This window comes from Camellia sinensis, chromosome 1 (genome assembly GCF_055761805.1).
Source record: "Camellia sinensis isolate YWXY chromosome 1, ASM5576180v1, whole genome shotgun sequence".
NCBI lineage: Eukaryota > Viridiplantae > Streptophyta > Magnoliopsida > Ericales > Theaceae > Camellia > Camellia sinensis.
This window is the reverse complement of record NC_138961.1, coordinates 2,693,990-2,765,689: the sequence shown is the minus strand read 5'-3', so window position 1 is coordinate 2,765,689 and position 71,700 is coordinate 2,693,990. Positions and strand designations below refer to the sequence as shown.

Here is a 71,700-nt window from a genome sequence, read left to right as displayed (position 1 = left end):
ACAAAAGACAAAATAAGCTATTTTAACCACAAAAAACAAAATATCACATCCAATCCATAATCATTACACTCTTCTTTCACAAAAAAAGTTTAAAAAGCCAAAAAGCCAAAAAATCCTTCCCAAACTAAGCTTTTTAGCCCAGGCTAAAATAGTCAAAAAAGTCAAAAAGCCAACCCTTCCCAAACGGAGGCAAAATTGGTTTGAGAAGTTATAAAAACACAAGTGTGAAATTACAAATTGGGGCCTATAACAAAAAAATAAAAAAAATAATTTTCTTATGTTGAGTAAGGGTATTTTGGTCATTTTAATTTGATTTGACACCATAAATAAATATTAAACTAAAAAGTCAAAAGCCAGTTTTTTACCAACTTCCCAAATCACTTTCCAAAAAGTTAAAAAGCTTGGTAAAAAGCCAAAAACTAGCTTGTTACCAACTTCTCAAAACACTCCTGAGTATTTAATAATTGTAAAAAATTACGTTCATTGGATATTAATAGTCCCTTAATTAGATCATATTTTTTCAATGATAAAAATGATTTTAAAATAAATTGTTGATAAAAATGTATTCTGATCAATAGATTATTGATATATGATCAATGTGATTTTTTACAAAGATGAAGTACTCAATGAGTTCTGCACATTTAACGATTAAGATTATTAAAATGAAACTCGTAGGGTGTTTTTGTGTTGGACGGACTCGATAAGGGGGGATTGTAATTTAGGGGTGAGCAGCGAATATATCGATCCATCAAAACCGACCGAACCGAACTGATCAGCCGCATTTTGGACGAATGCGTGATGACGAGCAGACAGTTGCGGATTGATTTTCTCCAATCCGCCAATCTAGCAGACAGATTACGTATTTGAGATTCCTTTGGTCGCAACCGAACCGCCGAACCGGCAAACCGCGAGCAACTCTAGTAATTTATAAGACTTTGTGTTTTCAGTTTGTTTAAATATTCTGTTTGTGTTTTCAATTAAAAAATAATTTAAATATTCTGTTGAAAATTTTTTTTTAATTTGAATATTTTTTTTGAATTGAAAAAAATAAACGTATTATTTATCTATATTTTTTTATTTTTAAATCTATCTCTAAAAATAATAAATAGAAAATATGATATATACTGGTTGATTTTTGTTTTCAAAAACAGATATAGATGTAATAATACAGAGACATACAATCTCTACTACTGCTCTGTTCATGATTTTGGTGGTTTGAATTATTTTTATATTTTAAGAATTACAGATTGTATTACTTTATGTGGATGAGGCATTCTGTGATTGTAGTATGTGAATGAGGTATGCAGTGATTGTGATATTCTAAAATTTTAAACTTTCTTGCTTTGAATGAGACATGCAATGATTGTAATATTTTTTTAAGTCATTGACTGTAATACTTTTTTTTTTTTTGAGGAAGTGCACAAGTTGAATTATGTTGAAAATTTATAAAATTTTAAACCGCCAAACCGATTGGCATCCATCCGCCAAACCGCCAATCCGCTCAATCTACATCCGCTGGATTGGCGGACGGATGCGGATTGATTTTCTCCAATCCGCCAATTTGGTGGGCGGATAGCAGATTGGAGGTTCCGTGGCCGCAACCGACCCGCGCCCGCTCCTATTGTAATCCATCGGACTATTAGTCCCGGGATACATTGTCCCCGGATTATTTGGTTGGACTGGATTTGTATCTTATGTTTGTTTAGTTATGAGATTATATGTCTGGATTGTACTATTTTTAGTAAATCTAATGTTTAGTTAGACGGACTGAATAAGGATAAATGTTCAAAAGACTATTTTACCCTTGTAATTTATAATTTTTATTTAATATATAATTTTAAATTTGTAATCTATAATTTATAATTTAACAACATTAAAAAAATTTAATTTATAAGGCCATAATTTTTAATTTATTATTTTCAATTTAATTAAATTTATAATTTATAATTTATATTGTTTATTTAATATATAATTTTAAATTAACAACACTAAAAAAATAATTTTATTTAATATGTAAATTTAATTTTTTAACAACACTAAAAAAATTTAATTTATAAGGTCATAATTTATAATTTATTATTTTTAAATAAATTTAATTTATAATTTATATTTTTTATTTAATATATAATTTTAAATTAACAACACTAAAAAAATAATTTTATTTAATATGTAAATTGAATTTTTTAACAACACTAAAAAAATTTAATTTATAAGGCCATAATTTATAATTTATTATTTTTAATTAAATTAAATTTATAATTTATAATTTATATTTTTTATTTAATATATAATTTTAAATTAACAACACTAAAAAAATAATTTATAAATGTTGAAAAGACTATTTTACCATTTTCTAATTGTTTACTAAGTAATAGCATGGAGGGTAAAATGAACATTTCACAAAATAATCCTATGGGATACCAATCACATGGTTTCTATCCCACACCCCCCATGGGATAGGATAGTCCCATATTTGTGGGACTAATAATCCAGAGCAAAATTTTTCAAACAAACAATGGATTATTAGTCCGGTAGGACTAATAGCCCAATCTCACACCCTAATCCTTCAAAACAAACACACCCGTAATGGGTTCTACAAACCCAATAGCACTGTCCAATCAATTGGAGGCTAACAAACCAAATCAAACCTTGAGTCCTACTAATAAGGTCAGCTGCATAAATCATTCTTCTCCACTAGACTCTATCAACGACCATTTGGTTAGTCAAATTAAAGAGATTTCTATACTCCTTCTGTCCCAAAATAATAGTCCCTTTTGGAGAATCCAATTTTTTTTTGTAATACAATTATTGCACTTTAAAAAAGTTGATTTTTCAAAATTACCCTTTTGATAGTACATTGTTTGGAAATATCAATGTCATAATTGCACTGTTTATATTGTTTATTAATTTAAAAGAAGGGTAAAATAGGAAATTTATATTATTTTTGTACTTGATTTTTGAAGAGGGACTAATATTTTGGGATAATAAAAAATGGAATAAGGGACTAATATTTTGGGACGGAGGGAGTATCTATTTACTACACTCACCTACGTCAATTTAGGTCTTCCCATTCTCCTAACACTTCTATCTACCGTCACTATATCGCATTTCTTTACTATTATCTCTATTGGTCTCCATTGTATATGACCAAACCGTGTCAATCTATTATCTCTCAACATGTCTTCTATCGGTGCTACTCCTACCTATTCATGAATATAACATTCATAATTTTGTCTTCTTTAATCTTACCACACATTTACCTTAGCATTCGCATCTTAGCAACACTCATCTTATTTATATATTATTATTTCTTAATTGTCCAATATTCTGTCCCATACTTTATCATTGGGCTAATAATGGTTGTTTTATGGAACTTTCTTTTTATAACTATAACAATAATTTACAATTAATATCATAAGATATTATAATTAAAAAACACTTTTGAAAATTTCCTAATGAAAAATTACAATTCTTTCATAATTTTTTTTAAAAAAAATAAAAAATTAGTTTCATAAAAAAATAAAAAATACATATTAGTTTTGTATAATTTTATCTTTTTAAAGACAAAAATAATTTTTAAAATTTTAAAATATATATTTTTGATATTTATTTTTATCAAATTAATTTTTAATTTTTCAAATTTATTTTTTCTTTTTTTCAAAGATTGAAACCAAACATCGCCTTATAGCTATCATATAAGCTTGTAAGTTGTAACTAACCTCACAAAAGTCTCGATTACTTTTTTGTGGGCATCATGATCATAGTGCTATGCCAAAAATTGTAATATGCAATTCATTCTTATTAACGCTTGGTTTGGTTAAAATTAAAAAGTAAATCTTTTTTTTTACCGACTATTTTGATAAATAAGTTAAAAATTGAAAATGATTTATCTATTTTTGATGAAACTATTGGTTATTATCACCCTGATGGTATTAACACAATAATCTATACTATAGTCAGACATTTCATAGGAATTCCTACTAATATATATTCTCGCATACACAATCAATTTAGTAACCTTACTTGTTCAACATTAAGTGATTTTAGATGGTATAAAGATGTCTTTACCTCTAGAGTAATGTTAAGAGACGACTGTATAAATCTTTTTGGAAAGAAAAATTTATTAATGGATTACCTAGTCTTTTTCCTCATAAAATTAGAGATGTCCTTAGTTACCCCACTGGCGTTATTGAATGTGATAATTTAACTTATTGTGATATAATTAGTACTTTTCAAAAAGAAGGATTAAAAATGTGTATTGATCTTAAACTTAGTCAAAAAGCTACTAAAGACAAACATAAGGCTAAATATAAATTAGGAAATTCCTGTGAACAATATGGTCTACCTCCGGTAGCACATTCTCGTCGTAAATCACACAAATACTCTAAACATAAATATAAATCATCATCTAAATATTCTAATAAATACAAAAAGAATTATTTACCTTTTAAATAAAATGATAAATTCTATACTAAATCCAAAAAGAAATATTATAAAAAATCACATCCAATAAAGATATTACTTGTTATAACTGTGGTCAAAAAAGTCATTATTCTAATAAATGAAAAGAAAAATAAAAATTAAAAGATATAGTTAATCAACTCCAAATTGATAATGACTCAAAAAATCAATTATATGAAATCTTTCAATTAAACCAATCTGTTAATAATTCCTCTTCTGATAATTCTAATACTTCATTTGATTACCATTCACCCAGTGAAGATTCTAATAATAATATTAAATTAGGATGTAATGATATTTGTTGTAAACCAATTAAACAAATCACTGTTGTTACTAAACAAAATTAAGAAGAATCTACTCTTATCGAATTAATTAGTCGATTAGAAGATCCAGAATTAAAACAAAAATATACTGATAAACTTAAATCTTTATTAAACAATCCCGATCGAAAACCTAAGTTTGATAAACCTATTATTAGTTTATCTAAAACTCTAGAGAGGTTTAAAACTAAACAAAAAGAAATTACCCTTCAAGATTTACAATATGAAATCAATCAGATTAAACAAACTATTAAAGATTTACAAAATAAAAATAAATCACTAGAAGATGAAATTATTACACTAAAACTTAATAAAAGTTTAGAAAATTTCAATAATAATGAATCTCCTCATCAATCTGAATATGATTCTGATCATACTAATTCTGAAAATCTTTTGTTTGACAATCGATCACACCACTCTCAAAATCTTGAAGATAAAAGATTAAACCTTATTAATAAAATTCATATTCGAAAATGGTATTCAAAAGTTAAAATCATGGTTAATAATTTTGAATTAGATGTTATCGCTTTAATTGATACTGGTGCTGATCTAAATTGTATTCAAGAAGGATTATTCCCTACTAAATATTATGAAAAATGTCATGAGAAATTAACTTCTGCTAATGGTAGTAAAATGCATATTAAATATAAATTACCAAAAGTTCATATATGTCAAAATAATGTTTGTTTTAAAACTTCCTTTGTTTTGGTTAAAAATATAACTGATAAAGTTATTTTAGGAACTCCATTTATATTTTTATTTTATCCATTTACTACATCTAGTGAAGGAATAACTACTCATGTTTTAGGCCAACATGTTACTTTTAAATTCTTGTCTCCACCTGAAATGTTAGAATTAAATCAATTAAAAGATTGTTCTATTTCTCAAACTATTAATCGATTAACTCGTTAATTACGTTTTCTTAAAGAAGAAATCAATTATAAAAAAATTGATTAACAATTAACTGATCCCGTTCTTATTTCTCAAATTCATGAATTTAAATTAAAATTGGAAACAAATGTTTGTTCTACTTTACCTATTGCATTCTGCCATAGGAAAAAACATGTAGTTACATTACCATATATTAAAAATTTTCATGAACGACAAATCCCTACTAAATCTAGACCTATTCAAATGAATCATGAATTACTTGAAATGTGTAAAAAATAAATTAATGAATTATTAAAAAATAGAATAATTAGTCCAAGTAAATCACCATGGTCCTGTCCTGCTTTTTATGTTAATAAAAATGCTGAATTAGAACGAGGTGTCCCTCGCCTAGTTATTAATTATAAACCATTAAATAAAGTTTTAGAATGGGTTCGCTATCCAATTCCTAATAAAAAGATTTGATTAAGAGATTTAGTCAAGCTGTTATTTTTAGTAAATTTGATTTAAAAAGTGATTTTTAGCAAATTCAAATTCATTTTAAAGATCAATATAAAACTGCTTTTACTACACCATTTGGTCATTATGAATGAAATGTAATGCCATTTGGCTTAAAAAATGCTCCTAGTGAATTCCAAAATATAATGAATGATATTTTTAACCCATTTAGTCATTTTTCTATTATCTATATAGATGACATAATAGTCTTTTCCAAATCCATTAGTGCACATTGGAAACATTTAACTGCATTCTTCTATACTATTAAAAGTCATGGTCTAATTATATCTGCTCCTTAGATTAAATTGTTCCAAATTAAAGTCCGTTTTTTAGGATATGATATTCATCAAAATACAATTTTACCTATTAGTCGCTCCATTGAGTTTGCGTCTAAGTTTCCGGATAAAATTTTGGATAAAACCCAATTACAAAGGTTCTTAGGTTCCTTAAATTACATTGCTGAATTTTACAAAGACCTTAGGACAACTTGTCAACCTCTGTTTGATCGATTGAAAGACAATCCTCCTCCTTGGTCTCCTGTTCATACTTCTATTGTTAAATAAGTCAAACAATATGTCAAGTCTCTTCCATGCCTTGGTATTGCTACTGAAAATTCTTTTAAGATTATTCAAACCGATGCTTCTAATGTTGGTTATGGTGGCATTCTTCTTCAAAAAGTCACTCCCCAATCTTCTGAACAAATTATTCGTTATCATTCTAGTGTCTGGAATAAAGCACAATTAAATTATAGTACTATTAAAAAAGAAATTTTTTCTACTGTTTTATGTATTAGCAAATTTCAAGATGATATTTTAAATCAAAAATTTTTACTTCGTGTTGATTACAAATCTGCTAAATATGTTTTGGAAAAAGATGTTCAAAATCTTGCTAGTAAACAATTTTTTACCAGATGGAAATCTATATTAAGTATTTTTGATTTTGATATAGCATATATCCCTGGTTGTCAAAATTCTATTCCTGATTTTCTTACTCGAGAATTTTTACAGGGGGAATAGAGATGGCCACTCATTTTATCTCTTACCATAAAACCCAAATTATCTATTACAATACCTTGATACACCAAACTGCTTACCGTATTGCTCAACTAAAATTAGCCAAGCCTACTACTAAACGTGCTCAGTATATTCACTACCACCAAATCCAAGCTCGTCACCATTTACTTGCTGATTATTACAACTGTTTGGATTATCATCAAACCTACTTAGATCTTCTAAGTAGTTGTTAATCTTTGTTGCTAACCTTTGTTTCTATGAAATAGATGTCTTGTCCCAGACCTCCTTCAAAAGCCCTGGTCCCATCTGGTCAACACATTGTTCCTCCTCCTTTGGAGCAAGTAACCCAATACCATCCTATCGAAATGATTAATGATTACCAAGTCCTTGGTAACATTCCTAAGCCCAGTTACATATCTGCTTTAGCTACTGATCCTTTTGCTTCATCTAGCCAAGCAATTACTCCATACCCTCCTAATCCGATTAAAACTGCCCGATCTGATTATGTTAAATCAACCACTACTAACCTATTCTTCAAAAAACCTATTCACCCAAAAAGTCAATCTGTTAATGACTTGATTAAATCCTATTTTCCGCCTGGATGACATTTTGTTCCCATGCATCCAGAGAAAACAATCACCTTCTACAAAGACATTCTATTCAACCATCAATCCATTGTGATTAAACCTATTTATGATCATATTTACACTAGTAAAGTTGTTTATCATTTCCTCTATATTCACAATATTGTTTCGTTGGCTGAATGGGGTTCTCCTTATCAGCTTCAAGAATTGCCTAATAACTCTCTTCAGTATAGTTATTATGACTATATTGATGCCTGGTTCAAAATATTTCTGTATCAGACTGAAAGCTTTAGTCACTATTGGTTCATTCAGTTTGATCAAAAGTTTAAATCTGAATTACCCACTTGGTTTCTGCGATGGTGGATTCATTGTGGCACCATTTTAGATATCTTCCCAGCTGTTGTGCTGGAACAGGCTAACTATTTTTCAACTGTTTTCTCATTCACTCCACAACAGAAGAAATTCCCTAAACTGCTTATTTTTATATCCAAATATAAGATCCCTTGGATATTTAAATGGCACTATGGCATTTCTGATGATGTGATTCAAAGGATTTATTCGGTTAAATGGTGGGATAATTATAAAATTCCCCGCATTGTTGAACATGTTCAAACTGAGTTCCCTATTAACATTCATGCTCCTACACCTGCCATGGTTAAAGCTCTGCAGAACTCAACTGCTTCAATTACCCAAGGAAGCCAACTTCCCACTGTTAATCTTGGAAGCCCAACTTCAAGTTCTTCCAAGCCTAAGTCATCCAAATCAAAGATTCAATCCACAACTGCTAAGCCCAGCTCTGCTTAGCCTAAATCAAAGGACAAAGTAAAGCCCAAATTTGCTAAAGCAAAGTCCAAGACTAAATCTACAACTCCTGTATCTCCAGTTTAGCCCAAGGTTAAAACCAAGTCATCCAGAGATGAACTTCTCAAGATGGCCTGTCTGCTTGTTGATCAGGCTGAAGCCTAGTCAGATTCGGATAAAGCCCAATCAGATTCGGATAATTCGGATAACAACAATTCGGAAGAAAGTTCAGACAGTTCACACTCTTCTGAAGGATCAATTACTCAAAATCCATATGGACCCAAGCTTCAAGATGCTCAAGACCCATATGCCTAGTCAGCTTTGCATTAGATTCCATATAGATACAAATTAGTTTTAATCAATACTCTTTTGAGAAAAGTTGTCAATTTGTATTTATATTGATTCCCTTATTAACATGTCTCCACCGAAAGTAATGAATAGTAAAAAGTCACTATTCACTTTTACTGTTCATCACTCAATTAATCTGTTAAAAGCTGCTTCAACTTTTGTTAATTAGCCGAAAGCATCAGACAGCCTGCTTTTGCCTATGTGCTGCCAGCTGCTCTCATGATCAACCCGAAGTCACGTGCTACATAATTAATTTTCATTCTATAAATTGTAATGGTTAATTCATTTATAGACAGAGGTTCAAAACTTAAAAGTTCTGTGAGAGAACTGAGTAAGAACCAATACCTAGTCAACTAGTCAATCTGCTTTTGTTTAAAAATGTATTTTGAAGCAATTCAGTACTACTGCAACTGCAACGTTTGTTAAACAATTGTAAGTTATTGTATTAAAATGTTTTAAATATTTTGTTTATCTGTATTTCCGTGTGCTTCTTCTTCTCTATCCCTGCTTCCGTTTCATTTGGTATCAGAGCCAAAGCAAATGCGTAACTGGGCTTAGGAATGTTACCAAGGACTTGGTAACGATTAATCATTTCGATAGGATGGTCTTGTGTTACTAGCTCCAAAGGAGGAGGAACAATGTGTTGACCAGATGGGACCAGGGCTTTGGAAGGAGGTCTGGGACGAGACATCTGTTTAATATAAACAAGGTTAGCAACAAAGATTAACAACTTAAGTAGGTTTGATGAAAATCCAAACAATTGTAATAATCAACAAGTAAATGGCGACGAGCTTGGATTTGGTGGTAGTGAATATACTGAGCACGTTTAGTAGTAGGCTTGGCTAATTTTAGTCGAGCAATACAGTGAATATATATAAAAAAAATTAAAGAAGTGATTTGACTTAAAAAAGTTTAAAAAAATAGATTTTAATCAACTTCCCAAAATATTATTTTGGTTTTTATTGAATTTTTAACTTTGAGCTAATTTTTTGGCTACTTTGTAGCAATTAGATAATAATAAAAGTTTTAAAAATTTTGAGTTATTTTTTTAAAAAAACTTATTAAAGACAAAAATAAGTTAAATTTTATTTTTTGAAAAATATTATAAAAATTGGTATAATTTTATCTTTTCTTATTTTTAAAATAAATTTAAAATATTTGATTTTTAAGATCATCTAGTCTAAAAAATAAAGAAATTTGACATAATTTTAAAAAAAATACCAAAAAATGGAATGAACCTAATTAAAAAAACTAAAAAAAATCAACTCCTAAAAAAAGAGTAACTGAGTTTAAACTTGATGGGCTTAAAATTATGTTAAATAATAATAATTCATCAGATATTAATTCATTATGATTGTCATCATATTTTAGTAATTCATCAAATAGTTACTCAAAATTACGATTCATTGTGTTAATCATTCGAAATTCAATAAAATAATGTCATGACAAAAAAAATGATTACGCAGACACTTGTGTATTTGGTATCCAGTATGTCTTTTTCAATTCACATGCACATAAATGATACTTTCCCTCCATCTGTTAAAAATAAAAATAAAAATGGTGGGTGTTGTTTAGGCTTTGTTTGGGAAGCAAAAATTGAGGCTTTTTTTAGTTATTTTAGTTACAAAAAATAAAATAATTTTTTTAATTTAATAAGATAAAATATCACATCAAACCTATAATTATTAATTCTTTCTCTCACAAAAAAGTTAAAAAAGCCTAAAGCCTTTCCCAAACTAGGCTTTTTAATCTCAGGTTAAAATAGCTAAAAAAAAATCAAAAAGTCAAAAAATCAACTCACTTACGAAATGAACCCTTAGTTTGTGTTTTGAAATAAATTTTTAGAAAAAAAATTTAAGAAGAGAGTTTAATTTTTTTTTTTTAGTTTATGTGGTTGTATATTTTAAAAATAGTTTACGAGTTTAGAATGATTTGATATTTTATTATAGTTGAGTAGGTGTGTGTGAAAGAAAAAATAATTAAGAATGAGAGAGGAGACAAAAAAATAATTAATTAATGTATAAAAGAGAAAATAATTTTAAATTTTTTAAAAAAATTTAAACCAAACAAAATTTTAAAAACTTTCCGATACTTTCCCATTCGCATGAACGTAAGAATATGAATGAGGCCACTAGATGCTTTGAATCTAATTACTTTATTTTTTTTCTAAGGTTGATTTTTAATCGTATGATGGTCCCATTCCTATATTTTTTAGATTTGTTGAAACAAAAGTTTCAAAACTTTAGTATTTCTCAAATATCTAATTTAATTTTTCTGTTACAATTATTAACATTCTTTATGACATATTAAGGCATCATTTGAAAACATTACTTTTCAATTTAAAAGTCAAAAAGTCACTAAAAAAATCAAAAAATCAACAATTTATACAAAAAAGTCAAAAAATTATTTTTTTATACTTTTTACACATCTTTTCGTAAAAAATTAAAAAATCATCTCAAACACCTTGCTTGTTTCCACTTTTCAAAAAACACTTTTCAGAAAATTCTACTTTCTTATTTTTCGTATTTTTTTGTTTTTACTGAATTTTTTTAATATTTTAAGTAATTTTTTTATTTTTTAGACGCACCTAACATAAATACACCTAAAAAGTAAAAAAATTGTAATTTTTTTTAAAAATTCACTAAATACCAAAAATATAAAAAAATACAAAAATTCAGTATATTTTTTTATATTTTTATGTATTTATTACTTTTTTAAAATATTTTTTCATAAATTTTTTACTTTTTAGATACATCTAAGTAAGGTGCATCTAAAAAAGTAAAAAAAATGTTTAAAATTTAAAAAATATTCACTAAAAATAAAAAACACGAAAATCAAAAAAGCCAATTTTCAAAAAACTTAATTTAGAAAACTCAAACCAAACACGCTAATTAGTTTTTTTACATCATATTTTAGTCAAAAAATTTAAAAATTACTAAAAAAGTTTGTTTCCAAACGAGACCTAAATGCAAGTATAATTTGATTAGGGATCTATTGTGGTGCTTTGGTGGAGGTTTTTACTGAATTTTTCAAAAAATTTGAATCATTTATATTGTAAAATTTGTTAAGTAAATTATCTATATAAAAAATAAATTAATTGGACTTTTATAATTTTGAAAAAATTATTTATAAGTCCTATTAGGGAGACTTATGCTACATATGGTCTTACTAAAAAATTTATGTTCCCATAAGTCCTGTGGGAAATTTGTTGACACATTTACCCTCAATATTAGTTGTTAATATCATAAATAATAGTAAAACCATATATAAGAAATTGAATTTTACCATAGATCATATCTATATAAATGTAACGTAACGTACATAAACGTAACGTGACAATTACGATCTATGGTAACATATAGGAAATTGCATGTTACCATAGATCATATCTACATAAACGTAACGTAACGTCACACCTACATAAACGTAACGTGACACCTATAAGAAATTGAATGTTGCCATAGATCATATCTACATAAACGTAACGTAACGTGACACCTACATAAACGTAACGTAACACTTATGATCTATGACAACATTCAATTTCCTATATAGATCATAGATCATATTTATATGAAACGTAACGTGACATTAACATAAACCAGTAACATTTTCACATTCAATTTAAAAAAATAAAAACTCATTAAGTTTGCGAAACGTAACGTGACACGTTACGTTACGTTTATGTAGGTGTCACGTTACGTTACATTTATATAGGTGTCACGTTACGCTACGTTTTGTTGGATAATGTCTCAATGGGACCACATAATTAAATGTGGTGTTATCATTTATAAGAAACCTACAATTTAAGTGATTCAATTTAGTTAATAGGCTTAAGGGTATATGTGTTATGGACCTAATGTGTAGATACTAGTTGTATAATTTCTATTTCTATGAGGGGCAGAAATAGAAATTAAAACATATTGGTTAAAGTTGGTTTTCATTCCTTTTGAACTTCCACAACCTTTCAGTTTTGAAAACCAATAAATAGAAATTAAAACCAATAATGGTTAAAGTTGGTTTTCATTCCTTTTGAACTTCCACAACCTTTCAGTTTTGAAAACCAATTACAACCTTTAAAAGGTTATGGTCCCTATTCCTTCCCAAGTGGAAAAATAAGAACACTGCCATTTTTCTTTCTAAATCCTCTCAAGGAGAAACATAAGGCACCAAAGGGGAAAGGATTAGAAGGCTATAACATAATCAATAACAAAGAGTTCATTGATAATCACGCTTCCGTTTAACCGTTCATCAATGGATTCAAGTATGTCATTTTGTCTTGATTTCTTGATAATACACATGGTAAATGATCCAAAGTGTAAGGTTTATGTTCTGAAATTTATGTTGACAATTGGTATCAGAGCATGCATATCATGTGTCTTATCAGAATTGATATGCTTTATGCATTCTATTTAGTTTCCTGGAATCAGATTCTGAATTTTCTTATGGATGTAAATTCTGTTTTTTCCTGTTTTGTTCTGTGAAAATGGCAATCTGTTTTCTGGAATTGTAAAATGATTCGGTGGGCAGTTTTTTTTTTTTTTTTTTTTTCTCTCAAATGGATGAACATCATGTATTTATATATATATAGATATATCTTGCGATTTGATCGGTTTAATTTTGAACATCATAAAAAAAAAAAAAAAACTATTTGTTTTTTGGACCCGTCAATTCTATTTATATATGTATATATATAATTGGAATTGCTGCAGATTATATAACATATACGGGGTCACAAATTTAGAAATCTTTAAATTTAATGTAATTTCATACAACGTCTACAGAAATTTAATTTTCTAACATTCTCAATATATGTCAATTCAAACAAGATGTCACAAAAGTGATCTCTCTTGTCTAGATTGTTTTATATGGAATGTTTTGAAGTTCATGTCTGTGTATCTCATGCGGGTATTTATCGGTCCAAAGACATGATTAAGACTTGGCAGAATTACACACACATTTTGTGGTGATAAACATGTACCAATTGTCAAGAAAACCTAATGTGAATAATAAATCCATCAAAAGATAGATTTGTTATTTGACATAATTTATTGTCAATGTTTGATCATTACAACAAGAATACCACTTACAGTTAATATCACTACCCAAAGGCTTGGTATTAATGTGCTAGGTATCTTGAGATGTTGTCATTAAATTAATTTATTTAGAGATTATCTGTTTGGTAACTTAATGTGAGCATAATTGTTTATTCCTTTTATTTTATTTTCTATTCAGCTTTAATGTCGACTACTTCAATCTCTGCCAACATGAACAATGTTCCAATGTTAAATGGAACAAACTTTAAGGACTGGAAAGAAAACATATTGATTGTTCTCGGCTGCATGGACAAGGATGCCAAAACCGAATGCTCTCACTGCACAAAGTACTCCTGAGGAAACTGTGTACTTTGAAAAGTGGGATCGTTCTAACAGGCTAAGTCTTATGATCATGAAGCGTGGGATTCCAGAAGTTTTTCGGGGTGCAATAACAGAGGATGTTACCGTTACCGGTGAATTTCTTTTATAAATTCAAAAGCGTTTTGCTAAAAACGATAAGGCTGAAACAAACACGCTTTTAGCAAGCTTGATTTCAATAAAGTATAAAGGTAAGGGTAATGTTCGCGAGTACATCATGGAAATGTCTCATCTTGCTTCAAAACTTAAGGCACTAAAGCTCGACCTATCTGATGATTTGCTCGTGCATTTAGTTCTCATCTCTCTTCCTGCACAATTTAACCAATTTAAGGTCAGTTATAACTGCCAGAAGGAGAAATGGACTCTCAATGAGCTCATTTCATTTTGTGTGCAAGAGGAAGAGAGATTGAAGCAAGAAAGGACTGAAAGTGCTCATCTGGCAAGCACCTCCAAGCATACGGGCAAAAGAAAACATAAGGGAAAGGAAGTTGCTATTCCTTAGGGTCCGGAACCAAAGAAACAGAAAGTGCAGGATGGTTGTTTCTTTTGTGGCAAGCCCGGACACAGAAAGAAGGATTGTGCCAAATACGTCACCTGGCGTGTAAAGAAAGGTACATTTCATGTTTTGGTCTGTTCTGAAATAAATTTAGCTTCAGTATCAAGAAACACTTGGTGGGTAGATTCTGGTGCTACTACTCACATATGTGTTTCTATGCAGGGTTGCCTGAACTACCGAAAGCCAATTGATGCTGAAAGATACATCTTTGTGGGTGATGGCAAGTCAATAGAAGTGCAGACAATAGCGCACTTTAGATTATTACTGAAAACCGGTTATTATTTGGATTTATTAGACACTTTTGTTGTACCGTCCTTTAGACGGAATTTAATTTTTGTTTCTGTATTGGACAAATTGGGATATTATTGTTCTTTTGGAAATATGAAGTTTAGTATGTCTATTAATTCAAATGTTGTTGGTACTGGTTTACTTAATGTGTTTGATAATCTATATTTGCTCGAAACTATTGCATCTTATAATGCAACCTTGCACGTGGAATCACGAGGTACAAAACGTAAATTAACTAAGGAAAATTCAGCCTCATTATGGCACAAACGCCTAGGTCACATCTCTAAATCTAGAGTTGAGCGCCTTGTGTCTAATGGAATTTTGGACTCTCTTGATTTTTCAGATTTTGATGTCTGTGTTGAGTGTATCAAGGGAAAACAGACCAAAATAAAGAAATATGGTGCCCATAGGACTACATATGTCTTAGAATTAATTCATACGGACATTTGTGGCCCATTCCCTATGGCGTCTTGGAATGGTCAACAATATTTTATTACATTCATAGACGACTATTCCAGATATGGGTATCTATTTCTTATCCATGAGAAATCACAGTCTTTGGACATATTCAAAAAATTTAAGGCCGAAGTTGAGTTACAACTCAACAAACGGATTAAAAGTGTCAGGTCTGACCGTGGTGGTGAATACTATGGCAGATATGATGGATCAGGTGAACAACGTCCAGGACTGTTTGCAAAATACCTGGAGGAATGTGGAATCGTCCCACAATACACCATGCCAGGATCACCTAGCATGAATGGTGTATCTGAGAGACGAAACCGGACTCTTAAGGATATGGTAAGAAGTATGATCAGTCATTCTACTTTACCAGAGTCCCTCTGGGGTGAGGCTCTAAAGACAGCAACTTATATCTTAAATCGGGTGCCAACTAAAGCAATTGTAAAAACACCTTATGAGCTTTGGGTTGGGCGAAAGCCTAGTCTAAAACATTTGCATGTGTGGGGGTGTCCTGCTGAGGCGAGGTCTTATAAACCTCATGAACGAAAATTGGACTCTAAAATCATTAGCAACTACTTTATTGGCTATGCCGAACGATCACGGGGTTACAAGTTTTATGATCCCACAAATAGGTCAATATTTGAGATGTGAATTGCAACATTTTTTGAGGATGTTGAGTTTGGGGGAAAAATCCAGTTAGAGACATTGTCTTTGAGGAGGAAGCAGGAGTAATCCCACTTCCTACTACTACTTTTGACCAATCACAGGTTCCTATACCTGTCATTGCTCGAGAAGTAATTTCGGATCCTCAACCAGACAATGTTGTTCAAGATAATATAGTTCAAACCCCCATTCAAGATGAGGTAATTGTTCCTGAGGAACAAACTCTACAACCTCAACCTCAAGAATCTGTGCCATTAAGGCGATCCACCAGAGAAAGGAGATTTGCATTTTCAGATGATTATATTGTATATCTCCAGGAACATGAGGTAGAAAATGGAATGTCGAAAGATGATCCAATCAACTTTCGTCAAGCCATGGAAAGTTCCAACTCTCATAAGTGGATAGAAGCCATGAATGAAGAATATAAGTCTATGCAAGACAATAAAGTTTGGGAACTTGTCTTATTACCAGTTGGTGCGAAGCCCGTAGGTTGTAAATGGATATTTAAAACCAAAAGGGATTCAAATGGTAATGTGGAGAGGTATAAGGCACGTCTTGTAGCCAAAGGCTTTACTCAAAAAGAAGGAATTGACTTTAAAGAAACTTTCTCTCCAGTTTCTTCGAAAGATTCTTTTAGGACAATTATGGCGCTTGTTGCATATTTTGATCTTGAGTTGCATCAGATGGATGTCAAAACAGCTTTTCTTAATGGTGACATTAAAGAAATAATTTATATGGTGCAGCCAGAAAACTTTGTGTCAGGAGACCCAAAGAATATGGTTTGCAAATTGACTAAATCCATCTATGGACTCAAACAAGCTTCTCGTCAGTGGTACTTCAAATTTCATCAAATTCTCACTTCGTATGGTTTTGAAACTAATGTTGTTGATGAATGTGTGTATCACAAGTTCAGTGGGAGTAAACACATATTTTTGGTTTTATATGTTGACGACATATTGTTTGCCACAAACGATATAAACTTATTGCATGACGCCAAGAGATTTCTATCTAAGAATTTTGAAATGAAAGATCTTGGTGATGTTTCCTTTGTATTAGGAATCGAAATACTCCGAGATCGTTCTCGGGATATTCTGGGATTATCACAAATGAGCTATATCGAAAAAGTACTCAATAGATTTGGCATGCAAAATTGTAAATCAGGTGAAACCCCGGTTGCTAAGGGAGACAAGTTTAGTCTCAGCCAATGCCCGAAGAACAGTCTTGAAATTCAAGAAATGCAGAAGATTCCTTATGCCTCGGCTGTAGGGAGTCTAATGTATGCTCAAGTATGTACGCGTTCGGATATTGCGTTTATAGTTGGCATGTTAGGCAGATATTTAAGTAATCCTGGCATGGATCATTGGAAAGCAGTCAAGCGTGTTATGCGATATTTACAGAGAACAAATGAATATATGCTCACATATACGAGATCGGATAAGTTAGAGGTCATTGAATATTCTGACTCCGATTTTGCTAGATGTCAAGACAGTAGGAAATCCACATCAGGCTATATTTATCTGTTAGCTGGCGGAGCAATTTCTTGGAGGTCTGCAAAGCAGACGCTCATAGCTTCATCCACCATGGTCGCAGAATTTGTAGCATGTTATGAGGCATCAAACCAAGGGATATGGCTGCAGAATTTTGTCACTGGGTTGCGTATTTTGGAAGGCACTGCAAGACCACTTAAGTTATATTGTGACAATAAGTCTGCAGTTTTATATTCCAATAACAACAGGAGCTCGACAAAATCAAAGCATATTGATATCAAGTTCCTAGTTGTAAAAGAAAGAGTGCAGAGTGGACAGATTTCCATAGAGCACATTGGGACAAACTCCATGATAGCGGATCCACTTACGAAGGGACTACCACCCAAGGTCTTTCATGAGCACACTGCTCAGATGGGTGTTGTTCTATTTGAGAACATTCTGGTTTAGTGGGATTTTGTATTTATATTACTGCTTTATGTCAGCCTTGAGTTTTATCTATGTAATTAGATTAATTTCTGCAGAAATGAAATATTCAGTTTATTACGCTCTGTTACGTATTGTGAAGTATTGATCTCAATAAAGTTAAGTAGGACCAGTTGGAAATAGGCATGTATAGATCACATCACATGTAATTTCCATGCTATGCATCCATGATTGATCTATGTCATTTAGCTATATTAGTATACGTGACCATTGATGGGTCGAGTTACGATTGATGTAACGAAGACCGCTTTGATCCTATATTAATATAGTTAATGGACAAGATTGTTTGGATACCCTCAAGTTATGATAACAAATTTCTGAGCTCACTAAAGTTAAGCACATTTTTCAGGATACATATGTGGTCCAGTAGGAGATTGTTAGATAATGTCTCAATGGGACCACATAATTAAATGTGGTGTTATCATTTATAAGAAACCTACAATTTAAGTGATTCAATTTAGTTAATAGGCTTAAGGGTATATGTGTTATGGACCTAATGTGTAGATACTAGTTGTATAATTTCTATTTCTATGAGGGGCAGAAATAGAAATTAAAACATATTGGTTAAAGTTGGTTTTCATTCCTTTTGAACTTCCACAACCTTTCAGTTTTGAAAACCAATAAATAGAAATTAAAACCAATAATGGTTAAAGTTGGTTTTCATTCCTTTTGAACTTCCACAACCTTTCAGTTTTGAAAACCAATTAGAACCTTTAAAAGGTTATGGTCCCTATTCCTTCCCAAATGGAAAAATAAGAACACTGCTATTTTTCTTTCTAAATCCTCTCAAGAAGAAACATAAGGCACCAAAGGGGAAAGGATTAGAAGGCTATAACATAATCAATAACAAAGAGTTCATTGATAATCACGCTTCCGTTTAACCGTTCATCAATGGATTCAGGTATGTCATTTTGTCTTGATTTCTTGATAATACAAATGGTAAATGATCCAAAGTGTAAGGTTTATGTTCTGAAATTTATATTGACACGTTTATCTAAGTGTCACGCCACGTTACGTTTACGTAGGATCTTGTGGAATACATTCCTATCTAAATAGGTCTTGAAACTCAATAAAAAATTACACAGGACTTAACCTACCATAAGTATCTAAAAAAAGACTTATAAATAAGTCTCCCAAAAATTTTATAAGGAGACTACATTTGTTTTGTTGTTGTTTTTTTTTTTTTTAAAAAGAAAAGCAATTAACATGAAAAAAAATCCACCAAAACACACAGGAGCCTGCTATGACCTTGGTTCCACTGATTTCATGAGACTATCTTGGCAAAGTTTCATTGCAGTCATGATTTTGTGAGACTTTTTTATTTTTTATATATATATATATATATATTTTATTATTGTTCACAATTAAAGCCTAGTTTTTTTTCTAAAAGAAGAAATAGACCATTGACCGCAGGTCCATCTGTTTGGCAAAGTTGATCTAGGTCCTTTTCCAACTTCCTCCCAACGACAACGGTTCATAACTCTATTGATGTGTTTGCTTGAACGATTTGGGAAAGAATTTAAAAATAAAAAGAGAAAAAGTGTGTGAAATTAAGTTTAAGTTTGGCATATATAAAATAATTTATCTTTTTATCTTTTTTTCATTATATCACCTCTCTACTTTTCTGCACATCTTTTTTTAAAAAGACAAAAAATACACTTATTTAGGTCATCCTAAACAACCCCTAAATAAAATATAAATATATTTTATTTTCATTTCACTTAACTTTTCTCTTTCTAAATCCCCCTCAAAACTCTCAACCAAATACAACGTAAGGGTCGGTATTGAGTCAAGTCAAATGATGACCATGTTACACGAGGGTCTTCAAATTTGAGATTTTTATTAAAAAAAAAAAAAAAACCTTTATGATTTGGGTTACTCAATTTCATGTAAGGGATAAGAGGGCGAATGTGACATTTTAATTTTAAAAAAATTAATGACATCAACAAATTCCATCTGGGTTCCTTGTAATAGTAAACTAATTGTTATGCAACTTTCAAATATGGAGAAACTGGTATAATTATGAAAAATTTATAAGATTAATTATAATTTTGTCATATCTCCAAAAAAATGTCATTGTAATTTATGCTATATTATTATTTTGTACATGGCATGTGTTAGCTGCTGATCGAGAATGATGAGAATCGTATTTAAATGGAATGAAATCCCTCATTTTGAACATAATTACAAGTTTGTGCATCATTTTTAAATAAAACCTTTTTTATTATTATATTTAAGGGGATTTCATTTTTTATTTTTTATGTTTTTGTGTAAAGAGATCATCACCTCTTTGTGTTTTGTAGGGCTGAGGATTCACCATTTACAATATTTTCTTGAATTAAGACCAGGTTTATTTCAACATAGAACAAGATTCTTAATTTATACACACACCACACAGAATGATTAGTACTCTCCCCATATTATACATGCTTGCATATTCTCATACCCTATTTATTTTCTAATGGATAAATTATACAAATATTCCTTATAATTTATATGATACATTAATTTGGTTCATATTATTTTAATTTGCTTGATTTTGTTCTTAATTTAAGGGATTGTGTTATTTTAGTCTAAAAAATAAATGTTGTTAAGTTTGGTGGATGGAAAGTCAAGCAATGTGTCAATTTGATAATTGTAATTTACATAATATGTCAATTTGGTCCCTGTCAAAATCGAACATATTAAAACAACAGGGATCAAATTGACACATTCTATAAATTACAGGAACCAAATTGACACATTGTGTAAACTAAAGTAACCAAATTGACACATTGTATAAACTTTCCGTCCACCAAACTTAACAACAGTTATTTATTGGACTAAAATGACACAATTTGTTAATTTAAGGGGCAAAATTGAACAAATTAAAATAACAAAAACCAAATTGACACATCGTATAAATTACAAGGACCATTTACATAATTTACCTTTTTCTAATTAAGACGAATATTTTACTTTTTAGCCATTAAATTGACTTTTATAAACAAAGCACCCCCAAACTCTTCTCAAAGTCTTTAAACTTCAAACTCCCAGTACCCTCCTCTCTCTGTGTATATATATATGTGTGTGTTATTAGACTGGATTGAGTTCTGATGATCTGGATCCCGGTGTTCCTGATAACTTCTTCTCGTTCTTAGCTCTCTGCAATTGATAAAAAATATGGATGTAAATTCCATTAATAGGATAATTATTATAAATCACGAGTTTGAATCTCATAAAACTCTTAACACTCTCATGCAATTCTAAAGTCATATTTAATTGCCGGATTAAGTTGACTGAGATTATACTGAGACGTGTCTACTAGATTTAAATGCAAGGAAATTAAAAATAAAGAAATAAATAATTAAGAGCAAAGAAGGAAGGGATGTTACGAGAGAAAGTTGAATGTTTTTCCAAGCCTTGTCCATCTCTTCAAACACGACATCTATAGTAGGACGGCCTCTGCTGGATTTGGCAACACAAAGCACTGCTATTTGTAAAAGTGATTCGAAATCCACGCTGTTTGTACTTCCATTCAGCCTCGGATCTTCAAATTCTGTCAACGGTCTCTTCCCTATACTTACATCCTTTGCCTGCAATGCATTGCAATTTTCATTCTTTCATTACTATATGAATATACAATGTGTATTACTTGCACAAAATTCAGTTACATATTGCAGACTAGACTAGTAGTACCTTTCTTGTAAGTTGGTCTCTGGCATCAAGATCAAGCTCAATGACTTTTTGTCCAGATAGAAGTTGGAGAGCAACAATGCCAAAACTGTAGATATCACTGGCACAAGTGAGCTTTGCATTGCTCATGTATTCTGGGTCCATATACCCTATGGTTCCCCTCACATCTGTGAACACTTTGCTCTCCTCCATGCTCAACATCCTCGCTAACCCGAAATCAGATAGCTTTGGATCCAAGTTCTCACTCAATAGTATGTTTGTAAGCTATCATCATAACCACCGAAACCAACATCCCACATCGTCAATTAACAACCATATACTATTTACAAGTATTTATTAAAGTGTATAAGAACCTCAATTAATTAACAACCTTAATGTCTCTGTGAACAATGCATCCATCTATATAATGATGCAGATATCTGAGTGCAAGTGCACAGTCCCTTAGAATCTTTACTCTTCTTCCCCATGTTAGCACTGTATCTTTCCCTGAACATACATACAATTTGATCAAAGATTATCACAAAAATGGGTGAAAATGTTAGGCTTGTACTTTTGCTTCTTATTTTTTTTTTTGGTTACCCGAAAAGGACAAAAAAAAGGGGACCTTTTTTATTATTATTATTATTATTGGCGAAAGTTAATTGTTAGATTAACACCTATGGGAGGTAGCCTCCCTATCCTTGCAAAACATCAAGTGATTGTCTCCTAATTCAACTCTCCCTTAAGAAAGAAGAGTTAAACCAATGACCTTCCCTTGAGACTAGGTCTCGTTTGGGAACAAACTATTTTAGTAACTTTTTAATTTTTTGGCTAAAATATGAGTCAAAAAAACTTGTATATTTGGAATGACTTTTTGATTTTTTATGAAAAAAATGTGTAAAAAATACAGAGAAAATGAAATTTTTGATTTTTTAGTATAAAAGTTATATACTCTTTGATTTTTTTAGTAACTTTTTCACTTTTAGACTAAAACTATTATTTTCCAAATAAGGCCTAAGTGAACAAATTAAATTAAAACACAGAAAGTTCATGCAAACTATACTTTGTGCGACATTTTGTGTTTTAATTATATGTGACTCGTATTTTTGATGAGGGAGATATACTTAGGAGGTGTTGAGCTAGATTTCCATTCGGACAAAATTCATAGACCAAGTACTGCTCGCCATCCTCGACGCAGCAACCAAATAGACAAACTAGGTTTTGATGCCGGACTTTTGAAAGGTTTTCGACTTCGCGCGTAAATGAATCGGACGTGTTGCTCCTATATATTTGCTTGATCGCCACTTCTTGTCCACTCGGTAAAATGCCTTTATAAACTTGCCCCGCGCTTCCTTGCCCTAGGAATACTTTTTCACTGCTAAAATTTAGCGCATTCTCAATCTCGGCCTTGGAGAATCGATAGAGACTGGACCAAGTTTTAATCTGTTTCGTTTGGAAAGATTTAGAATAATTTTTTTGATTCCTGGTGACACATTTGATCAGTATTACTACAAACATCATTCCAGTTATGGCTATGAAGAATGCTAATAGTGCTTGTGCCGTTGAAGCTGATTAAAAACAAAAAAACAAAACAAAACATCTGTGAGCAAAAATTGTTGCAAGAGGATAAATAAATAAACAAACAAATCATCAACATGACAAAATAATTTCATGTAAATTTAAAAATATATATATATATATATATATATATTTCCAGATGGACTTACTTTTGATTTTGATGAAACCAGGATCTGTGAAAAAAAACAAGAAGAAGTAAAAATCAGTAATTGAGTCAAAATCCGGAGTAATTAAGTTGGTATCTAACAAATCCAAACAAATTTCTTCAAAGCACAAGTATAACTATGAGGTCTGAACCATGTTTGGATACGAGGACTGGTTATAGTATACATGATTTGCACTTCAATGTTCTAAAACTATTGAGTTACAAAAATTAGCAGTTCAGAATCAATTACATTCAATAATAATATGGGTTCCGTGACCAAAAAACATTATAATTGACGATATTGTATGTAATTTAGGACAAATAACAAATAGTTGGTTGAGCTCTTACCCAAGGCTTCTAAAACTTCCAAACAACTATAGAAATCATCAACCGAGGAGGGATTCGGATCACCCAATATCCCAGCAGCAACAGAGGTAACACCTGCCATGACGCATATGGCTTTCTCAGTATTGTTTTTGTTTATTTGGAGTATAGTCAAAAGTTCATCCCTCAATAGTAGTATCGAAGCAGAGCAATTTTTGCAAGACTGAGAAAACGCCGAAGAGTTGAATTGACTACAATTTCCCAAGGCTTCTCCATATATCTGTAATTGCGAAATAGCAGACAAATTAAGTGTAGAACATTGACTACTTCCATAGAAGAGTTGATCAAAGCCACACGATAGCTCCCAAACAGACGGTTGTTGCAAAAAGGAATTGGTGCAATTAACCCATTGATTTTGGTCGATGAAGATGCTGTTGTTGTTGCCTTGATTGCTAAGTTTTGCTTGTCTGGCTAATGCCAGTGACAACTCGGTGAGGGGGTCTCGACAGCAAAGAGTTGTTCCGAAACTGTCCCAATAATTGATCTTTTTTTGGTGGCCGATGCATTCCCCGGTTGGTTGGTATGGAAATGTTGTGAAATTTAACTCACAACCTGGAGCTGCATCGATGGAAATTGGTTATCTATATGTATGAATGTTTCTGTTTTTTTTTTGTTTAATGAATGGTTATATGATTGTTACCTATTGCATTATATGCTATGTATGATTTCATGACATATCGGTCAATACAATTTGATATCACCCGTATCGTATACAGGGGCGGAAGGAAGAAGGGTCCACGGAGGTCAAGTGCCCCCCTCGGTTTTGAATTTTTTTTTTTTTTGAGGACAAACATAAAGAAAATATTTTAAATAAAAAAATTTATAAAAATATTATTTAAAGTGAAATGTCAATGATATTTTTAAAATTATAAGAACAATAATGATTGTTTGGATTGAAAATAAAGAGACTACGATATTATTATCTATGAAAATTCCAATATAATGGTGATATCTATCATTATTGACATACAAACATAATTAATCCCAATGAAAATATAAAATTTATTGAATTGTTAGTTATATTTGACATGTAGGGTTCATCCTCCATGTGTTTCTTTGCTATTGATTGGTGATATTACATGTCAATAATGACGTAGTATGACTATTATAGTGAATTTTTACACATATTTTGTATAAAAAATTACTTTATCATTATATAATTTATTTTAAAACTTTATATCCATGACTTTTTTTAATATTGTTCATGATACACTAATTACAAATAACATTCACTTTGTTTGGTTTGAGTTTTCTAAAAACACTTTTCACAAAATTCTATTTTTTTGTTTTCCGTATTTTTTATTTTTACTGAATTTTTTTAATATTTTATACATTTTTTTAAATTTTTAGACATACCTAACATAAATACACTTAAAAAGTATAATTTTTGCCAAAAAGATCTTTAAAAAATTCACTAAATACCAAAAATATAAAAAAAAAGATATAAAAAATAGTACATTTTTCGTATTTTTATGTATTTATTAATTGTTTAAAATATTTTTTCACAAATAAATTTTTTTTTAGATACATTTAAGTAAGATGCATCTAAAAAAGTAAAAAAAATGTTTAAAATTTTAAAAATATTCACTAAAAACAAAAAGAAATACGAAAAATAAAAAAAAAACTCAATTTTCAAAACAATTAATTCAAAAAACTCAAATCAAACACATTGATTATTTTTTTTAATCTTTCTTGAAGTCAATATCAAAAATTTATAAAAAATATTTTTATAAATATTTTTAATATTATAATTAATTTGTGCTCCCTCTAATTTAATTTTTTTTGATTCCACCGCTGATAGTATACTTACCGTTATTTAAAACCACGGATCAGGCCTACTTTTGCCACACCTTATTCACATGCCTTCGCTAATACTCTTTCCCAGTGGCTTTGGACTTTTTGCGACAACATGCTGCTGATGTAGCTTTTAGTAGAGTCGATTTGTTACGAGAGATAAATTATTATTCCGTATGTTTGGTTTCAGTTTTTTTGATTAAATTTTTTGAAAATTGAATTTTTAAGTTTTAGTGTTTTTTTATTTTTAGTGAATATTTTTAAAATTTTAAACATTTTTTTATAATTTTTTAAAATGGACTTTACTTAGATGTATCTAAAAAGTAAAAAAAAAATTTAAAAAATTAATAAATACATAAAAATACAAAAAATGTACTGAATTCTCGTTTTTGTTTTTTTGTATTTTTAGTATTTAGTGAATTTTTGAAAGGTTTTTTTCACAAATTTTTTACTTTTTAGGTATATTTATGTTAAGTATGTCTAAAAATTAAAAAAATTACTTAAAATATTAAAAAAATTCAGCAAAAAGAAAAAAAATATGGAAAATAAGAAAGTAGAATTTTCTGAAATTTTTTTTTGAAAAACTCTAACCAAGCAATTTTCCAAAATTTTTATATAGAAGCTCAAAGAATATTGTCATAGTGCTTTTTTGTAATTATATGAGACAAAATGAGGGGTTTTGTTTCAAAATAATAAGAATCGGATCTTATTATTTTTCGTATAATCTGAAGGGATCCCCTTCAGATTATATGCAAAATTTTATATGGGGCAAATTATATTAAACCCCCTCAAATTATCAACCATTAATACTTTACTTTCTTAATATTTTAAACCCAACAGTTATCCTCTTAAACTATTTGAATTTGAACATTAAGTCATTCGGTTAGATATTTGGATGAAAATTTGTCAAGTGTTGTGTACATAATGATCATATTAAAATTTAATGACCAAATTACCTTATTTTATCTTTTGTAAAAATTTAATATAATCATCTTGTGAACAACATTTGATAACTTTTAGCAAAAAATGAAATAGACAGAGAAAAAGAATTCACTTTATTTTTTTATATTTTCTCATGAAATCACTCCATCCAAACAAATTGTAGGAGAAAGTACCTGTAACCGAGATGGTGTGAACGAAAAATGATGTAAAGAACAAGAAGAATAGCTTGCCCACTGATATCAACCACTGATATCTTGTTTTCATTTCCGCTGCATATGCTTGCCCATAAATAAAAACATGAAGAAAGAGAGAGCACAAACAAATGAAAATGAAAAAAAATTCAATTCTCTCAGAGACAAGTGTGTGGATGATGAGATATATAAAGGAAAGGGTGTTCCTCAATTGGATCGACATCGAATGGATATTCTTAGTTTAATAGTATTTCCTTGTGTTGTTTTGTGGGCGTGACTTTTTGTAATATTTTTATAGACCCAACTATTAAACCTCGAAATTGCTGTTGTTTTTAGTGAGTAAAGTAATGTTTTGTTCGGTTCTTGGTTTAACAAGAAACGACCCATTCATTCACCCTTCATTCTTCTCCTCCTCATTTTTAATTCTTCTTATGCATATATAATAAAGATATATCTATTATATTTATACTTTTCACTTATCGTTAAATTATTTATTTAATCTCTAAATTATCGATTGGCTAGGGGGATTTATTGCTGATTATGGTGTCCCTCTTATGGTGCTTGTCTGGACTGCTATATCTTATATATACCAAGTAATGATGTGTCCCAAAAGGAATACCAAGGCGGCTTTTCAGTCCAAATCCGTGGTCTCCTGGTGCATGCTCAAATTGGACTGTTATCAAGGTGCTTCATTTACTTCATCTTCCTAAGGAGAGCTTTTTACAATTTTTACTCTTTACTTTTGAAAATCATACTCTGTACTTGCACAGCAAATGTTGAGTGTGCCCCCACTGTATATTGTTGGAGCATTTATTCCAGGAACTATGATTGCGGTGCTTTATTACTTTGATCACAGTGTTGCATCTCAACTTGCCCAACAAAAGGAGTTCAATCTGAAGAAACCGGCTTCATATCATTATGACCTTCTTTTGGGCTTCTTGGTAAGAAGCTATATTGGCCATAGAACTGCAGTTTCTTCACCTTTTTTTTTATTTCTTCATTTTTTTATTGAATTTTATTCAATTCAAAGTTCACGCTAATAATTGAACTAGAGTTTTTGGTTATAGTGAATGCAGCTTTTCGTTTCCAGCCTGACTGTGTTTTCTAACCAGGTCATATTACGTGGTCTTATTGGCATACTAAAATCTTATTAAAATATTATTTAAATTTAAAATGAGCCCTTCATTCCAATTCCATTTTAGACCTCATTGGTAGTTGAATCGACCGTGATGTGTGATAAAAAGGCCACAAATGTTATGAGAAAGAATAAAGAGGGATATGGTAAACCATGAATAAATTTAGAATAATATTATATATATATATATATATATATATATTAATTGGTACTGACAGATGATATGACATAATTTTAGAGATTTTGAATATTTGTAACTTGTATAATAAGTGAAATCATAATTTTAAAGTAATAATGTCGTAATATATATTGATATACTAATTGATATATCAATTGATGTATGTAACACCAACGATAAATTTAATATTAAATTTTTTTTAATGGTTTGAATCAACATTTAACATAATTGATTAATGTATTGAAAACTTTTCTTAAAATATTTTTATACTTTATGCTCTATTCTATGTACCTAGTATTATTTTGAGAGAAATTATTTGATTATTTTGAAATAATACTTTATATTATTTATCATTTTACACTTGTCATTATTTTTTAAAAATCTAACAAAAAATATTAAATTCACTACTTTAATCAATAAATATCAATCGGTGGTGTTACATGCACCCATTAGTGTACTAACTAATGTACCAACACTAGTTATGACATTATTATTGACCTTACTCATTAATCACATTACAAATACTAAAAACTTCTTAAATTATGCTACAACATCAATTAATATACTAGTTAATATACTAATTAATACATATAACATTATTCAATACCGATAAGTTGAAAAGCTTTGTGTATTTGTCCCAATGTTTCCAAATAATTTTTTATTTGTTTTTCCAATTGGTAATCAGGAATGGGCAATCTATCAATGTTTGGAAGGATTGGTGGTGTGGAACTAGTTCCTTTGAGGCTTCTGTGTTAGTGACTAATCCTCCCTCCCAGATCACTTTCTTAGAATGTGCTAATGTGAGAGAGCTGCTGGGAGAGAATGGTAACTGGTATGAGCCTCTTGTGAATTCCATGTTTCCATCTCACCTGTCTTATATTATCTTGCATATTGCCTCTCCAAGAAACCTGAGCAGGGATCTCCCTTTGTGGAAGGGGACTCCAGATGAGACTTTTTCTGTCTCTACTGCTTATGAGGCTATTTTGAATACTAATAACATTGAAGAGGACTGGAATTGGTTGTGGAAACTCAGAATACCCCACAAACTTAAAGGTTTCTTGTGCATGGCAAGCTGCTCATTAACCACATGAGACTAAAAAGAAATTTAACTCAGGATGCTAAATGCCCCAGCTGTGCTAAGACTGAGGACATTCGGCATCTGTGTTAGAGACTGTTTTAAGGCCAAAGAAGTTTGGCTTGCTTTGTTCAACAGACAGTGATATTTTGATATGAGAAGGAAAAGTTGAATGGAATGGTTCATGAGCAATGTGGCAAAATAAAGCTCATTTTAATGCTGACCTCTCTTGGTATCTAGTGTTTATTGTAGCTTTGTGGAAGATCTAGAAAAACAGGAATTTGTTTGTGTTTGAAAGAAAAATCACTGGCTACCAAGAGAGTGTCAATTTCATTTTAGTCTATTATAGAGAAATTCATATAGCTTTCTTTAATTCTGTTCCTGTCTCTAGACCAACTTACCAAATTGTCTCTTGGATTTACCTACCTGCAGGAAAGCTGAAGCTCAACACTGATAGAAGTACGAAATTAGGAGGAGGTGGAGGCTTTGGAGGTCTGGTTAGGGATGAAAGAGGGGCATGGGTCTGTGGCTATTACGGCAGACTTCAACCAAGGACCAGCTTGGAAGCAAAGTTCTGGGCAGTGTACAAGGGACTAACAATAATCCTGCAACAAGGGTTAAATGATGTGATTATTGAGACGGATGCAACCCAAGTTGTGCAACTGATAGAGGAAGACATAGTTGAAAACTGCCCTTTCAAGACCGTTGTAAAGGATGCAAAATTTTTGCTCACAGGCTGCAACTGCACGGTATAACATGTTTGGAAAGAAAGTAACTTGTGTGTTGACGCTCTTGACAAACTTGAAGAAGCCCAATCAGAGGATATACTAGTGGTGCGAGAACCCCCAGTCGGGATCAAAAGTTTACTTGTTGCAGATATGTTAGGTCGTTCTTTGGAACGGACTTGGTCCTTTGTTTTTATTTCCAATGTAACTACACAAAAAAAAACAGAGGATAATTTACTATTTTAAAATTTTCTTTCTTGAAAAAGACAAATGTGCATGCAAACTATGGGTTATTTGGAAATTTAGTAAAAAGTCAATTTTTTGATTTTTTAGCAAATTCTCTTAAAAAAATCACAAAAAAAAAAAAAAAAAATTCAAAAAAATCAGTTTTCTTGCAAAAAAAAGCCAACCAAAAAAAAAAAAAAATTCAAAAAGCCAAATTTTTTTTAATTTCTCAAAACATCCCCTATATTACACAGGCGTGTTAGGCAATCGTAGATTTTATTTAGACATCATCAAATCTCTCAATTCACACTATCAAATCTCTCGATACACACCACTTTTGGGAATAATACCAAATTACCCGCTTCTCTGTCAAACCCTAAACCTAACCATCCACCGGCCGCTACCCCTCTCCAGCCGCCTCTCTTAACCATCGCATCCGCCACCATCACCTCTCCAGCCGCCGCCCTAACCCAACATCACCACACACCGCCACCATCAACTGCTGCTACCCCTCCCTAGCCCTCCTCCTCCTCCGGCGATTCTCTCTAGCCCCTCTTCGCCACCCATCTCTCTCTGCTGGTTATGACGATGTTGATCGGGCTGCGATGGTAATTGAAGAGGGTCGTGGTAGTGGTGGTTGAAGATGGCAGCCGGAGGTGGCGGAGGCTGGTGGTTAGGGTTTAGAAAATTGTCTAAAAAAGTAATTTGATTGTGGGGGCAAAATGGTAATAAAAAAAATAGAGTGACGGGAGTGTAGTGAGAGAGTATTGAAGGTGGGTATGCAAATAGGAATTTCCCTACGTTACAGGCCTTGTTTCCACACGATGTCTTATCCGAGTTTGAATTGAAGAGTGTTTTTTTTGTCTCATTATGATTCCTTCAAATTGTCTCTCTTCAACTACTACTACTCCTTGCTGCAATGAAAATCATCTTCTCCCCCTCCTCATCTACTTCCCAAGGTTTGCTTTCATTAATCACACCTCTCTCTCTCTCTCTCTATATATATATATATATATCTATAGCTATATCTATATCTATATCTATGTGTGTGTGTTCACACTTTATGATACGCTTAGCGCATTGCTTTATAATTTGGTTTGTGTTTGAAATTCGCGTCGATTATGAAATTGTTTGTTTTATTGTGGAATAATAATTGAGTCCATCAATATAACTGTGACCGTTTGATAAATTGTTTGTTACTTGTGTTACTTTAAATTTTGTCAATTTTTTTTTGTTGTGTTCTAATCATATTATTGGTACCAATTTTTTATATTCTTAGCAGAGAAATTACTTTTTTCCATGAATTCTTGTCAAGCTCTAAGTTTTTGTAAATTTTGGCAAAAATGTTCTTACTCAGGGGGTTGGTTTGGGAAGGGGTTCTGTTGTGACTTTTTAGTTAAAATATAAGGTGAAAAGAATGAAATGTTTGGGAATGAATTTTTGATTTTTTTAAAAAAAAAGTGTAAGAAGTAGAGAGAATGAATGTTTGACTTTTTTGTTTGGTTTTTTGAGTTTTTTTAAGTAGCTTTTTTGGCTTTTCAGCTATAATAGCCTATTGCCAAATGCAATAGTGTTGGCACTTGTACGGTTGCAAAGGAACCGAGTTATTCATGAACAAGCTCGGTTCGGCTCGGCTCGGCTTGTTGCTCAGTTTGGTTCGTTTATCTTTATTTAAATTATATAATAAATATATTATTTATATATTAAATAATATATAAATAATATTTTTTATTTAAATAATATAAATAATTTTTTTAAAAAAATTATCGAGCCGAGCCGAGCTCGAGCCTAGTTTCTTATCGGGCCAAGCTCGAGCTCAATAAACGAGCTCAATAAGTAAACGAGCTGAGCTCGAGCTCAGCAAAGCTCGGCTTGGTTCATTTGTAGCCCTAGGCACTTGGCAGTGCACAAGCATATTATTCAGGTTTCACTCAAACAAATAGTAGAAGGAAAGTAAGAAGCACATAAAGCAAGGCAGAAGGGAAAATTTTGTAGCAAGTCCTATCCTACTTTTCCCATGATGGAAATTTCATGACAAAAGTACAGACTTAATTGATATTTTCCCCTGAAAGAAAGAAGGCTAATGTAGAAAGATTCATCATTATAGTAGTGGAGATTAGACCAGCAGACATTCTTCTAGGAAATGTTAATTCAATTTGATCAAATCAGATTAGGAATCTAAAACTGATAACTCTCTTAATTGTATCCGATGATTGATACCTTGAGTCAAATTGTGACAAGTGCTATGCAGAGTTGCTCTAAACTGTGTCTCTGAAAACACCGCCCTAAGAGTAGAGGGTCTTTCTCCACCTTGGGCACACTTATTTTTACAGTTAATTCCTTTCATAGTTTTATGCTAAATGTCTTTTTCAATATGGTAATCTACCCTTTTTAATATAATGTCTTTGAGAATGAAATCATTAGATTTGTATAAGGAATTAGGTTGGGTGGAGAGGGAATTGGTATCTCCTATATGCAGTTTGTGAATGACAGAATTTTTCCTTCTTTATCGAAGGATTCTAAAATCTAAAATCTGAGTAGCATCCTAAAATTGTTTGACATTTGTTTGAGCCTAAGCTGAATATAATGAAGAGCATTTAATATGTTTGAAATGAGACTGAAAATCATTGTTATCTTCTTATAATTTGACTTTTGATATGGAGGTCCATTGAGATTATACATATGGGTGACAAATCTTCTATTTAATTCTGAGGCAATTCAGACTGGGATGACTCAGTCTGTTTAAGCTCGCTTTTGGTTGAGTTTTAAATTGAATTTAATATGAGATTGTTGGTTATTAAGCCCCACTTGCTTATTTTTTAGCTGAAGAATAAGAATAGTGAGGAAAAAAAGAAACAAAAAAAAGAGGGAATTACAATTCAATGTATTTTATAAAAAAATAATTACAAATACATTGTAAATCTTATAATTTTAATTATTAATATTCATAAAGTTTACCACTGATCTGTAATTATTTGTTTAAAACTACACTGATATATCTAAAATTCTCTCAGGTTGCATTTAGGAGTCAACAGATTAAATTATGGCACTTTCATCACATTTAATCTACCTCTCTAATGATGGAAGCATTGGCTTGTGTGCCAGACGACAACTTACTTGTGAAAGGCTTCGCAGGAGAGTGGCTGATCCTTGTTGTGTGGTTAATGTGAAAATGCAACCCAATAGAAGAATTCCGAAATACTTCGGCTTGTTAAGATCTTATAGGATACCTTGTGGATTGGAATCAAAATATTCAAATCTTCTCTCATGTGGGTCGATGAAGATCTCTTCAGTTTGTGAGAATAGTACAAGTATACCAGAGGTAGCTTCTCAGATAAGCTATATTTGCTATTTGTTTTCCGGGTACAAACTTTCTTTTCTTGTTTTAGTTTTTCAAAAAAAGTTACTGTTCTTCCTTTTCGTTTCTTTTTTGGTTTTCTAGGAAAAGGGGATATTTGAATTTCAAATGGAAGTGATAATGAGTGTTCTCAAGAGCCAATTAATCAAAGTAGCTGTCGTAATGGCTTGTACATTCTTGGTCATTCCAGCTGCTGATGCTGTAGATGCTCTTAAGACTTGTTCTTGCTTACTGAAGGAGTGCAGGTATTTCATCCAGATTAATTAAATTGTTAATGGAACTGGTAACTGGTGTCTGATTACTTAACCAATGATTAAACAACTACAGTTTCCTATTCTTATCTCGAGAATAAGTATTAGAAAGGAACTTTGCTTGTACGCTTCAGTTGGCTTTACCAAGAAAATTGGTTCGACTCCCACGGCGAACTTTTACACTTTTTTTCGTTAAGCTTTAGCAAGAAATTTGGTTATCTTTACACTATGATCTTGGTTGCACGACGTGGGGGTAGGGATGGGAGCGGGGGCAGGGGTAGAGGAGCGAGGGCATATTGAAGTTTCTTAGGTTGGAAGCGCCTATGGGAGCATGTACATATTTATTTATTAAATATAGAAAGATATTCTAACAATTATTTTTTTGTTGCTTAGTTGTAATATATGTATTATTAAATATAAATAAATATTAGAGATTCATGTCAACTATAAATTGTCTTTATTAAGTATAAATAAATATTATATAAATAGAAACTACTAGTACAAGTTTAAGTTGTTTTTCTTTTGTTTTTATGAGATTTATATGTTTGAAAGGTTTCTATGTTAGTTAGGAGCGAGTTTCTTTCTTGACGGGAGCTAGTTTATTACAAATTTCTTGGAGCGCAGAATCGCAGTTCTTAGTAAGGAACGCCACTCGAGTAGAAGGTTCATGCTACTAAGCCTATGATACATTGGTTCTTGTAGAACTTGAGTCAGAATTCATGACAACTATTTTCTTGGATGGTCATTGAAAAAAAGTTACAAAAGTTTCTTGGGAAGAAAATTGTTGGGATGGTGCTCTCTAGGTTGTGTTTTTGTAGCATTATTTTCATGTATTTTCTCATTTTCCTCGTTTTTTAAACTTCTCTTTGTCTATCATTTAACTAGTAAGTAGTAAGTCATAAATGACAGAGCTATTCATTTCCTGCAACATATGGCCATCTTATTTCAAAAGATATCCTTATCTGATTAAATGAGACTATTGATCTTCTTAGGGTGGAACTCGCCAAGTGCATTGCAAACCCGTCATGTGCAGCCAATGTTGCTTGTCTTCAGACCTGCAACAATCGACCTGATGAGACCGAATGCCAGGTTATTTCCACAAATTCTACCATTATGTCCTTGACACTCTGTGCTTGAAGGAAATTAAAACAATTTCTTTGCCCATCTCTTTTTGCAGATTAAATGTGGGGATTTGTTTGAAAACAGTGTTGTTGATGAGTTCAATGAGTGTGCAGTCTCAAGGAAGAAATGTGTGCCCCAGAAATCTGATGTTGGCGAATTTCCTGTCCCTCATCCTAATGTTTTAGTTAGAAACTTTAACATGAAAGATTTCAGTGGGAAGTGGTTCATAACTAGTGGTTTAAACCCGACTTTTGATGCTTTTGATTGCCAACTGCATGAGTTCCATATGGAATCCAACAAACTTCTGGGGAACTTGACTTGGCGAATACGGACTCCAGACGGTGGCTTCTTTACGCGATCAGCTGTTCAGAGATTTGTGCAAGATCCTACTCAGCCTGCGATACTCTACAATCATGACAATGAATATCTCCATTACCAAGATGACTGGTATCTTTATTATGCCTTTTTATATGCATTTATACATCCTTCCGTGTGTTTTTATTTATGGAATTTCTTTCTTTCTTTGTCTGTCACTTTTTTTTTTTTTTTAGTCTTTGTCTTTGTGGTGCCTGCTCTAATACCATATTGAATTGTTAACTACCAACTCATCTAAGAGCTGTAGATTCTAGAGGCAGGGGTAACTTCGTATAATCTCAACAATCACAGTGACACTCTTTTCATTGTCAATTTTAATTGCAGTGAAAATAGAGGGATATATTGATGGCAGCGATTATGTTTACCAAACAAATTAATTTTTGAAGTTTCACCCTAAGAAACACTTCTCAACCCTTGTTCGACACACCTCCAAACATGTCCCACTAATTTTTGAATTTTTCTAGATTTGAACAAGTTTTAGACACTTGCAGAACATGTATATCACTTAGACATATATGAAATACGATGCATTTTGAATAAAATAATTTAAAATCCCACAGTTATTTATTTTTTTGTAAATTTATATTTGTTCTTCTCTTTTAGAGTTTAAAAACTGGTGTTACATAACATTTTTTGGTCTTTCAATTAAATAGCATATATGTGACATAATAAGTGTTTATCCTAATATATGACATATAAATAAATATGAAATTATATATTTTGTATCCTTCATGTGTTGTGTCTTACATTTTTTTTGAAAATTTATGTGTGTGATATCCTTGCTTCCTAGATTTCTTCCAATTTTACACTTCAATAACAACATTCTAGGCGAGTTGAAACTTGACCTGACATTAATTTATTGTACTGATTGAGTTACCAAGTTTCCATGGTTATGTGGCTTTGTTTCTCATATATGTATTTGGGCTTAATTTTTGTACTCATGAAACTTTGAACCTTATCAATCTACAACTTAGTTAAATGATCTGTGCAGGTATATTTTGTCCTCCAAGATAGAGAATAAACCGGATGACTATGTATTTGTATATTATCGAGGCAGGAATGACGCATGGGATGGATATGGTGGCGCTGTTGTGTACACAAGAAGTGCAGTATTGCCCAACAGCATTGTACCCGAATTAGAAAAAGCAGCTCAAAGTGTAGGACGGGACTTCAGCAAGTTCATTAGAACTGACAATAGTTGTGGGCCGGAACCTCCCCTTGTGGAGAGACTGGAGAAGACCGTGGAGGAAGGAGAGAGAACAATCATAAGGGAGGTTGAGGAGATAGAAGGAGAGGTGGAGAAGACAGAGATGAACTTGTTAGGTAGGTTGCTGGAAGGATTTAAAGAGCTGCAACAAGATGAAGAGAACTTCCTGAGGGAGCTGAGTAAGGAAGAGATGGATATTTTGAGTGAGCTTAAAATGGAAGCGAGTGAGGTAGAGAAACTCTTTGGACAAGCACTGCCACTGAGGAAACTGAGATAGAATACAAGGTCCAAGAAAGAAAAAAGTAGGTGATGTTTCAATTTTTAAATTTTCATTAAAAGTTTGCAAAATTTATTAATTTATATTAGTATTTTTTTCACATGGTTTTTGACATACTAATCTTGCAAGTACATGTAATCATTTTGTCCTCACTTATCCACATAAACCCAAGTATATGCAATCTTCCTTCTCACACTTACTAGCTAGTTATAGAGCATATTGTCACGTCCCGCCAAATTACCTAGACATAATTGCCTACCAAGAGGAAGTCTCAATGAAGGGAGGCTAATGGAATATTCTGGAAGCTCCTGGAAGACTCGAGAAAATATGGGAATATGATACATAATTCTATAATGTACATGGAAGGATCTAAGAAAAGGTTCTAGAGTATTCGAGTGATATTAGAGGGATGGAAGCAATAGAAGCTTCTAGAACCCTCCTAGAGAAATGGAAGTGGTAAAAGATCCTTGTACCTACTTCTAGAAAGAGGTAGATGTTTGTATAGATGTTTTTAGGGAGAATTCTAGAAGCTTGTTGTAGGATAAGGAAAGCTTCCATGAGAAGCTTCTTCATAGTCCTTTTCTTGTATGCTCAGGAATATTCTAGAAAAGACCTAAGATGCCTATAAATAGGAGAGGAGTTCATTTATTTCATCCATGATCCAAAAGTTGTAAAGCTTTTTCAAAGTTAATACAAAAGGCATTTTCTCAAACTTTCATTGTCTTCTTACTTGTATTTCTTGCAAATTTGTGAGTTAAGCTCACGCAACATCACCAAGTAACACTTGTGATTGTCTAAGTGCCGCACGGATAGCTTGGAAACAACCAAGGCTGTAACAATATACCCGCCTTAAGGGAAAGTGAAGAATGGTGGTGTATTCATAAACATAATAGATATTCGCTTCCCCTGTTGTCTCAACTCTATCATATGCTTATCCATCAATTTATGCAAAATTAATGGTTTCTATTGTAAATATCTATTAATGACAACACAGATAAACTGCATTGGTCTGCAATTGAAATTGCATAATCCATAAAGTTGCATCTCAACTTTCATACAATCCAAAGAGACACTACCAATTTGGCTAACATTCATTATGATTTCCCACGAAACCTTAGTAGGTAAAATCAAGAAGAAAAGAACAAATCAATTTTAGTAGGACTAGTAAATTAGTAATCTCCTCTTCTCCTGCTGTTGACAAGATCACCAACAAATTTGTCGTCGTCATTGTCACATTGTTCCAATTATACATTGTAAGCAAAATCATAAACAATAGCAATGTGCAAATACTTTGCAGCCTCAGCCTTGCGACCTTCCTTGTATAAAGCACGGAAAAAGCCAATTGATCCCCCATTCAATGTTAGCAAGGCAAAGGTGTACGTGTCTACGTGAAAAGACCAGTAATAGATCACTCTCAATTCATATCTCGCAAGCAGTATAAATGCATCATAGTAATGGGCTTTCCTCTTTGAATCCTTCGGCTCTTTCAAATTTGCGACTCTTTCTAGGTGTTTGATTCCCTCTACATGTCTCTCCTGCTATACAAATGATTGTATTAGTGGTGTTTGGGTGATGATGGTGGCAGTGGCAGTTTGGTGGCATTAATACAACTTTAGTTCGAAAAACGTTTTTCACCTTTTAAAATTATAGGCTTGTTTTTTGTTGAGTCTTAGGCCTTGTTTGGTTTGAATTTAAGAAACATGTTTTGAGATAAAAAGTACGAAAATTTGTTTGATTTGGTTTTTTTTCAAAAGATGTTTTAAAAAATTATTTTGAGAGAGTTTTGAAAAAAGTGATTGATTTGATGTGTATGAGAGAGATATTTGTTTGGAAAATTTGTAAACCAAACAAGTTTTGAAAAAATTTTTTGGAAAAATTTGTTTGGTTTGATTACTTTTGAAAATTTATTTGTAGAGAATTTTTTTCAAAATTTTTTGAGAAACACAAACCAAACAAGGCCTTATTTTCTGTTGTACCATATGTCAGAAAATACAAAAAATATTTTCAATTCAAACAAATAGGGCATTAATGTTATGTTGTACAAGTATGACTAAACTTCACCTGACGTATATAGGCGACGCCTGCCCACTGAGAAGCAAAAATCAAGAGATCAGCCTCCTCAACTTCTGTTGGATGGCCAATGAGAAAAAGTTGGCGAAAATTATAGAAAATCATTTGATTAGCGTGGGGGCAAATAATGCAAATTTTGAATGCTCCTAACCAAATCAAAAGGAGCCAGTGTACGTGATGATCAACAAAAATAGTCATTTTGCAAGCTCTACTCCAAGAAAGATTAAGAGTAATATAACTGCAATTTACTAAAGAATTCAAAATTCAAACCTTGGAGATGGCACGCTCCAAGTATTCTGTAGCCTCTGCAAGCTGTCCACTTTGCAATAGTGTCTGTCCCATAACAATCATGCCTCTCACATAATCGGGATCCTTTTCAAGTGCCAATCTGTAATATTAAATTACTTGCACATTACAACCACATAAGACAAAGCTATTTACCCTAGGAGGAAGACGGATGTTACCGTAGCAATGGAATTGCTCTATCTTTATGACCTTTAGCCAAGAGTGATAACTGTAAAAGTCCCATTTATTAAGATATAAGAAAATGGCTCTCTCTAATGCTCGCATTAAAAACACGAGGTTTATGTTCAGTGGACTCACAACAAGCAGTTCTTGAGCAGACAGATTGTGCACACGAATTTTCCGCTCCTTTCTTAGCAGATCTGGTTGCATTTCTCCAGGTGTATCCATTTCTTCACAATTTGCAATAAGGACTGGAGCCGCCTTGTGAGGTAGCCCTAACTTCTCATGAACACTAGGATGGTTGAGAGAGAGTTGCTGCAAAAGTTGTTTGACATGTTTTTAAAAACTATTTAAATGCTAAAGATGACCTAAACTCCTACTAACGGGCTTACACAGATGCAAATCCCAGAGACTGTACCATGAACCTTAAAAATTTCCAACTACTACATAAACAGAGTATTGTGTCAGAAAGAAAATCAATCAGCATGAAATGAAAGGCAAAGCAAAAATTTGTTGCCAACGTGATTCACTACTGCCCAAGAAATTTCAAATAATGTGTTAATATAGCACAACATGACAACAGGCCAAGGTTGGAACAAGGCAGGTTCATCGCTGCCCAACAATAGAAACTTATACCAACAATGAGAAAAGTTCACGTTGTACGTTACTCAGCTCTACATCTAAAGGGAGAGGAATTACGTTAGGCAGACAGCCAACACAAGCTGCTTTCTTTTTTTTCCAAACCTTTGTCGTAATAGCTTTGGAAAATTCATCATGCTCCTATTCAGTCTTGTTCCCATTCCCACCCCATGCTGGCACTACATCTGAAAATGTATTTTTGCCCTTACAAAAAGCTGCCAAAGGTTAGTTCCAATGTGGTATGTCACTAGAGTTTCGAAGAAAAGGGACTAGAATTCTCCGAATAGTTGTCCTTTCAAGATATTTTTGAAATGAAGTTAAAGGCCAAAGGGTTACGGAGGGGTTTACGATTGGTTTAGGCTTAATAGGGAAGCGTTTTGGAATAAAAAGTGATGAGCAACTCTAGAAAAGTGAGTGGGTATTAGGACATTCTTTGTACACTAGTGGTCACACACCACCTTGTTAAGACACAAAACACATTATAATTTTGAAAAAAATAACTTGGAATTCAACGATAAAAGAAAAACAATATAAATATATACATATTAATCCTTGCTCGTTTAGATTTTGGGAATTAGTATCATGTTCCTTTGTTATTATGTTTAAATGAAACACTCGTATATTGACATTAAAAATATATATAATTAAACATTTTTTGCACGTGTTGTATCCTGCACTTTTTAAAAATTATCATATCAACATGTCCATGTTATACTTCTAATCTCCAGATTGCATAGCCTTTCGGCCATTGATACATCGGTTTATCCACGTAATACATTTTTTAAAGTGGATGTCTCTTGGAAAATATCTCATTTCTTATTTAGGATATTTGCATCAAAAGGAACTTTTGATCTAATTGACAAATTCATCTTGGGAACACCGATCCAAATCAAACTCATCCTTGGGAATATCAGCACCAGAACACGCAATAAAACCTCCAGCACATTGTCAAATGTTTCCTCTATGGGGGTGTTTGTTTTGGAAAGATTGGATATAGGATTGGACTATTAGTTCGGATGGACTAATAGTCTGTTATTTGTTTTAAAAGTTTTGCTCCTGACTATTAGTCTCATATTTGTGGGACTCTACTATTTCATGGGAGAGAGGGTGGGATAGAAACTATGGGATAATTTATCCCATGGGATTAGCTTCTAAAATTATATTTTTGCCTTCTGGTATTTAATTATGTATTAAATTTAATAAAATTCAATAAAATTTAGATGTTTCAATTTAAAAAATAAAATAAAATAATATTATTTAATTTTTATTTTTGTTTTATTTATTTAATTTTTTAAAATAATTTTTTTATAGATATTTTATTGATGTTTTATTTTAAAATCTTGTTTATATTTTTTTAAATTTCATTATTTAAATTTTAATAGATGTTTTATTTTATTTCATTATTTAATTATTATTATTATTTAAAATAAATTTATTTAAAATTTTAATTAAAAAATAACATATATTTTTATTGATATTTAATTTTTTAAAAATAAATTTATTTAATTGTGCAAAAAATAAAATAAAATAAATTTTTATTTAATCTAGTTAAAAATAATTAAAATATTAAAGCTATGTTTAATATTGCTATTATTTAGTAAATAATTGAAAAGGATAAAATAATCATTTGAGTATTTATTCTTCTCTATAATATCCCAAACAAACATTGGGTTCACTAAAAATAGTCCAACCCAGACATCTAATCCCATGACTAAACAAACATAAGAAACAAATCCAGTCCAACCAAATAGTCCGGGGACAATGTATCTCAGGACTAATAGTTCGATTGATTACAATCCCCTTTATCCAGTCCGTCCAAACAAACATACCCTATGGCCATGTTTGTTTGGGCGGACTGGATTAGCATTCCCATGACTAATAATCTTGGGATTACGAATCCGTTGAATCATGTATCCTATCTTAACTAAAAGTCAAGTTTAAAATAATTAGTCCGTACTTTAATTGTTTAACCAAACATCGGATTAATAATTTTATTGGACTATTAGTCCAATCCCAAGCTCATGTCCACCCAAACAAACATGGCCTATATGTAACAAACAAAGAGCAAGGTCTAACCTGAATGAGAGTCAACGAACTATTAGTCAGCCAAAAGACCAAACTCCCCTGCAAAGCAAATAGAATGAAGGCAAGACTTCAAAATTCTGAGCTTTGGAGGAAAAACTCTACTGGCAAAAAAACACAGAAAGATGCGAATATATATGTCATAAGATTGTTTCTTAAATTTTGGTTCCACAGCATTGGGTATGCAGAATTGTATCAGAGGTGATTCAGGATTTAAAAGCATATGCATTTAGATTTCCTAACTTCCCCAGAAATAAAGGTTGTATGGAATCACTCACATCACACCATAGGTTCAACCCTTCTAACATCATTTCTAAGATGGCCAAGTTTGTCCCTTGGAGTAAAATAACTTATGTATCAAATGTAGCTAAGTTGTTCTTTAGAAGAGTCATTAGACTACATTGATTTTCATTGCGTGAGGTAAGGATGTTAAACTTGTTACTTGCATAGTTTCATAGGGTAGAAACTTTGGATTTTGTTTAGGACTAATTTGAAGTTCTCTCCAGCATTGCATCCCCAAAATGAACGCAAACTGAGGTTTTTAATAGTAGTTTGGGAAATTTACATGGATATGCATTATAGGTGACAAACTAGGTAATTGGGATTTAGTGTTGCAACAGTATAATTTGCTTATAAGAGTTCAGGCTATCAGATTACTCATATGAGTTCTTCTGAAATTGTTCATGGGTGCCAGCTCATTCGCTTTATACCTTTACCCATTGTGGTACATCCTTCTAAGCCAACTGAGTCTTCTTCCCAATACATTCATGATCAACATACCGATAAAATGAGAAAAAATGTCATTAGTAATGACAAATGATAATTCTTCTCAACCGGGAAGATTTTTTTCTTTTTCTTTTTTGATAAATAAAGATGGAAGCAGCATTAAAAAGGGCCAACTAAAGGGGGTGCAACCTAGTACACACTATCTATACAAATGAAACGGTTAAAACTTATATGGAATTTAAGTGATCCAAAATAATATTGCCTATCATCTTAAAAAAAAGAGAAGAAGATCAGATATTGAATTACCTGGGGTACACAAAACCCAATGAACATTATAGGTAGTGTCAATATTTCCAAATACAACTTGCAATACTGCACGGAAAAGGCAATCCTTAGAACTTTCCTGCAATAAATAGCATAAGCAACAAAAGGCAAACACGTTTAAAGATTTTACAAGAATTTAGATGGGGGATGATAAGAGGAGTTATATAATCGAAAATCTCTCAAAGGTGATTGTTTCTCCATTTTGAAAAAATTTCGCAGCAAATAGTCTCAACAAATTTAATAAAAACATATGAATGCTTGCTTAATAAGATTTTCAACTATATATCTATGATAAGATAGCAATATTTATGAAACTTAAACTACCAGACATCTTCTATCATCCGCTCACTTTTCCAACTGAAGATGTCCAAAATGAAACCTGATAAAATCATAGGGAGAAAAAAAAAAAGTCAGGCAAAAAAATTATATACCCAAGCAACACTAAGAAAACAAGCTACTGGATACAACAACGCACCAACAAATCTAGATGATCAAAGAGTTTTAGACAGTGCATGTCTGTAACATCACCTACCCCTAAAAAAACATCCGCATTAATAAGATTTTCAACTATAAATCTATGATAAGATAGCAATATTTATGAAACTTACAGGGCAGCACATGCATTGATCCAGCACCTGCTCCTGGAAAATCCATCGCCTACCGTAGCCTTGCAATACAATCATTCTACTTCACAAAAATGTGCAGTATTGATTGGAGTGCCACATAATACAAGTGGACATTATTTTTCAAGGGATGGGGGTGGGGGAAGGGGTCCCCGCAACTCAATCCCGGATTGGTGAGCATGGCTTCACCAAAAGAGTAGAAATTTGATAAGCAAACTACTAGAACAAACATCATATTATAAAAATTCATAGGGGTGAGCATAGCTCAGATTGGTTTTGTTTGAGATAAAATCAGGACCAATCTGTTGTCTACGGTTTTATAAAAATTAGAACCAAACCAATCTATTTAAATCATGAAACCAATCCGAACCAAACCATTTAAACATGGTTCGGCTCGGTTTAGAACCACGGTTTCACATAATCTATTCACAAAAAAAATCATATGACATTTTCATTTCAACATTAATCTACCCATGATTTTTCAAAATATAAACATGCATATTGTTCCACCTTTAACTTAAACAAACATAATATCTAGTAAATAAACATATTGTTCAACATGTAGTAAGCATGAAACTCCCATTAAACAAACATTGTCTATGGCAACAACAATTACAAAACTAAAACTAAAAAAAGCAACAACAAGAGGAGAATGAAATGTTATGAATTAGGGTTTTGGTTTTATATACAAGAGGGTAGGATAATATGCATAAGGGGTATATGGTATGGATATGGTCTAAGTGACATACTGAAACACCCCGAATAACGTTACTTGCAATAACCATAATATTATTCATCTTTGAATGCCCTTAGCCAAATTAGCTAATCTTATTATACACATAATTAAAGTAAAGCTTAAAAAAAATGAATAGTTAAGAAGCTTTAAAAATATGAATTTCATTGTCAACTGTCAAGAATTAGAAAGTAATCACCTCTTAAGGTTAGGAAACAAATATATACTACACCGAAAGTATTTTTATGTGACATGATCAAATATTCACCTTAATTTAATTACTTTATAATGCTTTAGAAATAGAAATATGAACTATTAAGATGAAATCTTAGAAGATGAATACAATTGGTAAGGAATCTAAAAGAAATATATGTGTTAAAACTATGAGACTTAGGAAATTGAATCAATTTTAAGGAAAGTCTTTGTATAAAATTTTAATGAATAATATTGAATTAGGGGATAACTTTGAACTTGAAAACGAAACACATAGATATCTTAGAAACCTTAATTGAGGAGCTTAATAGCTTTAATGTGATGATTGGAATATTTTAGACGCTTTGTCGAAAAATTAATCAGGATTAACGAAAATTAAGCGAGATTAATTTAATTTAATTGAGGTTAATTGATTAATGAAGATCAAGGAATAATCCTAATTAATTAGACCTGAGATTGATCAATTAGACTAAGTGGAGTAGTATTATAATTGAACAAAAATTAGAAGTTAGAAGGGAGTAAGCCTCAAGTATTTCCTATTACTTTATTAGCAAATTGAAGGGAGAGGGGGGGGGGAGAGAGAGAGAGATGTGCTGGAACTTTGTTGAGTCAAGAAGAGAGAGATGAGATAATCAGAGCAAAACGAAGAAGAAGAGAAGAAAGAGAGTTGGAGGAATGACAAATTCAAGCTTAAAATTTAAGGAAAATTCATCAATAATAATAGGTAAGGAATTTCACCCTTTTTCTTGTATTGTTTATACATAATTTAACTAGAAAATCAATTGAGTGATGTTTACAAAGAATTTAAGACAGAATTGAAAGAAAGTTTGAAATGAGTTGGGTTTCAAGAAATTTTCATAAAATCATGTCTTTGATCAAATTAAGTGGGTGTTTAGAAAACTGCTATTTTAGTAGACTATTTTAGTAGATTAAAATTTTTGTGTTTGGGAAAATAATTGAATTTTTTTATAGTTGGATGTGATGTTTGTGAGAAAAAAAATGAAATGATTATGGGCTTGATATGACATTGTCTTATTGGCTATTTTAGTCTATTTCGTCTTTTTGTGAATTTAAGCCTAAAAAAGCTAAAATTTCACTTCCCAAACATCACCTAAATTTTAAATCCTTTTACAAATAAATGATTTCTACGGTTTTCATATCATATAAATATGTGTTTTAGAAGTTATAAGTCTTTAATTGAAGTTGAATATGAAGAAAATAGAAGAAAATCAAAATAGAACAAGAAAGAAATTAAGATTGTGAAATTGTTTTGAAAATCAAGAATTAGTTTAGTTTTGATCTCAAATTCTTGCATACAAATTCTTTTCTAAGAGTTTGCTTTTAATTTAAACAAGATTTGGAACATCTATGATCATAATTTGAAGCTTTGAGTTGAATAACTAAGTTTGAGGCACCAAGAACATGAAGAACAACTTTAGCTCGTCCAACCCAGAATTTCCCACACATGCCCTAGCTTTCCCGCACGTGCGGCCAACCCTCCTAGAAATTGATTTTCACCACTGAATTAACCGCATGTGCCCTCAAATTTTCTGCACCTGTGGCGACCTTCTTGCACGTGCAGAACCCCTGTTTCAACCCAACTTCAAATAGGCATATCTCTCTCATCCGGACTCAATTTTAAGTGATTCTTGAGTCTAAATTCAAGCCCTGGAAATCTAGTTTCCAATGGTGATAGTCTCACATCCAAATTCTAAGTATACAAAAAGATATGTTTAAATTAGTGAAAGCTGCTCATTTTCTTCCTAACCATTTCATGCTAACTCCTTTCCTAACTTAGCTCTCTTTCATTTCTTCCTATTTCCTTAGCCTTAAACATCTAAACATGATGGGTGTGTTTGGTTTGGTTTTGAGAGATAAATTTTCAAAAAATATTTTGGAGAGAAAGTTTAGAAAATTTTTTAGTTTGTTTGGTTGTATATTTTGGAAATAGTTTTGGAGTGTGAAAGTTTGGGATGATTTGATATTTTGTTGTAGTTGAGTAGATGTATGTAAGAGAAAAAATGATTGAGAATAAGAGAGGAGAGAGAAAAAGTGATTGATTGATGTGTAGGAGAGATAAAGTGATTTTGGAATTTTTTTTCCAAAATCACTAAACCAAACAAAATTTTAAAAAAAATTCTCCAAAATTACTCTCCCAAAGACAAACCAAACAAGGCCTTTCGTATTTTGTTGTATTTAATAATTTTTTTTAAAGATTTTTATACAAATTTTATACTTTGCTTAGGTTATTGTGTTTAGTTTCTTATTTCTTTCTGTTGTTTTGTACCTTTGTTTTGGTCTATGTATGTTGTGGTTCTGCTGGTTGAGTTCTCCTCAACTAGCTTTTGGAAAGTGTAAGCACATGATTGGGTCGCTTTTCTGGTGCCAACTTAGTTGGGATGAGTATGTGTATGGTTCACTATGATGCTATTAGCACTCATTTTGTTTATCTTTTTTGATGTTAGATGTAAAGGATTTATGCTTAGTTCTGATTCAATAAAATTTGTTTTTGTTGATTAAAAAAAAAAGGTAAATCTGAAGAGTAGTAAAAATTTATTAAAATATTCAAAAAAATTATTAAAAATATAAATTAAAACTCCAAAAACTATTTTTAAAAACTTCCAACCAAATCAAGTGGTGTGATTATGAAATAATTCTTTGATTCAGATTTCCTTTCCAAATCTTGTTAGAAGAAGTGGACTTTTAGTTGGCAACCACGCAACAAAATGTAAAATTGCTTTTCATTGGCAATTGCATCGTGAAATTGTATGCATGATTGGTCAAATCAAAATCAAAATTATATGGTGATTAAATCAAATATTTGGTATTAAAATGATGTAGTAAGTCTTTGGTTAATTAAATTAAGCTATAGTGATGTAACAAATGAGTTTTTGATTAATCAAATTAAGTCACTTGTCAAATTGAGGTGACCAAACTAATAAAATTATGACAAACCATTAAAATAGTATTTATATATTTATCTCAAATAAATCAAAGATAATTATCAAAGAAGTTAAAATCTATTAAGACTCTACTCTACTCATGCCAATAAATAAGAGTGGTCTCCAAGTGAAATTTACATACAATTCTATACACAATTCTAGATACACAAATCATGTAGAGTGAAAAATCTACATCAAGCCATTGGAGAAAGCTCCATCGGATTTGTTGAAGTATCCAACTCAAAATCAATTGGCAATGAGTGGAGAGACTCTTGCATAATATTAACCAAACTTGGGTGGCTTAGATTGGCAATATGAGTTTAAGTCTAACATTTCCCTCACGTGCTGGCCGATAGGGCGTGGAGGTGATTGAGAGGTACAATTGAGAGATGGATCATTTGTACCACATGATGTAAGAGGTCACCCAAGACTTAACTTTGATATAATGTTAAAACATCTACTTCAAAACTAATTGGCAATGAGTGGAGAGACTCAAGCTTGGGTGGCTTAGATTGGCGATGTGGGTTTAAGTCTAACAGAATTTAAGCATCTAAAACCTCAAAGGCATTTTTCACCAAATCGTATCAATCTCCATAAAGTATAAAACTCGAAGGATCAAATTAAATTGTTTGTGATGAAACTCCATCAATCTCTATCACATTTGAAACTTAGAGATTAAAGTCAAAGTTTATCAGGAAACCCTACAAATTTAGGGTGTGTTCCGTTTGTGTTTTGAGATAAATTTTCAAAAAAAAATTTGGGAAAATTTTTTTGGTTTGTTTGATTGTATATATTGAAAATAGTTTTAGATTTTAGAAATTTGGAATGATTTTATATTTTGTTATAATTAAGTAGACGTGTGTGAGAGAAAAATTGATTGAGAAGGAGATAGAAGAGATAAAAAGTAATTGATTGATGTATAATAGAGAGAGAAGTAATTTTGAAATTTTTTTGAGAAAATTTGTAACCAAACATGTTTTTGGAAATTTTCTTCCCAAAACATGTTTTAAAACACAAACCAAACACACCCGATATTTTTCAATGCAAAGCATATGGAATTGTTGTGGAATATTTAGGGCCCTTCAACATATGTCTTTGGCACATTTCAATATTCATCAAACCTTAATTACCTAGGATACTTCTACGCATGCATTCGACACTTGTTAATACTTGATTTAGAGTGGAAATAAGCTTAGGAAGACCTTGAACATTCTAAGAAAATAATTAAGAAATATTAAGGTATGTTTAGGCACTTGAATTGAAATAGGAGCTTGTAAGTTGAATTGTGTTCGATGTCATGTTCGTGTTCTACGTAGATCAAGCATTTGGAGGAAGAAAACACCCTTGGTTCAAGAGCCATTTGTGAGTAATATTATTGTAAAGTTATATTCGAAAATTAGTTTTGAAAACTTGTTAATATGTCATATTTTGTCAAATCCTTATTTTGTTTCTGAATGAATGAATGTCCTATATTTGGATGAGTCTACTAATGGCATCTTTAGTAAGTTTTAGCCATTGAAGGACGTTTGTTTCCGTACTATGGCCATTATTGAGATTTCCCTTTGACAACCGAGAACGGTTTTTTTTGTTTTGCTCTAAAGATGTACCTTGTTATTATGTTTTGAATACGAAGTACTCTTATTAGAAATCTTCGAATGCTTTTGGAAATATGAATTGAAATCAATACTTTGTAAATGCTTGGAATTCATTCATTTATCACTTTACTGTAATATTACTCACTAGGCAATGGCTCACCCCTCACCCTTATACGTATGTAGGTGCAAGAGAAGCATCATGAAGAAATTAACTCTGTGAAGTTCATGTTTATATGCTAGGGACAAGAGGGTTGTAATCAGTCTTATGTATGTTGTATTCCTTGTAAATAGTATGTAATCAAAAATGATGTATGTTTCATCACATAAAGATAAGCACTGCTCTGAATGGATGTTCAAATGAAATTAATGGACTCAGCTAAAGTGATCAACTAAAGTGATTAATAACTTTCGCAACTTAAAATGAGATTTGCCCCAATTATCATAAGAGTCCAACTTGATTTTTGTTCAGTTAAGCCATTGGTAGTCAGGGACCATCGGCCGGTCACTATACCATCCTGTTTGGGGCGGGTTGGTGTTGTGACACATACGATTTGAATCTATTCTAATCCAGAACCATGAAGTGAAATCCAGAATCGATCCGCGTGGTACAGTTCCTCAATTTTTCAATCCAGAACCGGACTACGGATTCAAAAAACCAATCCAAACCTAATGAATTGGATTGGATCGGTTCTGTTTGCGGATTTTATGAATTCCTTGCTCAACTCCAAAATTTCAATTCACAATTCTCTTTAAATATATGAGGCAATAAAACATTATTTACGTTGTAGGAACATCCAAGAAGACAATTAATAGGAGTTTGCTTCTCCACTCACAACAGAGTCTTGAAAGTACAAAATATGAGATAAAACTGGCAAGAGCAATAGTGAAAATAATAATAGACCGTAGACATATCTAAAAGTTGGGTATGCCAGTGTCTTACACAATCAAACCCCCGGATGGTGATCAAGTGACATCCTACGAATGCTTGTCATCCACAAGAAAAAGCATGGGAACGGCACATATTTTGCACAAAAAGGAAACACAAAGCCTTAACAAATTTCTATGTAATATAGCATACCAGAAAACAAATTTTCTACAAAACCATTTTTTTCTTTTTTCTTTTTTCTTTTCTTCTATAAATAAAATTGGAGAATTTACACTTTACCTCTTGGGGTTTGACACAAAAACACAACTCCATCCATGTGGCTCAAAAGTGAAACATAACCCCGGTGTGGTTTGGATTGAAGTGCAAATCTTAAGGCCCGTAAAGGTGGTAGTAAAAGAAGGGCGCAGACTGATTATTTTAGTACTAGGCTCCTGTAAATGGCACAGGAAAGTCTAAATCCTCCACTCAAAACACTTTCTCCTTTGTCTCTTCTGAGCTCTTATGGGGGAGGGGCTGAGACAAGGGTGGAGAAGGCACAAGAGAGATTTGCAAAGAGCGGTTGGAAAGGAAGGGTTCATGTTCAAGGAGCTAGGAGCTAGGAGCTAGGAGAGCTGCCTATGATAGTAAAATTAAGTGGGTAGAGAGAGTTGGTGCTTGGGAAGGGTCTCCATCATGTACTTCATGCAAAAACCTAATTTCTTTTTTTTGTTTTTATTTTCTTCCCTTGTGTTCCAGCATGCAGCATGGTGGCGGCTACTAATCTGCTAGCTTACTTTCACTACCAAAGAGTTCCATTCATTCTGATAATGTTGCAATTTTGCATTATTAATGAGGTTGAAATTATCCTATAAGAAGAAAATTAATGATTTTGAATTAAATAATAGATTACAGCATAGAGTGAATAGAACTCTCACCTGGACAGAAAAATATGCCAGGAACCATAAATATGAAGCGCACCCAACTGCTCGTTTTTCCTTACGGAAGAGTGAAAGTTGGTCAATATAAATTTTTCCCAAGAGGTGGTGGCAATGGAGGAGGCACTTTAAGAGATGCATAAGAAAGTCAAGCAAAAATTAAGTGCAAGTTAAATAGCCAACCTCACTGAAATGTAGATGGAATCCTTTGTAAATAACAGCAAATTGGATACATGTTTTTTTACGAGTCACTGAATATAATCACCTACTTTTTTCTATTAATGGGCTGATGTAGAAAACTGGGGGAATAAGAGAAGAAGGAAGAGAGGAAAGAGCAACACAGACAATTCATGCCCATACCACAGTAGTAGTAGTAATAGGTGACTGCATACATGGTGGAGGCACCAGTGTGGTGCAATTGGTATAGTTATACTGTAGTAGGGACCTTGGGGTATCACTGGAATAATTAATAAAAAAACGCCAATTTACCTCATTGAATTTGTATTGACTCCCTACGCTGCTTGGTGTGGCAAGGGGCAGTATTGAACTAAAGCCATATGGCAGTCAGTTTTCCTTAAAAAGGGAAAAGTACAAACCACATTGATGAGCATGTGGAGTCATCCCATATATTAAATTCAAGCATTGTACCTGTGTAAAGTGTATTGTTGGAAAAAGAACGACACTTCACTCATGAAAATTGGCACGTCTTAAAGCCATACTTCATTAAAAAGTCAAAAATTAGTCCACTGAATCAACCATGAACATGTCTAACAAACGTGCTTATTCTGCAGTCCGCACAAACAGAAACAAGTATGTCTCTTTATTTTTCATCAGGTAGATTATTTTCAAATGAATTCAAATGGCAGTTGATTTGGGTGCAAGTGATGTGTCAAGAAAGTCCAAAATGGAGTTCAAGAGTCTACTAACGGAGAAAGATAAAAGGATAAAATTAAGTTTAGTTGAAGGTATGTCGGGTTTTTGGACCCTATGTTAAGTAAGGGTTCCAAATCTTCCAAAAAAAAAAAAAAAGGCTCCTCCTATGATACATTTATGGTTACATTATACTTAGGTGCGCACACAGAAAAAAGGAACAATTATAATCCAATGTTAAAGAAAGTAAACACTCACATTTAGGAAACAATTCTGCAAGCTTTTTTAACTTCTCAAGTTGCAATATAAGCATGGGCAGCAATGTAATTCTCAGAACCAAAGTTGAAGAAGCAATTATTACCCACCTGAAAAGTTTCATTATAGATATGGACATTAGAACACGAAAAATGTAGAAGAAAAGCATAGTTACAATGCATGTTTCCTGCATCAACTATGTAATTATCAAGACACGAAAGTGTATCTTCTGCAATAAAAAAGAGAATAAAAAAATAGCCAAAACTTAAAAAACAGTTGGAAATATGTAAAATTTTCAAAGACGTACATCAATTCAACTAAAAATTATGAAAATTGCTCATAAACTTGGTCAAAAGACTCAAAACCATGGTTACAGAAGGGTTAGATCAAGTTGTTCACATTATAGGGACGCACAAACAACAAATTATAGCAGTATTTAAGCACTGTACATAATTAATGCCTCCACTGCTACGTTATATGGACTTGGGTATGGGTATCGGGTGCAAGTTCAAGCGTCACACATTCATAAACCTAAATGTTAGGATATTAGGATATGCATCCTAAAGTTGGACACGTTTACAAGGACACATTATAAACACTTATATATATCTTGCATATTGTATGATATTTTTAGATAAAATGTGGAAAAAATTATGGAGAAATATTGAAATTAAATAGGATTTAGTGATAATATGGAATTTCTATCTGTTCCATCTATCATATGTGAGACTATAAATTTTTTTTTACCAACAAATGTTAGTTTCTTCTTTTTCAGACAATGTAAAAAATTAGCAGATACAAGTGTCTAAATTGAATATGGTGTCAGACACATATCTCACAACTTTTGTACTTTGGAGAATAGAAGAGTCCATGTAACGCAGCTACCCTGAGTAAGTATTCTTTGTCCCTAATTAAACAATTAACTACATTTCTATTTGTCTAGTTCTAGTGAATGCTGGGACAGATCTAGGATTCGAACTTTGGGCGGGCAAAAATACATATAACTTTTTATCGAAAAATATTATCATAAAAATTTTAAGGGCTAGTTTGGCATGTACTAAATAAGCCAAAAAGTCAAAAAGCCACTATCTTATTTAAGTCACATCATCTTATTTAAATCACATCACCTCTCTAACACATCACATCAAACCCAACCCAAACCCAACCCAAACCCACCAATAAGTCAAAAAGTGCACTTTTTTAGGACATCCCAAACCAACCCTAAATTTTGATTTATACCAGCATAAAAAAGTGAATAATATTACTATTAATCAAACATTCTTTGCTATGAAGCAAAGGTACTCCAAAAATAGTGTCGTACAAGTACCGGATACTTACCGGGTGTAGATATGCGTACCGGTACGACGGTACGCGTACCGGGTACGGCAAAAGGGGGTCCGGTACGTTTGGTTCATTCGGGTACGGCGTGGGTACGCGTACCAGGTACGGCAAAAGGGGTCCGGTACGTTTGGTTCATTCAGGTACGGCGTGGGTACACCATGGGTATGCCGGGGCCTTTTTTTTTTTTTTTTTTTTTTGTGCCCTTGCAAATCAGCAATTTTTTTTATTTTTTTTGGTGCCCTTGCAGATCAGCAATTTTGATGTTTCTCCGTTGTCCTGTCTATTTGTATGAATTGTATAAGCATATCAGCAAATGATTTTGATGCTTTTAAAAAGCAATTTGAACAAAAAAAAATAAAAATAACAAGGCTTATAAAGGACAGTTCTGTGTATGACTATGCATTATACTTTTGCTTCAAATCCTCCTAGAATTTCTTTATAAAATCTTTAATCATAACAAACTTTTAAAGTTTATGCACAAAACATTAAAAATTGATACGGTTTTAGTTGATTAGTAGTGGTTGGGAATGATGCAATTTTATGGATTATGCAAATTGCAATTGACAATCTGCCTCAATTGAAAATTTGGTCTCACCCTATAAAAATAGCAAATTAATGAGCAAAAAGAACGATTTTAAAAATAAATTATGATCACAAACTTACAGTGCGTAACATGTCAAAGTGAGAGATTTTACAAATATTTTTTTTAACGCTTAATGATTTTAAATTATAAGAAAATGAGTAGTTCTCTTTTTAATTATGATATTTAATTTTAATTTGTAGATTGAATCCTTTAACCATAATTATATATAAATATATATATATATATATCAGCATATCGCAGCCGTATCCGTATCATACTTTTTTTAAATTTTACCGTATCGGCGTATCCGCACCCGTACCCGTACCGATACCGTACTCGTACCCGCACCCGTGCTTCCTTGATTCTTTGTCTACATAATTGAGAACAAAAATATAATCGTACATATAATCACCACTTTTTGTAGTATATATATATATATATATAAACATCTATAATAGAAAACCTTAAGTTACATCTTTCTCAATAAATGTGATCAAATAAATTGTTACAAAATCATTTTACATCCTATTACGCAGTTTAGTTTTGAAAATTTTCATGGTTGAAAATGCATATTTTTAGGAGTGAAATGATAATTCGTTTTAATAAATTGTATTAAATTTTATGAACTCAATTTTAAGAATGACATGTTGAAAGTAGACAATATTTTCATTTCTGCACAATATTCCTATTTCTAGAGAATGAACTAACAGAGGAATGAATACAAAATAAGGTACATAAGCAAAGTGTGATTTATAGGAGAAAAAAGAAAAAAGAAAAAAAAAACAACATAAATGACATATTAACATAAAACAAGAATAGTAACAAATAAGAACAAATAGAAGAATATAAGTAACTTAAATAATACAAAAATATAACAAATAACACAGAACAAACAGAATACATCAATATTTGATAAACCTCAATTTGGAAACTATTTTTAAAATTTTGTAATGTAAATAATTTGGGTTGTGAATCTTTATAATTTTTAAGGTGCAAACTATTGAAATTTTGAGGGTACGAAACTAGTCTAGTTTGAAATTATCTTACTAATTATTAGTATAATACACAATTTATAAAAATTTTGGGTGCACCCCCCTTACCCTACCTACCCTAGATTTGAATGTTCCTCCCTCCCACAATCTCTAACAAACACAATAAGACAAATTTTGTTTTAATTCAATCCTTCAAACTAAAACCTATAAGAATCAAATTATGGTTACTTTGTATTTCCTCAATTCCATTTTCAAATTAAAATTTTTCATATTCCACCTAATTTTCACAACAACAAAACCTGAGTGTTCAACAGAAGTGAATATACACACCAAGGCAATCCAGTGAAGTCATGGCAATAATCAAGCAACGAAACCACTGCACGAACAGAAAGAATCAACTCCGCAATGTTGACATCACCAGCAGAAGCAGAGGCATTAACCAGCACCTCTGCAACTTCCGAACCATCACCATCACCACCAGCACTAGCACCAGCACTAGCAAACCGCAAACTTGAACCGAATTCTGAGCCACGAGTGGAAAAAAAGCAGAAACACAAGAAATTGTAGTGAGGAGAGAGCAAGTGCAGAGTCGATGGTGGAAGAGGAAGAATGTGTTTTGGGGATGTGAGGTTGTGAGATTGATCGAAGAGGTTCGAATGAGAAGAAATGTGGGAAGAATAGACAGAAGAAGAAGAAGAGATTAGGGAAGAAAGAGTTGGAGAAGAGCGACGACGAAGAGGCTTTGATAGTAAGAGCTTCGGGGTTGCCATTGCTGGCAATGGCATCGTGTACAATACCAAACTTACATATCACACTAATAAGAAGCCCCAAGACTCCGTTTCCATGGAGGGGTTTGCTGCGAAACAAAAAGAAAGAGGGTGAATGGATACTCTTTCACTTATTTGTTTGTTTGGATAGTTAAGTAGGGTGAGAAAGCGTGAGAAATTGTAATAGATGGTGAGAAAAGAATTATTACAAAACTTCAGTTTTGTTTCTCACTAAAAATAATGAGATTTAAGTAAAAGAAGAATTGGGTTTAATAATTTTTTTTTTTTAAATATCAAAATTACTCTTATGAAAAAATATAACTTACTAATATAGAAGGTTATCTTAGTAAAATGAGGTATAACTCTTTCATTTCTTTTTTGTTATTTACTCTATCCAAATAAGATAGGTGAGAAATCACATTCTCTTCTCTTTTATTCATCCAAACATGATGGTAAGAAATCATAATCATTTTCTTTCTGTTCTGCCACCAAGTCCAAGCTTAGCAAGCCCATAATCAGAGAGTCTTGGATTAAAATCTTCATCCAAAAATATGTTTTGAGGATTTTAAATCCCGATATACAACAAGAGGGTTTGTCTTCTCGTGCAAATACTCCATACCTTCAGCAGCACCTGAAACTATTTTCATTCTTGCCAACCAATCTAACGGCTTTTCATCTTCTGAAATGTCCATAATATTTAAAATCATGCTATCAAATTATTTCATTACATTATTTTCAAACATACATCAACACTTTTTCATTTCATACTAATTAAAAAGTTAATACCTACAACCCCAAGCAAGCATAAAGCACAAAGTTAATTAATTTACACTTTCTTTGTATAATTTAAAAAATAATAAAAATAAAGGAGGAAGAACAGACAAGAGGTTCAAGTAAGCACAGATATTTTCACGTTGGCATGCAGGCTCACAACCGTGTAAAACCAGAGCAAAGAGAAAAATAAAAAGTTATTGTCTTTATAAATATCAATGTACTTTTAGATATGACAGTAAAAATTTTTTTGAAAGAAGATACGAAAAGGAAACGAGTACCGAGTAGATGATCTTCCAAAGAACCGATTGGCATATATTCATACACCAAAAGTCTCTAATCTTCGTCAGCACAATATCTCACGAGGTGTACCAGATTTGGGTGATGGAAGAGACTCAGCACCAAAACCTCAACAACGAACTCCTTGTTTCCTTGCATACACCAGAAGCCTCTAATCTCCGCCACAACCTATTCACCACAACCCAAAAATTAAAGCTCAAGTGTGTTATAATTCCACATAAAAATACGAACACATCAATTCAGAACAATGTTTTTATCTTTATTTTTTATATTAATACAACTACAAATCAGTTTAATTTAAGGCAAAGATCTTTGTTACCTACCTTCCCGCCCTAAAGTGTCAACCCTTCCAAATCCACCTTCACCCAATGGACATTCTTGCTTGAAGTTCTTTGTTGCAGCAGCCAGCTCGCAGAAAGTGAAAATCTTTGCTGCATTATATTTATTTTCAGTTACGTTAGTTTCCTCCTTCTCACATTTACTAGATAGTTATCGAGCATATACCCATCTCAAGGAAAGAGAGGAATAGTGGTGTATTCATAAACATGATAGATACTCCCTTCCCCTGCCATCTCAACTCTATCATGCTTATCCATCCAATTTATGCAAACTTAATGGTTTCTATTGTAAATAGCTATTAATGATAACACAGATAAACTGCATTGGTCTGCAATTGAAATTACAAAATCTATAAAGTTGCATTTTAACTGACTTTCATACCCTCCAAACAAACACTACCAATTTGGGTAATCCATTATGATTTCCCACGAAACCTCAGAATGTCTTTCAACCATTAAACCTCTAGTACTAATAATACAAAACAAATAAATGAATAAATAGAAATACAAATGTAAATATAGTAAAATCATACAAAACTGAAAGGGTGGCTTTTTATCCCTTTATGCTTATGTTTATTCCAAGATGCAAATCAATCAGAAGGTGAAATCAACAAGAAAAGAACAAATTAATTTTAGAAGGACTAGAAAATTAGTAATCTCTTCTCCTGCTGCTGACAAGATCACCAACAAATTCATCATCGTCCTTTTCACATTGTTCTAAGTATACATTGTAAGCAGAATCATAAACAACTGCAATGCGCAAATACTTAGCAGCCTCAGCCTTGCGACCTTCCTTGTATAAAGCACTGAAAAGGCCAATTGATCCCCTATTCAATGTTAGTAAGGCAAAGGCGTATGTGTTTATGTGAAAAGACCAATAATAGATCACACCCAATTCATACCTCGCAAGCAGTATAAATGCATCATAGTAATGGGCTTTGCTCTTTGAATCCTCCGGCTCTTTCAAATTTGCAACTCTTTCAAGGTGTTTGATTCCCTCTGCACATCTCTCCTGCCATACAAATGATTGTATTAGTGGTGTTTGGGTGATGGTGGTAGCGACAATGGCATTGTGGAGGTAGTGGTGGCAGTGGTAGTATGGTGGCATTAATAAAACTTTAATTCGAAAAAAGTTTTCTACCTTTAAAATTATAGGTTTGCTTTTTGTTGAGTTTTATTTTATGTTGTACCAAATGCCAGAAAATGCAGAAAATATTTTCAATTCAAACAAAAGGAGCATAATTATTGTTGTGCTGGTATTACTAAACTTCACCTGACGTATATAGGCAATGCCTGCCCATTGAGAAGCGAGAATCAAGAGATCAACCTCCTCAACTTCTGTTGGATGGCCAATGAGAAAAAGCTGGCAAAAATTATATAATCTTTTGATTAGCAAGGGGGCAAACAATGCAAATTTTGAATGCTCCTAACCAAATCAAAAGGAGCTAGTGTTTGTGATGATCAACAAAAATAGTCATTTTGCAAGCTCTACTCCAAGAAAGATTAAGAGTAATATAACTGCAATTTACTAAAGAATTCAAAATACAAACCTTGGAGATGGCACGCTCCAAGTATTCGGTAGCCTCTGCAAGCTGTCCACTTTGCAATAGTGTCTGTCCCATAACAACCAAGCCTTGCACATAATCGGGATCCTTTTCAAGTGCCAATCTGTTATATTAAGTTACTTGCACATTACAACCACATAAGACAAAGCTATGTACCTTATGAGGAAGACGGATGTTACCGTAGCAATGGAATTGCTCTATCTTTATAACCTTTAGCCAAGAGTTGGACAGATAACTGTAAAAGTCCCATTTATTAAGATATAAGAAAATGGCTCTCTCTAATGCTCGCATTAAAAACACGAGGTTCATGTTCAGTGGACTCACAGCAAGTAGTTCTTGAGCAGACAGATTGTGCACACGAATTTTTCGCTCCTTTCTTAGCAGATCTGGTTGCATTTCTCCAGGTGTATCCATTTCTTCACAATTTGCAGTAGGGACTGGAGCCGCCTTGTCAGGTAGCCCTAACTTCTCACGAACACCAGGATGGTTGAGAGAGAGTTGCTGCAAAAGTTGTTTGACATGTTTTTGAAAACTATTTAAATGCTAAAGATGACCTAAACTCCTACTAATGGGCATACACAGATGCAAATCCCAGAGACTGTACCATGAACCTTAAAAATTACCAACTACTACATAAACAGAGTATTGTGTCAGAAAGAAAATCAATCAGCATGAAATGAAAGGCAAAGCAAAAATTTGTTGCAACCATGATTCACTACTGCCCCCAGAAATTTCAAATAACAAGTTATAGCACAACATGACAACAGGCCAAGTTTGGAACAAGACAGGGTTCATTGCTGCCCGACAATAGAAATTTGTTGCTTCACCAACAATGAGAAAAGTTCACATTGTACATTACTCAGCTCTACATCTAAAGGGAGAGGAATTACGTTAGGTAGACAGCCAACACAACCTTGTTCTATTTTATTTTTTTTTCAAACCTTTATCACTATAGCTTTGCAAAATTCATCACGCTCCTATTCAGTCTTGTTCCCATTCCCACCCCATGCTGGCACTACATCTGAAAATGCATTTTTGCCCTTACAAAAAGCTGCCAAAGATTAGTTCCAAAGTGGTAGGTCACTACAACTTCCAAGAAAAGGGACTAGAATTCTCTGAATAGTTATCCTTTCAAGATATTTTTGAAATGAAGTTAAAGGCCAAAGGGATAGGGAGGGGTTTACGATTGGTTTAGGCTTAATAGGAAAGCGGTTTGGAACAAAAAAGTGATGAGCAACTCTAGAAAAGTGTGTGGGTATTAGGACACTCTTTGTACACTAGTGGTCACACATGCCCCTCGTTAAGACACAAAACGCATTACAATTTTGAAAAAAAATAACTTGGAATCCAACGATAAAAGAAAACAATATGAATGCATACATATTAACCCTTCCTCGTTTAGATTTTAGGAATTAGTAGCATGTTCCTTTTTTATTATATTTAAATGAAACACTCATATTGACATTAAAAATATATATAATTATATATTTTTTTGCATGTGTTGTGTCCTGCACTTTTTGAAAATTGTCATATCAACGTGTCCATGTTGCACTTTTAATCTCCAGATTGCATAGCCTTTCGGCCATTGATACATCGGTTTATCAACCTAATACTTTTTTTAAAGTGGACGTCTATTGGAAAATATCTCATTTCTTATTAAGGATATTTGTATCAAAAGGAACTTTTGATCTAATTAACAAATTCATCTTCGGAACACCGATCCAAATCAAACTCATCCTTGGGAATATCAGCACCAGAACACGCAATAAAACCTCCAGCATTTTGGCAAATGGTTCCTCTATATGTAAGAAACAAAGAGCAAGGACTAACCTGAATGAGAGTCAACGAACTATTAGTCAGCCAATAGACCAAACTCCCCTGCAAAACAAATAGAATGAAGGCAAGACTTCAAAATTCTGAGCTTTGGAGGAAAAACTCTACTGGCAAATACCAAAATGGGTCTATCAAGTTAAACAAGAGAGCAGCAATAAAATACAGAAAGATGCGAATATATATGTCATAAGATTGTTTCCTAATTTTTGGTTCCACGGCATTGGGTATGCAGAATAATATCAGAGGTGATTCAGGATTTAAAAGCAGATGCATTTAGATTTCCTAACTTCCCAGAAATAAGGTTTTATGGAATCACTCACATCACACCATAGGTTCAACCCCTACTAACATCATTTCTAAGATGGCCAAGTTTATCCCTTGGAGTAAAATAACATATGTATCAAATGTAGCTAAGTTGTTCTTTAGAAGAGTTATTAAACTACATTGATTACCTATTTTCATTGCGTGCGGTAAGGATGTTAAACTTGTTACTTGCATAGTTTCATAGCGTAGAAACTTTGGATTTTGTTTAGGACTAAATAGTTCTCTCCAGCATTGCATCCCCAAAATGATGGCAAACTGAGGTTTTTAATTATAGTTTGGGAAATTTACATGGATATGCATTATAGGTGACAAACTAGGTAATAGGGATTTAGTGTTGCAACAGTATAATTTGCTTCTAAGAGTTCAGGCTATCAGATTACTCATATCATATGAGTTCTTTTGAAATTGTTCATGGGTTTTCCCATTGCCAGCTCATTCACTTTATACCTTTACCCATTGAAGTACATCCTTCTAAGCCTACTGTGTCTTTTCCCCAATACATTCATGATCAACATACCGATAATATGAGAAAAAATGTCATTAGAAATGACTAATGAGAATTCTTCTCAACTGGGAAGATTTTTTTCTTTTTCTTTTTTGATAAATAAAGATGGAAGTAGTATTAAAAAGGGCCAACTAAAGGGGGTGCAACCTAGTACACACTATCTATACAAATGAAACGGTTAAAACTAATATGGAATTTAAGTGATCCAAAATAATATTGCCTATCATCTTAAAAAAATAAGAAGAACATCAGATATTGAATTACCTGGGGTACACAAAACCCAATGAGCATTAAAGGTAGTGTCAATATTTCCAAGTACAACTTGTAATACTGCAAGGAAAAGGCAATCCTTAGAACTTTCCTACAATAAATAGCATAAGCAACAAAAGGAAAACACGTTTAAAGATTTTACAAGAATTTTGATGGGGGATGATAACACGAGTTATATAATTGAAAATCTCTCAAAGGTGATTGTTTCTCCATTTTGAAAAAATTTCGCAGCAACTAGTCTCAACAAATTTAATAAAAACATATGAATGCTTGCTTAATAAGATTTTCAACTATAAATCTATGATAAGATAGCAATATTTATGAAACTTAAACTACCAGACATCTCCTATCATCCACTTACTTGAGCTAATAAGCCGAACAAGCCAGTCACTTTTCCTACTGAAGATGTCCGAAATGAAACCTGATAAAATCATAGGGGGAAAAAAATAAAATAAAAAAAGTCGGGAAAAAAACTGTATACCCAAGTAACACTAAGAAAACAAGCTGCTGGATACAACAATGCACCAACAAATCTAGATGATCAAAGAGTTTTAGACAGTGCATGTCTGTAACATCACGTACCCCTAAAAAATATCCTTAATACAATTGGATAGCAGTACAGAAGGCAAGGCATTCAATTAAAAAAGGGAAGAGAGAGAGAGAGAGAGAGTAAAAATAATGTCAATTGCAGTGACCTCCTTTAAGTAATGGAGAAAATACAATGAGCCCCACAAGTTTAACATAATTACACAGACCTCCCCTCCAATAACAGTAAAGGTCATACTCAGAGAAAAGCAATGAATTTACCTGAACGTTAGCAAAATGCAAACTGGCAATGAGAAGTGGAAAGATGGCACCTAAAACCCCATGAGGGAATTCAGTCAAATTCTCAAACCATAAAATGCCACCCTGCAATGTATTCAACAAAAAATTGATGTTAGCACCGGATGAAGCATTTGCAGAAGCCTTAAAAAATTACAACTTGCTAAAGTGTTGAGCATTCTCCAACACATCATACACTGTCATGTAAGTGCAGATGGCAAAAATATGGCAACATTTCACCACAATTTTTGCTACTTTATGAACCAATTAATACTATTCACTACTCAGGTTAACTCAATAGCACTCTAAATAGGCCCAAAATGAAGCAAATTCAAAGAGGATAGAAAGAAAAAAAAAAAATTTGGTTATACTCCAAAGTAGGAGAGACTAGAAACTAATACAATCAAGTTTTGTAGTTCAAATCATTTATATTTATTTTACAGTTGTGTGCTGCTGGTGGAACTTATGGTTTATAAATTTATGGTAATTTAACTTAAGGTCCCAGAACAAAAAATCTAACTGACATCTCCTTTAAAGTCATGACAGTATCCAAGATTTCACCTGTAGAGTAACCATAACACCAATGACACCAGGACCCAGATCTCACCCATCTTATAACAAACTCTGTGCTGGCCTCAATCAAAGACTGCCGAAGACCCATATAAACAGATATCCTCAGGCCTTCCCAGAAAGCTATTAGCTCCTAAGAAGCACGGACACTTCTAAGAAGGTAACGCATCCGTGTTGTGTCCGTGTCGGACACCGACACTCTTCAAACACTTGGAGGACACGTGTCAATCGCTTAAACACACGTGTCTATTGATTAGACACATGTGAAACTAATTATAAGTTTGAACAAAACAACTTAAAATACAATAATAAAACAAAAACTACATAAATTTATAAGAATTAGTGTCATATTACATTTTTTATTAAATTTGAATGATATATTCATATATATAACATATAATAATATATATATATATATATATATATATAAAATTATATATTTCATGCGTGTCCCCTAAGTGTCATGTCTTGTATTTTTTGAAAATTAACGTGTCGGCAAGTCCGTGTTGTGTCACGTGTCCGTGTCCGTGCTTCTTACATTAGCTCTATCTTAACAGAAAAACCTCAGCCGTCCGTTCAAGAGGATAGAAGAATAACATGGCATGACTATCAAAATTGACTTACCCTATCAGCGAAGGATTTCACATAAGAAAATTACCCATGTGAGAAATGGAAGGAGGACATGGTATCCCAGTCGGTCATAATGCACATTAGTTTTGGGATCTTGCTCTACGCTATTATTGAAGTAAATGCTCCAATTCCGTCATTCTATTTATGCTTCTTAGCGTACAGTTTTCCAGTCCAAAATAAATTATTATACTAGGGCAGCACATGCATTAATCTAGCACCTACTCCTAGAAAATCCATTGCCTATCAGAGCTTTGCAATACAATCATTCTACTTCACAAAAATATGTAGTACTGATTGGAGTGCCACATAATACAAGTGGACATGATTTTCAAGTTTTTTATTTTTCAAGAGATGGGGGTGGGGGAACGGGTTCCCGCAACTCAATCCCGGATTGGTGAGCATGGCTTCACCCAAAGAGTAGAAATTTGATAAGGAAACTACTGGAACAAACAACATATCATAAAAATTCAATTCACAATTCTCTTTAAATATATGAGGCAATAAAACATTATTTATGTTGTAGAAACGTCCAAGAAGACAATTAATAGGAGTTTGCTTCTCCACTCACAACATGGTCTTGAAAGTACAAAATATGAGATAAAGCTAGCAATAGCAATAGTAAACAAAATAATAGACCATAGACTTGTGTAAAAGTTGGGTATGCTAGTGTCTTACACAATCAAACCCCGGATGGTGATCAAGTGACATCCTACGAATGCTTGTCATCCACAAGAAAAAGCATGGGACCTGCACATATTTTGCACAAAAGGCAAACATAAAGCCTTAAGAAATTTCTATGTAATATAGCATACCAGAATACAATTTTTCTACAAAACCATTTTTTTCTTTTTTTTCTTTTTTCTTTGCTTCTACATATAAAATTGGAGAATTTACACTTTACCTCTTGGTGTTTGACACAAAACACAACTCTATATGGTTCAAAAGTGAAACATGACCCCTGTGTGGTTTGGATTGAAGTGCAAATCTTAAGGCCAGTAAAGGTGGTAGTAAAAGAAGGGCCCAGACTGATTATTTTATTACTAGGCTCAGTGCTTCTGTAAATGGCACAGGAAAGTCTAAATCCTCCACTCAAAATGCTTTCTTCTTTGTCTCTCTTGAGCTCTTATGGTGGAGAGGGGCTGAGACAAGGGTGGAGTAGGCACAAGAGAGATTTGCAAAGAGCGGTTGGAAAGGAAGGGTTCATGTTCGAGGAGCTAGGAGCTAGGAGAGCTGCCTGTGATACTAAAATTAAGTGGGTAGAGAGAGTTGGTGCTTGGGAAGGGTCTCCATCATGTACTTCATGCAAAAACCTAATTTTTTTTTTTTTGTTTTTATTTTCTTCCCTTGTGTTCCAGCATGCAGCATGGTGGTGGCTACTAATCTGCTAGCTTAATTTCACTACCAAAGAGTTCCATTCATTCTGATACTGTTGCAATTTTGCATTATTAATGATGTTGAAAAATTAGGGTAAATTACCAATAAGTCCTACTTTTGGGAGTAATTATCCATTAAGTCCTATTGATAAGTCTCTCTTCTTTTTATGAATAAATTTACAGTAATAAAATTATTAGTCAGGACCTGTATATAAATAGGTCTAGTTAATAGGACTAATTGGTAACTGCCCCTTGAAATTATCCTCTAAGAAGAAAATTAATGATTTTGAATTAAATAATAGACTACAGCATAGAGTGAAGAGAACTCTCACCTGGACAGAAAAATATGCTAGGAACCATAAATATGAAGGGCACCCAACAGATCGTTTTTCCTTACGGAAGAGTGAAAGTTGGTCGATATAACTTCTTCCTGAGAGAGGTGGTGGCAATGGAGGAGGCACTTTAAGAGATGCATAAGAAAGTCAAGCAAAAATTATGTGTAAGTTAAATACCCAACCTCACTGAAATGTAGATGGAATCCATTGTAAATAACAGCAAATCGGATACATGTTTTTTTACAAGTCACTGAATATAATCAACTACCTTTTTCTATTAATGTGCTGATGTAGAGTATTAATGTGCTGGTGTAGAAAACTAGGGGAAGATGAGAAGAGGAAGGAAGAGAGGAAAGAGCAACACAGACAATTCATGTCCATACCACAGTAGTAGTAGTAATAGTCGACTGCATACACGGTGGAGGCACCAGTATGGTGCAATTAGTAGGGACCTTGAGGTATCACTGGAATAATTAATAAAAAACGCCATTTTACCTCATTGAATTTGTATTGACTCCCTATGCTGCTTGGTGTGGCAAGGGGCAGTATTGAACTAAAGCCATATGGCAGTCAGTTTTCCTTAAAAAGGGAAAAGTACAAACCACATTGGTGAGGATGTGGAGTCATCCCATATATTAAATTCAAGCATTGTAATTTGTACCCTGTGTAAAGTGTATTGTTGGAAAAAGAACGACACTTCACTCATGAAAATTGGCACGCCTTAAAGCCATACTTCACTAAATAGTAAAAAATTAGTCCACTGAATCAACCATGAACATGTCTAACAAACGTGCTTATTCCGCAGTCTGCACAAACAGAAACAAGTACGCCTCTTTATTTTTCATCAGGTAGATTATTTTCAAATGAATTCAAAACAATGGTAGTTGATTTGGGTGCAAGTGATGTGCCAAGAGAGTCCAAAATGGAGTTCAAGAGTCTACTAAAGGAGAAAGATAAAGGATAAAAATTCCATCTTAAAAAAAAACAGATCAAGGATAAAATTAAGTTTAGTTAATGGTATGTCGGGTTTTGAACCTATGTTGAGTAAGTGTTCCAAATTTTTTTTGATAAATACATTTATGGTTACATTATACTCAGGTGCGCGCACACAAAAAAAGGGAACAATTATAGGTTCATATCCATTGTTAAAGAAAGTAAAGACTCACATTTAGGAAACAATTCTGCAATCTTTTTTAACTTCTTGAGTTGCAATATAAGCATGGGCAGCAATGTAATTCTAAGAACCAAAGTTGAAGAAGCAATTATTACCCACCTGAAAAGTCATTCATTATAGATATGGACATTAGAACACACAAAAAAAGTAGAAGAAAAATCATAGTTACAATGTATGTTTCCTGCATCAGATATGTAATTATCAAGACACGAAAATGTATCTTCTGCAATAAAAAAGAGAGAATAAAAAATAGCAACTTAAAAAACAGTTGGAAATATGTAAAATTTTCAAAGACTTACATCAATTCAACTAAGCCCTCGTTTGGCATAAGCTCAATAGGGACTTTTTGGCTAAAATAGCCACAAAAAGACAAAATAGGCTTTTTAGTCCAATAAGACAAAATGTCACATCCAAACCATAATTATTTCATTTTTTCTCTCACAAAAGTCAAAAAACCAAAAAGCTTATCCCAAATGAGGCTTTTAGCCCCAGACTAAAATAGCCAAAAAGCCAACCTACATCCCAAACGAATCCTAAAAGTTATGAAAATTGCTCATAAACTAGGTCAAAAGACTCAAAACCATGGTTACAGCAGGGTTAGATCAAGTTGTTCACATTATAGAGATGCACAAACAACAAATTATAGCAGTAGTTAAGCACTGTACGTAATTAATGCCTCCACTGCTATGTTATATGGACTTGGGTACGGCTATCGGATGCAAGTTCAACTGTCACACATTTATAAACCTAAATGTTGGGATATATATATATATATAATTTTTTTTTTTTTTTTTTTTTTTATAAATGGGTATCAGGTGCAACTTCAAGTGTCACACATTTATAAACCTAATGGTAAGTTGAACATGGTTATAAGGACTGATCATAAACACTTACATATATCTTGCATATTGTATGATATTTTTAGATAAAATGTGGTAAAAATTATGGAGAAATATTGAAATTAAATAGGATGTAGTGATAATATGGAATTTCTATCTCTTCCATCTTGTCATATGTGAGACTAAAATTTTTTTTTACCTAGCAAATGTGAGTTTCTTCTTTTTCAAACAATGTAAAAAATTAGAAGATACAAGTGTCTAAATTGAATACGGTGTCAGACACATATCTCACACACATATCTCACACTTCTACTTTTGTACTTTGGAGAATAGAAGAGTCCATGTAACGCAGCTGCCCTGAGTAAGTATTCTTTGTCCCTAATTAAACAATTAACAACATTTCTAGTTGTAGTGAATGCAGGGACGGATCTAGGATTCGAACTTTGGGTGGGCAAAAAATACATGTAGCTTTTGATCAAAAAAACAAAATTATTATAAAAATTTTATATTTTGATTTATACTAGCATAAAAAAGTGAATAATATTACTATCAATCGAACATTCTTTGTCAACATAATTGAGAACAAAAATATAATCAGCCATATAATCACCACTTTTTGTAGTATATATATATATAAACATCTATGATATACTCAATATCAAAACCTTAAGTTATATCTTTTCCAACAAATGTGATCAAATAACTTGTTACAAAATCATTTTACATCTTGTTACGCAATTTAGTTTTGAAAATTTTTATAGTTGAAAATGTATATTTGTAGGGGTAAAATGATAATTCATTTTAATAAACGGTATTAAATTTTATGAAATCAATTTTAAGAATGACATGTTGAATGTAAACAATATTTTCATTTCCGGACAATATTCCTATTTCTAGAGAATGGATGAACAGAGGAATGAATACAAAATAAGGTGCATAAGCAAATTAAAGTGTAATTTATAGAAGGAAAAAAAAACAACATAAATGACATATATGAGCATAAAACAAGAACAATAACAAATAGAAGAATATAAGTAACTTTAAACAATACATAAATATAAGAAATAACACAGATAACAAATAGAATAATAGATTAATATTTGGTAAAACTCGATTTGGAAACTATTTTTAAAATTTTGTAATGTAAATAATTTGGAGTAGTGAATCTTTATAATTTTGAGAGTGCAAAGCACTGAAATTTTGAGGGTGCAAAGTACTCTAGTTTGAAATTATCTTACTAAAGTACAATATACATAGTTTCATCCTTGAGTGAATGATAGTCCACAGACCAAGTTATTGAATGTTCCTCCCACAATCTCTAACAATGACATACACAATAAGACGAACATTTTGTTTTAACTTAAAAAAAAATTAATCCTGCAAACTAAAAGCCTTAGGGCATATTTGATTGACAAGATTAGAGTATGGGATTGTAATTATTAATCCGTGGGTCCAATAATGTTTGTTTTAAAAATTTGTTTTAGGATTATTAATCCAATAATCCAATAAATTTGTAAGATTATTAGTAATGGTGTAGGGGTGAGATTATATATAAGGAAATAAAATAAAAAGAGTCTTTTACCTACTAATTCAATGCATATCAAACAATGGACAAGAGGATAATTTATCCCAGTGAATCCCACACTAATTTGAAGGGTATTAATTTCTTCACTATTAGTATCGGTAATCAAACATGGCCTTAGATGGTACTTTGTATTTCCTTAATTCCAATTTCAAATTAAAAATTTTCATATTCCACCCAATTTTCAAAGCAACCAATCCCGAAGTGTTCAACAAAAGTGAATATACGCACCAAGGCAATCCAGTGAAGTCATGGCAATAATCAAGCAACGAAACCACTGCACGAACAGGAAGAATCGACTCCGCAACGCTGCTATCACCAGCAGAAGCAGAAGCACTAACCAGCGCCTCTGCAACTTCCAAACCATCATCATCAACACCACCACCACCACCACCAGCAGCAAACCCTAGGCTAGAAAACTCATCAGACTGATTGTCCGAGTCCAGACTCGGACCGAATTCCGAGTCACGAGTGGAGAGAAAGCGGAAACACAAGAAATTGTAGTGAGGAGAGAGCGAGTGCAGAGTCGATGGTGGAAGGGGAAGAAAGCGTTTTGGGGATGTGAGGTTGTGAGATTGATCGAAGAGGTTTGAATGCGAACAAGTGTGAGAAGAAGAAGAAGAAGAAGAAGAAGAAGAAGAAGAGATTAGGGAAGAAAGAGTTGGAGAAGAGCGACGACGAAGAAGCTTTGATAGAAAGAGCTTCGGGGTCGCCATTGCTGGCATCGCGTACAATACCAAACTTAGATGTCACACTAATAAATCCTAATTGGGTAAATCACTCCCACGCTATTATTTTCGGACTAATTTTATTTCTACATCCCTGTTAATGAAACATAATTATAATAGAGATCATAACACACCTTTAATATTAAATTAAAGTTTTTTTTTTGGTACATATTTTTGAAAAATGAAAAATCAGTGCACATTTTTTTATTAAAAAAATAAAATCCTAATTTTTATTTTTATTTTTCACTTCTTCTATTATTTCTCACTTAGGCCTCGTTTGGGAATAGGCTAATTTAATAACTTTTTGGCTATTTGACTAAAATATGAGCTAAAAAAAACTAGTATGTTTATGATGACTTTTTGGCTAATTACGAAAAGATATGCAAAAAGTAGAGAAAAAAGAGAATCTTTAACTTTTTTGTATGAGTTGCTGGCTTTTTGGCTAATTTAATAATTTTTTGACATTTTAACTAAAACATAGCCTTTCCAAACGAGGCCTTACTCTATTGCTCATTGTTTACTACTTGCTCTATTGTTCAATGGACTACAACTTTGTTTACTACTTGCTCTATTGTTCAATGGACTACAACTTTCAAACTTTAGAAGTCTACTCAAGCGTGGAATCATTTTTAGGAGGTTGAATTGAAGGGCTTTTTCCCAAAATAAGCCTATTTTGCATTTTATTTCCTAAACTAGGCCAACTTCTGACGAAATTCCCAAAATAAGCTGAAGGGCCATTCTCATTCGCGCTTTTACTGTGAGGAGGTCGAAATTTGATGAACAGTGTAATCGCTATTCCAATTAGCGAGTTTGATTAAGAAAACGTTGTTGCAAATAGCGCTTCATTTGGTTTGTGAAGAAAACGCTATTCCGAATAGCGCCTTCACTGCTGCAAATAGCGCTTCATTTGGTTTGTGAAGAAAACGCTATTCCGAATAGCGCCTTCACTGTGCACTTACAAACTCGCCATTTCTAATAACGCTTTCAGACATAATAAAGAACACCCAAGCCACGTTTTTTACACTTCTCACACTCAGCTCTCGATCTCCCTCTGCTCTCTCAACCTCAGCTCTCGATCTCCCTCTCGATCTCCCTCTGCTCTCTCACCTTCAGCTCTCGATCTCCCTCTACTCTCTCTCTCTCTCACTCTCTCTCTCTCTCTCGATCTCCCTCTGCTCAACTGTCACTGTCGCTCTCGCTCTTCCGCTGCTCTCACTCTCTGTTTCTGTCTCTGTCTCCGTGGTATGGCTCTGTCATTTTTTCTGAATTTTATGTATTTATTTATTGTGTTTGTGAATGTGTGTTTTGTGAATGTGTGTTTGTGAAAATGTGAATGTTAGGGTTTTAAATGTCAATTATTAAATGTGTTGGTTGTAATGTGTTAGGGTTTTTTATCAGTGTTGTGAAAATGTTAGGGTTTGGAATTTTGCTTCTGAATCAGAAATCAGAAATTATGTTTGTGAATAATTTGAAATGTCTATATTTCGAAATCATCTTCTGAAGAAAATATAGACATCTTCTTCACCAATATTTGTTCACCTATATTTGAGCTAGATGCCATACTTGTTGAATTGGAATATAGACATTTTGAGCTAAATGTCTATATTTGATCTACACACAAAATCATCTTCTTCACCTATATTTGTTGAATTGGAATTATGAAATGTCTATATTTTGATATTTGAAAGCAGAAATTTGAATTTTGAAATTATGCTTGTGAATCAAAATGTCTATATTTTTTTTGGAATTTTGAATTGTGTATATTTGTTGAAATGGAAATTTTAACCCCATATTTTTTATTTGTTGTTAGAATTTTAAAAAAATTAGGTTAAGAGGAATGAA

The 71,700-nt window shown here is 32.4% G+C and overlaps 5 protein-coding genes across 9 annotated transcripts; 1 reads left to right on the top strand and 4 right to left on the bottom strand.

The window, feature by feature from the left end:
• Positions 1 to 20,612: 20,612 nt before the first annotated feature.
• LOC114301683 (putative receptor-like protein kinase At1g11050) lies at positions 20,613 to 27,106 on the bottom strand. The gene is made up of 8 exons (XM_028246647.2): positions 26,934 to 27,106; positions 23,989 to 24,582; positions 23,645 to 23,668; positions 23,042 to 23,485; positions 22,309 to 22,424; positions 21,942 to 22,202; positions 21,638 to 21,838; positions 20,613 to 21,407 (listed from the first exon to the last, which is right to left on the bottom strand). Exons 1-8 carry the CDS (start codon positions 27,022 to 27,024, stop codon positions 21,339 to 21,341), a joined length of 1,800 nt encoding a protein of 599 aa, XP_028102448.1. The 5' UTR covers positions 27,025 to 27,106; the 3' UTR covers positions 20,613 to 21,338.
• Positions 27,107 to 30,558: 3,452 nt separating this feature from the next.
• On the top strand, positions 30,559 to 37,074 carry NPQ1 (non-photochemical quenching 1). Of its 2 annotated transcripts, XM_028246644.2 has the most exons (7): positions 30,596 to 31,248; positions 31,832 to 31,944; positions 33,304 to 33,611; positions 33,732 to 33,892; positions 34,891 to 34,987; positions 35,076 to 35,467; positions 36,387 to 37,074. In XM_028246644.2, the coding sequence occupies exons 3-7, from the start codon at positions 33,333 to 33,335 to the stop codon at positions 36,877 to 36,879; spliced, it is 1,422 nt and encodes a 473-aa protein (XP_028102445.2). In that variant the 5' UTR covers positions 30,596 to 31,248; positions 31,832 to 31,944; positions 33,304 to 33,332; the 3' UTR covers positions 36,880 to 37,074. The 2 variants fall into 2 exon arrangements, with proteins under 2 accessions (XP_028102444.2, XP_028102445.2); XM_028246643.2 differs by lacking the exon at positions 31,832 to 31,944 and having other exon boundaries at positions 30,559 to 31,248.
• Positions 37,075 to 37,832: 758 nt separating this feature from the next.
• LOC114301690 (ALBINO3-like protein 2, chloroplastic) lies at positions 37,833 to 43,991 on the bottom strand. Of its 3 annotated transcripts, none has more exons than XM_082870425.1 (9): positions 43,794 to 43,991; positions 43,510 to 43,564; positions 43,168 to 43,264; positions 42,130 to 42,177; positions 39,553 to 39,729; positions 39,414 to 39,463; positions 39,220 to 39,337; positions 38,941 to 39,005; positions 37,833 to 38,414 (listed from the first exon to the last, which is right to left on the bottom strand). In XM_082870425.1, exons 1-8 carry the CDS (start codon positions 43,837 to 43,839, stop codon positions 38,982 to 38,984), a joined length of 615 nt encoding a protein of 204 aa, XP_082726551.1. In that variant the 5' UTR covers positions 43,840 to 43,991; the 3' UTR covers positions 37,833 to 38,414; positions 38,941 to 38,981. The 3 variants fall into 3 exon arrangements, with proteins under 3 accessions (XP_082726551.1, XP_082726542.1, XP_082726547.1); XM_082870416.1 differs by having other exon boundaries at positions 37,948 to 38,414; positions 38,941 to 38,967; XM_082870421.1 differs by lacking the exon at positions 43,794 to 43,991 and having other exon boundaries at positions 37,948 to 38,414; positions 38,941 to 38,967; positions 43,535 to 43,621.
• Positions 43,992 to 52,014: 8,023 nt separating this feature from the next.
• On the bottom strand, positions 52,015 to 57,082 carry LOC145788921 (uncharacterized). Its single transcript, XM_082870429.1, has 3 exons — positions 56,952 to 57,082; positions 55,463 to 55,988; positions 52,015 to 52,326 (listed from the first exon to the last, which is right to left on the bottom strand). Exons 2-3 carry the CDS (start codon positions 55,915 to 55,917, stop codon positions 52,146 to 52,148), a joined length of 636 nt encoding a protein of 211 aa, XP_082726555.1. The 5' UTR covers positions 55,918 to 55,988; positions 56,952 to 57,082; the 3' UTR covers positions 52,015 to 52,145.
• On the bottom strand, positions 56,855 to 69,967 carry LOC114301679 (ALBINO3-like protein 2, chloroplastic). Of its 2 annotated transcripts, XM_028246642.2 has the most exons (15): positions 69,362 to 69,944; positions 66,702 to 66,808; positions 65,533 to 65,660; positions 64,503 to 64,574; positions 62,613 to 62,714; positions 62,167 to 62,226; positions 61,800 to 61,865; positions 60,704 to 60,751; positions 59,198 to 59,374; positions 59,053 to 59,108; positions 58,859 to 58,976; positions 58,582 to 58,671; positions 58,211 to 58,320; positions 57,294 to 57,401; positions 56,855 to 57,138 (listed from the first exon to the last, which is right to left on the bottom strand). In XM_028246642.2, the coding sequence occupies exons 1-14, from the start codon at positions 69,853 to 69,855 to the stop codon at positions 57,332 to 57,334; spliced, it is 1,698 nt and encodes a 565-aa protein (XP_028102443.2). In that variant the 5' UTR covers positions 69,856 to 69,944; the 3' UTR covers positions 56,855 to 57,138; positions 57,294 to 57,331. The 2 variants fall into 2 exon arrangements, with proteins under 2 accessions (XP_028102443.2, XP_028102442.2); XM_028246641.2 differs by lacking the exons at positions 56,855 to 57,138; positions 57,294 to 57,401 and adding an exon at positions 57,731 to 58,114 and having other exon boundaries at positions 69,362 to 69,967.
• Positions 69,968 to 71,700: the final 1,733 nt, after the last annotated feature.

What these genes read in the sequence shown, in the direction of transcription:
- LOC114301679 (XM_028246641.2), bottom strand. Translation starts at nt 69,855, where the DNA reads ATGCCAGCAATGGCGACCCCGAAGCTCTTTCTATCAAAGCTTCTTCGT. An exon ending in TGCAGAATTGTTTCCTAAAT is followed by an intron (nt 65,661 to 66,701) that starts GTGAGTCTTTAC and finishes CATCTCTTAAAG; the next exon opens with TGCCTCCTCCATTGCCACCA. An exon ending in GCATTTATACTGCTTGCGAG is followed by an intron (nt 58,115 to 58,210) that starts GTATGAATTGGG and finishes TGGCCTTTTCAG; the next exon opens with TGCTTTATACAAGGAAGGTC.
- NPQ1 (XM_028246643.2), top strand. Translation starts at nt 33,333, where the DNA reads ATGGCACTTTCATCACATTTAATCTACCTCTCTAATGATGGAAGCATT. An exon ending in TGCTTACTGAAGGAGTGCAG is followed by an intron (nt 33,893 to 34,890) that starts GTATTTCATCCA and finishes TGATCTTCTTAG; the next exon opens with GGTGGAACTCGCCAAGTGCA. An exon ending in CTCCATTACCAAGATGACTG is followed by an intron (nt 35,468 to 36,386) that starts GTATCTTTATTA and finishes TGATCTGTGCAG; the next exon opens with GTATATTTTGTCCTCCAAGA.
- LOC145788921 (XM_082870429.1), bottom strand. Translation starts at nt 55,917, where the DNA reads ATGCCATTGCCAGCAATGGCAACCCCGAAGCTCTTACTATCAAAGCCT. An exon ending in GACTTCACTGGATTGCCTTG is followed by an intron (nt 52,327 to 55,462) that starts GTGTGTATATTC and finishes GAAACTTTTCAG; the next exon opens with GTGGGTAATAATTGCTTCTT.
- LOC114301683 (XM_028246647.2), bottom strand. Translation starts at nt 27,024, where the DNA reads ATGAAAACAAGATATCAGTGGTTGATATCAGTGGGCAAGCTATTCTTC. An exon ending in GGAAGTTTTAGAAGCCTTGG is followed by an intron (nt 23,669 to 23,988) that starts GTAAGAGCTCAA and finishes TTTTTTTCACAG; the next exon opens with ATCCTGGTTTCATCAAAATC. An exon ending in GAGACCAACTTACAAGAAAG is followed by an intron (nt 21,839 to 21,941) that starts GTACTACTAGTC and finishes AATGCATTGCAG; the next exon opens with GCAAAGGATGTAAGTATAGG.
- LOC114301690 (XM_082870416.1), bottom strand. Translation starts at nt 43,839, where the DNA reads ATGGATTTTCCAGGAGCAGGTGCTGGATCAATGCATGTGCTGCCCT. An exon ending in AGAGCAATTCCATTGCTACG is followed by an intron (nt 39,338 to 39,413) that starts GTAACATCCGTC and finishes TTAATATTACAG; the next exon opens with ATTGGCACTTGAAAAGGATC. An exon ending in GCGTCGCCTATATACGTCAG is followed by an intron (nt 38,415 to 38,940) that starts GTGAAGTTTAGT and finishes TTTGTATAGCAG; the next exon opens with GAGAGACATGTAGAGGGAAT.